Raw genomic sequence first — 60,948 nt, forward strand, 5'->3', positions numbered from 1 at the left:
AGAATCAAGATGCATGTTGACTAAATTCAAGCATTAAAGAGAAGACAGTGTCTTCACTTTTATCTTTTTACACATTAATTTCCCACATATAATTGAATGAGGAAAGGAAAAACAAAAGAAAACAGGAATAGACTAGCATGTTGACTACTTGAACATACATTTAGCTCTCCTTTCTTTCTGGTCAGCAAATTTCTCAAAGTCTCTCTGATTAAAGTCAGTCTTCTCAGTAATGTCAGGACGTTTGCATTGTTCAGTTAGATATTTGAGGTCTCTTACCCCCGTTGTTGTCCACAAAACTTCAGTACCGACACTTAGAAATGAAAGACAGGGAAAGCAATAAAGGGCATTGCTAACAACACATCCAGCCAGCCACTTACGTTTATCATGACAAGCGCGTGAAGCTCCGAGTGCAGCTGCGTCCTGTCACTGGCATGCTGCTGCTGGATTTGTAAATCGCGTTGGTCCAGTTCGGGATCCTTTTTTTTCTTCCAACGAACGCCTTGAGAAAGAATTTGGTTTAACTGCTGCCATCTCTACGAAACGGATCATCCTAATAAGGTTTTGGCGGAGTCGGAGTGACGATGTCGCCCGCGCACTTCCGCTTTAGTGGCCAAGAGCGTAAAGTTGAATGACAGGTGACGAGAACCAATCAGATTGGATAAAATAACACGCATCCAATTCTGATTCGCCAGGGACGCAGCGACCTACATCCGGAGGAGGATCTTTAAGAAACCAATTAGAGACCAGCTTCAGGTCACATGCTGCCTGTATATTTTTAGACTCAAGGCCAATTTATACTTCTGCGTCGAGTGTACGGCGTAGTGTACGCCGTAGGCTACGCGCGTAGCCGACGCTGTCGTGAGCATTATACTTATGCGCTGTTGTCTGCGTCAATGTGCAATTACACATGCAGACACTAGTAGGCAGTGTCCTCGGGCATGTTGGTGTAATCAAGACAACAGCCGAAGAAGAAGCAGCTTGTTGTGTAGAATCTGTACATTCATGTCGGAATATCAGCAGCAGTGAGAGAGCGGCTTTTCTTGCAGCTTGAGTTGTTGTATCTAATACAAATTAAGCATCTGTTGATTAGTAAAGTTAAATAAGGCGATCTGGCGCTGGAATGTGTTTGTGAAATCATGCGGAGCTCGTGGTTTTAATGAGAAAATAAATAAACTATACTCAGCGGATCTATGTATTTATTTACTACCATAAAGAATAGCTGGACTGCAAAATATTGTGTTATAGCAGACGTAATTACTATCATCCAATTTCTGGACACACACACACACACACTCCTATCGCAGATTTTTTATTTATTTATTGACCTGAGGGAAGGGTTCTGGCAGACCAATCACAGCGCTTGCGGTCCGCGTAGAATTGACGCGTTGTTACATTTTTGGAGAGGTGCGCGTCAGGCTACGGCGTAGGGTGCGGCGTATCCAAAGCGTCTATGCGTAGGGTACGCCGTACCCTCTGCGTGCACTCGACGCAGAAGTATAAATTGGCCTTCAGATAGACATCTATTTGTCCGGCGTCCCTCGCGCATGAAACAGCATGAAACATATTGAAGAACATATAGAATAGTTAACCCATCAAAGCCAGTTTTTATTAAATGCTGAGGCTCTTACTAACAGCCAGCACATCGTATGAGTAAACCATTTTATTTTTATTTCACTTTTATATCATTTTTGTATCCATGTATATTTCTGGAATTTTGATGGGGGCGGCGCCCCAGCGCCCTCTATTGACCAGCCGCCACTGGTATTGACCAATCAGTTCCCAAGACAAGAACTATGGATTTTACAATTACATTTAAAATGTACAATAGTTGTGTAAGCCAGGTGCAGATAGACAGATGAAAAAGGCTCGAAGATGTGGATAAAGTTCAAATGCAAAATGAGACCGGACAAACACTGAGTGAAGGTGAGGATCTAACATACTCATGGTGAAGATTAGTGACAATGGAAATGGATGAGTGGCGGGAAAACGCAAACAAAGGAATACGCACATGTGATGAATGTAAACAAACTAAAAGTCCATGAACACGAAACTAACAAACACAACTGATATATCGTGACAGAACGCCCCCCCCCCCCCCCTGGAAGGCGGTGTGGAGAGGGAGGAGGAGGCTTAGGAGGCAGATGAAGTGATGGTGATAGTTGGCAGCAGAGCCAATGGATCCCAGGGCGCAGACTGAGAGCTTTTGGAATTGAGCGACACCGCTAGCACTGGCGAAATCAGAATGCCCGAGGACTGAGGTGGAGCCGGTGTGACGGAGGACAGAGTGTCGCGGAAGGCTCGTAAGTCTGTGGTGTAGGCAGAGTGATGACTGACCAAAGTGCAGCCGGTAGGACGAGGGAACCTGGTGGAGCCACAAGATCGAGGGTCTCTGGTGGAGCAGAGGGTGGGAGGAGCCTAGGTGAAGTTGACTGATCGACAGGCCAAGGTGGAGCCACAGGATCCTCTCACTCAAGCGAGGCTGGTGGTTGCACAAACTGTGGCTTCACATCACAGCATGATGTTCCCGGGGAAGACGAAGGGCTGCAGGCATCCCGCAGAGGTGGGGCTGGAGGACTGGCTGAGCAATGCGATGAAGATGACAGAGGTAAACTTGACAAGATCAATAACGGTAATTACAATTCCCAACAGGTCGATGATACAGTCTTACTGCTGTCTTGAAACAAAAATGATTACGAGCAAACAGATGTTTGGCAGTCCATACAAGATTCAGTGCTGTCCTGAAACAGCAATGACTCAGAACAGACAGATGATACCAGGTGGGAGGCAGTACCTCTGTGTTCAAATCCATCAGCCAGTCCCCTGTGTCCAAATCCACCAGTATTCCCTCTGTTTCTGCTGTCGCTGGCTCACACCCCTTGTCAGACGCACTTTGAGAGACAGGCTCCGGGGTGATGATTGGCGCTGTCACTTCCTAGTCAGGCTCTGGCTCACGCATCGTGGCAAGCAGTCACTCTCCATCTGCCGGGGGTTTACATGAAGTCTCCGCGGTCAAGGGTGGTGGTGGTGGGCTGGGCTCTGGGTCTGGCAGTGTCCTGGATCTGGGCCAGACGCTCTCCAGACACCGGATGATGAGGAGGTCCTCTGGGAGGTCTACAGGGTGGTGGTAGCTGGCCCCGATCCAAAACAGTGACTTGAGGGTCTTGTCGCCATAGGAGCAGGTGACGGCAAAATGACAAAATTGTCTGTGTAAACAAAAAAAAACGCCCTTTTGGGCAATCACCGCCAACTTTGCTGCATAATCCATATTTTAGGTCAGGTCTTTTGTTAGTCAGATGCAGACAGTCAGATGAATGAGGAATGAAGATGTAGATAATGTTCAAATGCAGAGTCAAATACACAGTGAAGGTGAGGAACTAATATACACATAGTGATTAACTAAATGATGAACAGCTGTAATGAGGATAAGTGTCCATGAAAACTCAAACAAAGGAATACACGTGATGAATGAAAACAAACTAAAAGTCAGAAGGCGAACTGCAGGTATATCCATAGATCCATAGCTGTTTTTATAATCCTTTTTTTTTGAGGTTCAGTGTTCTATCAGGTGATGGTGTGGCTTTCCAAACTGCAATTTCTTTATTTAACTAGACAAGGGGTGGCGAACTCCGGTCCTGGAGAGCCTCAGTCCTGCAAAGTTCAGCTCCAACCCTGATAAAACTCACCTGCCTGTATCTTCCTAGTAACCCTTAAGACCTTGACTAACTTGTCCAGGTGTGTTTGATTAGGGTCGAAACTCTGCAGGACAGTGGCTCTCCAGGACCGGAGTTCAACGGAGTTCAATCTGGCAGTACGTTTTGGGAGTTCATTTTAGTCCATCCTGAAGTCCGTTTTGCAGAGATGGACTAAAAATGAACTCCCAAAACGTACTGCCAGATTCTGGAAGATGAATTCTTCAAACAGTGGTACTAGAGGATGTGGTGCTGGTCCTTCAAGAGTCATTCTCAACCTATCTGTCCATAAAGCCTATAAAAAAACCTTCTTCATGTATTTTACAACATTTCAGCTTGTGATTCTTATTTAGTGGGGGTCATTTTTTAGGATTCTTTACCTAACTGAAGTCTCTGAGATCCTGACACCTTGCACTTCTGGAGACTCCAGGTAGGTTGCAGCTCTGGAAAATGGTGGCGCTGGAGACTAAAGGGTTCCTGATGGTTTCACCCTTAATTCTTCACCTTAATTCTTAATTCTTTTGCAGTTAACAGGTGTCTTTTCTTCACCACCTGTTTTTGTCAGATCCTGCTGACCCAACGAGCATTTCACTGTCCAATGGTCACGCCTTAACTGCAATGTCTAGTATTGCATTAGTATTGCATCCTTCTCATGGGCATTTAATACTTTTTGACTTTTCAGTCTGAGTTAAATCTCTTTTTTGGCTCAATTTATCTGTAAAAGAAAACATGCCTAATAATTCTGCACACCTGAATATAAGGTGATTTTCATTTCCAGCCTTCATGAACAATTATATATCACTTATACATTATTAAATACTAAATCAATAGTAGTTATTAGGATTACTGTGGTTTGGAATTGGTCAAATGTGCCTGGAAAAAAAATATGATCAGAAAATCAACGTGCCTAATAATTCTGCACTCCCTGTATAACGCGCGATCAGTTTAACGTTGGGGGGAATTTGTTGTGTCGCGTCGCCTCTCGCCGCATCTAATGTAGACAGGATTGCTTTCATTTTTTAGGGTGCTTGGTCGCTCGCTCAAGGTGTAGACTCAGTGAAAGTTGCCGAATTGTTGTGTCATAAAAGACAGAAACCTCTGATGCAGGGAAGATAAGGGATACACTGCTCTTCTTATTTAGTATTTTTGTCTTGTTTCTAGTCTAAATATTTAAAAATTCTTAAATCAAGATGCATTTACTAGATAAGTAAAATTATATTTTTTTCTTAAGTGAGTTTATGCTTAAAACAAGCTAAATTATCTGCCAATGGGATGAGAAAAATAATCTAGTTTCTGATTGAAATCGTGTTTCTGTCCCAAACAGAAATAAGATAATTTTTAAAGATAATCAAAAACTCACTTAATTTAGATTCCCCCCCCCCCCCCCCCCCCAGAAAACAAGGAAAATATATCATATGTCATTTTACTTAAAATGCATCTTGATTTAATAATTTTTAGATGTTTGGACTGGAAACAAGAAGAAAAATACTAAATAAGAAGAGCATTTTTTGCAGTGTAAAGACAGAGGTAAAGTGATGTATAGGCTAATGAATGAACAGTTTATTTAATATTGCTTTTATATTGCATAGAGGTAAAAAACTAATGTTCGCTAAATAATTCCAGTTTTACCTTAAACTGTATGCAAGCAGTCGTTCTGGGTTCTCCAGAGGCCACATGACAGTGTGATTTTGTCCAAAAAAATCATATCTGTTTTTTAAAACGCATGTAATATCACTTTTTTAATAGCCTAATGTTTTTATTCTACAGTTGTGCAGTTTTAAGGGGACATATGGCAAATTTAAAATGTATAGTTCTCAATGAATAGTTTGTGCATGAATGCCAGATGCACTCTTGCTATTTGTGTTTAGGCTGTAGATGCTATTTTTGTATAGTTTAACTATCATCAGCCTTTAAAAAAATTTATAATAATAATATCATGAACATAATGACGGGGTAGAAAGGACTGGACATCATATAAAACAACAATACATTTTTTTTTAAAAAACATCAATGCATTACAAAAATAAAACAGTAGTAGTGTTTCCACAACTTGATACAAAAGGGGCACCAAGTAAAATCTTGCCTAGGGCAGCAAATTGGTCAGGGCCGGCCCTGGTCTAAAGTGGCTTCCGAGAACTGACATAGGACTTTGCGTGACTATCCAGTTCCCGCTGGATTTCGTCCATAAGCTTAATAAAGCCTGAACCCTGTCGTCGTCCATCTGTCGTATTTTTTAAAACTTTATTGTTGATTTCAATAGAAAACAACTCTTTCTGCATGCACCACACAGACTTTTAAAAATGGTGGTTGAAATGAAATGCTGCCTAAACTCAACCAATCAGCATGTTCAGTGCCCAAGTCCCACCCCCGAAAGTTCCTGAACTTTACTACCTCGCAAGCAGGGACGTTTTAAGGGGGACATTTTTACCCAGAACTTCATTTAGGCCATGTCCACACTAATACGTTTTCATACGAATTGAGCATTTGAAGGCGCGAATCACGCAAGTTGAAAAATTTTAACTTTGGCGGATATTCGCACCGCGTTAACCAATCAGGAGCTTGCTCTAGTAGTGACAACAAAATCATATGTGGATACCCGGAGCTGTACGATACATCTTCGTACTTTATAGAAACAGGAATAAAAAGGATCTTGCTTGGAAGAAAGTGAGTGAGGAGGTCGGACAGTCTGGTAAGTTGTAAAAAACGCTCTTTACTCAATTTGAGCTATACATATGAGACTACAAGCTAGCTTAAGACGACAAATCGAGCTTATTCGCCGTATTTTAAAACAATCCATGTCAGCCATTTCACAACGAGACTGGAGCTGCCTGGCAGAAGCCCCTTCCATGACGCGAATTCGCATCTGTTGTGAAGTTAATGTCACGCACGAATGAAGCGAGTAAACTCAAAAATGTTCAAGCGTCCAGCTACGCGCGAATAGCGCAATTTATTTGCGCAAGTTGCATCTGGTGTGAACTCACAGTGAGACGGTGTTTTAAGTCAATGAAAACGTAGCTTTTTGAAAACACTCTCCAAAGCGGATAAATTTGAAAACGCTGTCTTTGCGTTGTAGTGTGGACTGTGAAAACAATGACGCATGTTTAGTCATGTGACGCATATTGCACCAATAGGTATTCATGTTTATACCGCTATATTGTGCCTGTTATGTGCTATGTATAAAATATGATACTTTGCGCACTCTTCATATCACAATCCTGCAAAGATGACTCAAAATTGACTCGCAATTGCTGTCCTGTGGCAAAACATGACAGCAGTTGCGTTTTAGACCAAACATATAATGGTGAGTGAGTGCGACCTGGATGCATCAGTGAAAGGTGAGATATGTTTCTTAGTAAAATGATTTAGACTGACTTTTATGAGGTTTAACACAAGCACAGTAAGGTGCATTTAGCGTTTTCAGACGTTTCAGTGTGGACAAGAAACTTTTGGAAAACGCTTGATAACGCTAGTGTGGACAGAGAGCGTTTTAAAATGAAAACACCATTTTCAAATGTATCCAGATCAATGTAGACATAGCCTTAGACTCTGGTCCCTGCGGTCGAAACCCACAGAGTACCACCCCAAAGTTTCCTCGTTCCTGGGGAAAGTTCCCGCGGTGGAAACACGGTTTAAGTAACTGACATTAATCTCATTAGTACAGACCAGTCTTTAGAAATCAGAATAAAACAGTATTGTCAAATTCTGTAAATGTATTAATAATAATAACAATAATATAATTTGGTTTTATTAACTATTTGCATTATTAAATGTTTTAGATTTTTTGTTGAACTTTTTCACTGACCCCCTTAGACTATTTAATGTCCTTTCAGGAAAATGTAAACACTAAAAAGGGAAACGCAAAAGTAACAAATAATCAAAACAGTAAAAGACGGAAAAGGAAACATCCAAAAGGCAATGGTTTGGTCAGCAGAAATTGCAAAATAAAATGTTATGTTTACAAAATATATGTGTGTGTACTGTGTATAATTATTATCTATATATAATTACACACACATGCATGTCTATATTTAAGAAATATTTGCATATAGGCCTACTGTATAATTGATCTTAATTGTTTTTCCTTAAATATTATTATTGAATATTATGTAAACACAAACTTTTATTTTGGATGGGATTAATCACGATTCATTTTTCCCCAGCACTAATAAAATGACAATATTTAGCCCATAGACCATGTGACAACATGCCCCGTCCTAACATACTTGAACAACTATGTCCAAAATACGGTTGTAGCTATGGGGGTTCTTATAATTAAATAAAAAAAAAAAGAAACAAATGAAATCAGTCTTTTGACTCAAACTTTATATCTAGTGAGATAACTAACCCCTGTGACAACTAGCCCCGGTGTCACCTATACATGCTGAATGAACTTCGAATGGACACCCGGTGCTGTCGTCTAGCCGGTGTCTGTGATTGGTCAGCACCTGCTCACCTCCTTCATCCAAACTGACATGAGTTGGAGGAAATACAGGCAGCATCCACCCCCCCCCCCCCCACCACCTCACTTCGCGTCGGCGCTGCTCCCTCCACCGCGTGCGCTTCATTCTCTATAGTAATGCTACAGTGATCCGAGGAGATTCGCAGGTTTAGACAGCGTTATCATCGTCCTCACGAGACATGCGTGTGCTACTGACCATAGGAGGGTTTATATTGTTTTTGGCGGTGCGGCAAACACACGCGACTGATTCCAGCGGCGCTCATGACACCTCGCAGGAGAGATCAGTGAACATCCAGAAGAGAAGACTCTCTCTGCAGAACACAGGTAGGCACTAACACTAACGGGGCTTTTGCGCAGTGGCTGCACACAAAACCAGCGACAGCTCGCCCGTGCGTGGGGTTGCGCGAACTCTTGGTGTTAAACTTTTATGTTCTGTCAAACAACTTGTCATACCGGTTACCAGAACTACATTAAAAACAAAGAGTTGTTTTTTTTTCTTCCTTAATACGTTTTTATCAAATGTAGGCTTCTTAATATGACAGATGGCATAAGGTTTTTCAATGTAATAAATATGCAATTTCACACCGTTGCGGAAACGTTGTGGTGACGTTATTAGCACGTCACCTCGCGTCAGTAAAGCATATAGATCAAATATGACACTTTAGTGTTGTGTTTTTGTATTTCTTATGTAATCTGAATAACTATAACCCCGTAGTTCTCCTGTTGTTTCTTAGATATTAAGAAACAACAGGATATTTAATATTTTAGTAGTTCATATTTTTTTCTTAATATAATATTTCTAAATTTGTTTTTTAAAGTGTTGCATCGCTACCTCAGAAAATATGTACTCATTAGCAAGTCCATTCAAAATGCAAAACTGAATTTTATATATATATATATATATATATATATATATATATATATATATATATATATATATATATATATATATATATATATATATATATATATTAGGGGTGTCAAATGATTAATTGCATCCAAAATAAACCTGTTTTTACATAATTATATGTGTGTGTACTGTGTATAATTATTATGTATATTTGAATACACACATACATGTATATATTTAAGAATTATTTGCAGGTATATATATATATATATATATATATATATATATATATATATATATATATATATATATATACATAAATATTAGTGCTGGGTAAAAATTAATCGTGATTAATCACATCCAAAATAAAAGTTTGTGCTTACATAATGTGTGTGTGTATATGAGTATAATTATTATGTATATAATTTAAACAAATTTTTTATAAAAATAAATAAATTATATATATATATATATATATATATATATATATATATATATATATATATATATATATATATATATATATATATATATAATGTATACTTGACACGTTTTACAAATAACATTCAAAATGTGTGTGAGTGTGTGTACATGTGTATAACTATTATGTATATGATTTAAACCAATTTTTTATTAATAAAAAAAAAAATATATATATAAGAAATGATATATACAGTATATACATGCAAATATTTCTTAAATAAATACATGCATGTGTGTGTATTTATATATACATAATAATTATACACAGTACACACACATTATGTAAACAATCTTTTATTGTGGATGGGATTATTTGACATATGACAGCCCAAATATATATATATATATATATATATATATATATATATATATATATATATATATATATATATATATATATATATATATATATATATATATATATATATATATATTATATACTTCACACGTTTTCCAAATAACATTCAAAACGTTTTAATGCACCATGGTTGTATTTTGTTATTTCCCGTTTCTGAAATGTTTAATTCAAATGTACAGATAATAAAACAACCCAGAAACGTTGGATCTGGTTTTATTGTGGTAGTAAATCAGGTAGGTATTTTCAAAAAAATAAAAATATATAGGCTATATTTTGGTTACATCATTAGTTAAATGCAATTGTGGCATTGTTTCCAGAATTTTTTTTAAACGTTCTACTACGTCACCTAAATGTTTTCAATTGTTCTGAAATATTTACTGTCATTAAGCTTCAATGAGAATGTACACATGGTGAACACACATTTACAACACTGCGTCCAATGTAAATCTGTGGGGGGAAATGGAACTGCAGTACGCTCTAATTGAGAGGCATTGGAGCAGATTTCAATCTGCCCTGCTTATTTTCCTTATGTAAACCTCACTCCAGACCAAGATGATATCAGTCAGTGCATCAGGTCAGAAACTAGTTGTCATGTCTGCTCTTCCTATGTGGAGTAGTGTATTAAATGAATGAAAGTATAAATCCTTTAGTTTAAACATGCTCATGTGAGTAGCCTCTGTTGCCTCTGTGATATAGTTCTGTTCTGTTGTGTTTGTTTTATGTTTCTTCTGAGGATATGAATTACTTTCTTTTCCTCACTGGAATTTCTCCACAAGTTGTAATATTTTAAAATAACATTCGGAGGCAATAAGTGCTAATTCTGTCATTAATTACTCAACCTGATGTCGTTCCAAACCTCTAAGACTTTCGTTCATCTTCGGAAAATATTTTTAATGAAATCTGAGATATTATTCATCAACTCAAAGATCAGTTGTGGGAAACGGAAGCACAAGAATGTTCGCTTCACGTGCAAGAACCAATGAGGTTCATTCTCGTGTTACGCAGCACGTTTGAGCTTCAGCAAGAACCAATGAGGTTCATTCTCGTGTTACGCAGCACGTTTGAGCTTCAGCAAGAACCAATGAGGTTCATTCTCGTGTTACGCAGCACGTTTGCGCTTCAGCAAGAACCAATGAGGTTCATTCTCGTGTTACGCAGCACGTTTGCGCTTCAGCAAGAACCAATGAGGTTCATTCTTGTGTTACGCAGCACGTTTGCGCTTCAGCAAGAACCAATGACGTTCATTCTCATGTTACATAGAACCAATGAGGTTCATTCTCGTGTTTCGTAGAACCAATGAGGCTCATTCTCGTGTTACGCAGCACATTTGAGCATTAGCAAGAACCAATGAGGTTAATTCTAGTGTTACGCAGCACGTTTGAGCTTCTCAATAACCAATGAGGTTCCTTCTCGTGTCATGCAGCACGTTTGAGCTTCCTCAAGAACCAATGAGGTTCCTTCTTGTGTCATGCAGCACGTTTAAGGTTCAGCAAGAACCAATGAGGTTAATTCTAGTGTTACGCAGCACGTTTGAGCTTCTCAATAACCAATGAGGTTCATTCTCGTGTTACGCAGCATGTTTGAGGTTCCGCAAGAACCAATGAAGTTCATTCTCATGTTACACAGCACGTTTGAGCTTCCTTAAGAACCAATGAGGTTCATTCTCATGTTACGCAGCACGTTTGAGCTTCCTCAAGATCTGATGAGGTTCATTCTCGTGTTATGCAACACGTTTGAGCTTCCTCAAGAACCAATGAGGTTCATTCTCTTGTTACGCAGCACATTTGAGCATTAGCAAGAACCAATGAGGTTCATTCTCGTGTTACGCAGCAGGTTTGAGCTTCCTCAAGATCCAATGAGGTTCATTCTCGTGTCGCGCAGCACGTTTGAGCTTCCTCAAGATCTGATGAGGTTCATTCTCGTGTTATGCAGCACGTTTGAGCTTCCTCAAGAACCAATGAGGTTCATTCTCGTGTTACGCAGCACGTTTGAGCTTCTCAAGAACCAATGAGGTTCATTGTCATGTTATGCAGCACATTTGAGCATTAGCAATAACCAATGAGGTTCCTTCTCGTGTTACGCAGCACGTTTGAGCTTCAGCAAGAACCAATGAGGTTTATTCTCATGTTACGCAGCATGTTTGAGTTTCCTCAAGAACCAATGAGGTTCATTTTCATGTTACGCAGCACATTTGAGCTTCCTCAAGAACCAATGAGGTTCATTCTTGTGTTAAGCAGCACGTTTGAGCTTCCTCAAGAACCAATGAGGTTACCAATGAGGTACATTCTCGTGTTACGCAGCATGTTTGAGTTTCCTCAAGAACCAATGAGGTTCATTCTCATGTAGCGCAGCACGTTTGAGCTTCCTCAAGAACCAATGAGGTTCATTCTCGTGTTACGCAGCACGTTTGAGCTTCCTCAAGAACTAATGAGGTTCATTCTCATGTTACGCAGCACGTTTGAGCTTCCTTAAGAACCAATGAGGTTCATTCTCATGTTACGCAGCACATTTGAGCTTCCTCAAGAACCAATGAGGTTCATTCTCATGTTACGCAGCACCTTTGAGCTTCCTTAAGAACCAATGAGGTTCATTCTCGTGTTACGCAGCACGTTTGAGCTTCCTCACGAACCAATGAGGTTCATTCTCGTGTTACGCAGCACGTTTGAGCTTCCTCAAGAACCAATGAGGCTCATTCTCATGTTACATAGAACCAATGAGGTTCATTCTCATGTTACGCAGCACGTTTGAGCTTCCTCAAGAACCAATGAGGTTCATTCTCATGTAGCGCAGCACGTTTTAGCTTCCTCAAGAACCAATGAGGTTCATTCTCGTGTTACGCAGCACATTTGTGCATTAGCAAGAACCAATGAGGTTCATTCTCATGTTACGCAGCATGTTTGAGGTTCCGCAAGAACCAATGAGGTTCATTCTCGTGTCACGTAGCACGTTTGAGGTTCAGCAAGAACCAATGAGGTTCATTCTCATGTTACGCAGCACCTTTGAGCTTCCTCAAGAACCATTGAGGTTCATTCTCGTGTTACGCAGCACATTTGAGCTTCCTCAAGAACCAATGAGGTTCATTCTCGTGTTACGCAGCATGTTTGAGCTTCCTCACGAACCAATGAGGTTCATTCTCGTGTTACGCAGCACGTTTGAGCTTCCTCAAGAACCAATGAGGCTCATTCTCATGTCACATAGAACCAATGAGGTTCATTCTCGTGTTACACAGCATGTTTGAGCTTCCTCAATAACCAATGAGGTTCATTCTCGTGTTACGCAGCACGACTGAGCTTCCTCAAGAACCAATGAGGTTAATTCTCATGTTACATAGAACCATTGAGGTTAATTCTCGTGTCACGCAGCACGTTTGAGCTTCCTCAAGATCTGATGAGGTTCATTCTCGTGTCACGCAGCACGTTTGAGCTTCCTCAAGAACTGATGAGGTTCATTCTCATGTTATGCAGCACAGTTGAGCATTAGAAAGAACCAATGAGGTTCATTCTCGTGTTACGCAGCACATTTGAGCTTCCTCAAGAACCAATGAGGTTCATTCTCATGTAGCGCAGCACGTTTGAGCTTCAGCAAGAACCAATGAGGTTCATTCTCATGTTACGCAGCATGTTTGAGGTTCCGCAAGAACCAATGAAGTTCATTCTCATGTTACGCAGCATGTTTGAGCTTCCTCAAGAACCAATGAGGTTCATTCTCATGTTACGCAGCACGTTTGAGCTTCAGCAAGAACCAATGAGGTTCATTCTCATGTTACGCAGCATGTTTGAGCTTCCTCAAGAACCAATGAGGTTCATTCTCATGTTACGCAGCATGTTTGAGCTTCCTCAAGAACCAATGAGGTTCATTCTCATGTTACGCAGCATGTTTGAGGTTCCGCAAGAACCAATGAAGTTCATTCTCATGTTACGCAGCATGTTTGAGCTTCCTCAAGAACCAATGAGGTTCATTCTCATGTTACGCAGCACGTTTGAGCTTCAGCAAGAACCAATGAGGTTCATTCTCATGTTACGCAGCATGTTTGAGCTTCCTCAAGAACCAATGAGGTTCATTCTCATGTTACGCAGCACCTTTGAGCTTCCTCAAGAACCAATAAGGTTCATTGTCATGTTACTTAGAACCAATGAGGTTCATTCTCATGTTACGCAGCACGTTTGAGCTTCAGCAAGAACCAATGAGGTTTATTCTCATGTTACATAGAACCAATGAGGTTAATTCTCGTGTTACGCAGCACGTTTGAGCTTCAGCAAGAACCAAAAAGGTTCATTCTCGTGTTACGCATCATGTTTGAGCTTCCTCAAGAACCAATGAGGTTCATGCTCGTGTTACGCAGCACGTTTGAGCTTCCTCAAGAACCAATGAGGCTCATTCTCATGTTACAAAGAACCAATGAGGTTCATTCTCGTGTTATGCAGCATGTTTGAGCTTCCTCAAGAACCAATGCGGTTCATTTTCATGTTACGCAGCATGTTTGAGCTTCCTCAGGAACCAATGAGGTTCATTCTCATGTTACGCAGCACATTTGAGCTTCCTCACAAAACAATGACGTTCATTCTCGTGTTAAGCAGCACGACTGAGCTTCCTCAAGAACCAATGAGGTTAATTATCATGTTACATAGAACCATTGAGGTTCATTCTCATGTTACGCAGCACGTTTGAGCTTCCTTAAGAACCAATGAGGCTCATTCTCGTGTTAGGCAGCACATTTGAGCTTCCTTAAGAACCAATGAGGCTCATTCTCATGTTATGCAGCAGGTTTGAGCTTCCTTAAGAACCAATGAGGCTCATTCTCATGTTATGCAGCAGGTTTGAGCTTCCTCAAGACCCAATGAGGTTAATTATCATGTTACATAGAACCATTGAGGTTCATTCTCATGTTACGCAGCACGTTTGAGCTTCCTTAAGAACCAATGAGGCTCATTCTCGTGTTAGGCAGCACATTTGAGCTTCTCAAGAACCAATAAGGTTCATTCTCATGTTACTTAGAACCAATGAGGTTCATTCGCGTGTTACGCAGCACGTTTGAGCTTCAGCAAGAACCAATGAGGTTTATTCTCGTGTTACGCAGCACGTTTGAGCTTCAGCAAGAACCAATGAGGTTCATTCTCGTGTTACGCAGCACGTTCGAGCTTCCTCAAAAACCAATGAGGCTCATTCTCGTGTTACGTAGAACCAATGAGGTTCATTGTCGTGTTACGCAGCACGTTTGAGCTTCAGCAAGAACCAATGAGATTCATTCGCGTGTTAGGCAGCACATTTGAGCTTCTCAAGAACCAATAAGGTTCATTCTCATGTTACTTAGAACCAATGAGGTTCATTCGCGTGTTAGGCAGCACATTTGAGCTTCTCAAGAACCAATAAGGTTCATTCTCATGTTACTTAGAACCAATGAGGTTCATTCGCGTGTTACGCAGCACGTTTGAGCTTCAGCAAGAACCAATGAGGTTTATTCTCGTGTTACGCAGCACATTTGAGCTTCAGCAAGAACCATTGAGGTTCATTCTCGTGTTACGCAGCACGTTCGAGCTTCCTCAAAAACCAATGAGGCTCATTCTCGTGTTACGTAGAACCAATGAGGTTCATTCGCGTGTTACGCAGCACGTTTGAGCTTCAGCAAGAACCAATGAGGTTCATTCGCGTGTTACGCAGCACGTTTGAGCTTCAGCAAGAACCATTGAGGTTCATTCTCGTGTTACGCAGCACGTTCGAGCTTCCTCAAAAACCAATGAGGCTCATTCTCGTGTTACGTAGAACCAATGAGGTTCATTGTCGTGTTACGCAGCACGTTCGAGCTTCCTCAAAAACCAATGAGGCTCATTCTCGTGTTACGTAGAACCAATGAGGTTCCTTCTCGTGTCATGCAGCACGTTTGAGCTTCTCAAGAACCAATAAGGTTCATTCTCATGTTACTTAGAACCAATGAGGTTCATTCGCGTGTTACGCAGCACGTTTGAGCTTCAGCAAGAACCAATGAGGTTTATTCTCATGTTACATAGAACCAATGAGGTTAATTCTCGTGTTACGCAGCACGTTTGAGCTTCAGCAAGAACCAATGAGGTTAATTCTCGTGTTACGCAGCACATTTGAGCTTCCTCAAGAACCAATGAGGTTCATTCTCGTGGTACGCAGCACATTTGAGCATTAGCAAGAACCAATGAGGTTCATTCTCATATTACGCAGCACGTTTGAGCTTCCTCATGATCTGATGAGGTTCATTCTCGTGTTACGCAGCATGTTTGAGCTTCCTCAAGAACCAATGAGGTTCATTCTCATGTTACGCAGCATGTTTGAGCTTCCTCAAGAACCAATGAGGTTCATTCTCGTGTTACGCAGCACGTTTGAGCTTCATCAAGAACCAATGAGGTTAATTCTTGTGTTACGCAGCACGTTTGAGCTTCCTCAAGAACCAATGAGGTTCATTCCAATGTTACATAGAACCAATGAGGTTCATTCTCGTGTTATGCAGCATGTTTGAGCTTCCTCAAGAAGCAATGAGGTTCATTCTCATGTTACGCAGCATGTTTGAGCTTCCTTTAAGAACCAATGAGGTTCATTCTCTTGTTACGCAGCACGTTTGAGCTTCCTCAAGAACCAATGAGGTTCATTCTCTTGTTACGCAGCACGTTTGAGCTTCCTCAAGAACCAATGAGGTTCATTCTCGTGTTATGCAGCATGTTTGAGCTTCCTCAAGAAGCAATGAGGTTCATTCTCATGTTACGCAGCATGTTTGAGCTTCCTTTAAGAACCAATGAGGTTCATTCTCTTGTTATGCAGCACGTTTGAGCTTCCTCAAGAACCAATGAGGTTCATTCTCGTGTTACATAGAACCAATGAGGTTCATTCTCGTGTTACGCAGCACGTTTGAGCTTCCTCAAGAACCAATGAGGTTCAGTCTCGTGTTACGCCTGCACGTGTGAGTTTCCTCAAGAACCAATGGGGTTCATTCTCATGTTACGCAGCACGTTTTAGCTTCCTCAAGAACCAATGGGGTTCATTCTCATGTTACGCAGCACGTTTTAGCTTCCTCAAGAACCAATGAGGTTCATTCTCATGTTACGCAGCACGTTTTAGCTTCCTCAAGAACCAATGGGGTTCATTCTCGTGTTACGCAGCACGTTTTAGCTTCCTCAAGAACCAATGGGGTTCATTCTCGTGTTACGCAGCACGTTTTAGCTTCCTCAAGAACCAATGGGGTTCATTCTCATGTTACGCAGCACGTTTTAGCTTCCTCAAGAACCAATGAGGTTCATTCTCATGTTACGCAGCACGTTTTAGCTTCCTCAAGAACCAATGGGGTTCATTCTCATGTTACGCAGCACGTTTGAGCTTCAGCAAGAACCAATGAGGTTCATTCTCATGTTACGCAGCACGTTTGAGCTTCTGTTTGTGTTCGCTGATAAATGTTTATATGTGAATAAAAGCCTAAACTCCATCTGTTCATCATATAGAGTGATTGTGTCTCTTCAGAAAACATGGACTAAACCACTCAATTCAAATGGATTAGTTTAACGATCTCTTTATGAACATTTTGAAGCATCAAAGTGTCAGTTATGTAAACTATCAATAGATGGACAGAAATCACTCAGATTTCAAAATATCTTAATTTGTGTTCTGAAGATGAACAAAAGTCGTACAGGTTTGGAATGACATGAGGGTGAGTAAATGATGACCTGTCAATCAATATTAGATCGCCATCCTCAGGCTGAATAATGCAACCTCAGCGTATGCTCAGCGATTACAATATGAAGCTTACAAAAAATGTTTATCATAAACTAGCACTAAGACCCTGAATCTGCCCCACCTAAATTTACGGACAGGACCCGCCACTGAAATTGCCCCTTAAAATGAATTAAAAATACTACTGTTAAATACTTTCAAATTATTATTATTATTAAAACTATGAATTACCTCATATTTTATGGTGGGGACAAAAAAAGTGAAAGGACATTCCCAGAAGTCTCTGTGTGCACATCACATATGATCTGTAATAATAATATAGTATTTTACATTTAATTATGACATTTCTGTAATATAATACTTAGACCTTACTTTATGTGTAACTTTGTTTTATTGTATTTATCTGTCCTTGTAATTTGTGTATTTGTTCTTATGTTTAACTGACTGTCCACATGTCTTTAATAATGAGTAATAAATGGAAAGCATTTGACGGAATTTTTTGGTGATCCGTAAAATTATCTGATCTGTGATTCAAAAATGTAATATGAGTTTTGTGATGATTTCACTGCTAATTATGGTGGTTATCAGTGAAGGTAAAAAGCATATTTTGGTCGTTTAAGTAGTTATAGTAACATTAATGTGCCATTCCACCGAATGAGAGCCATTTGCTTGTTGAAACTCTTCTGAATCTAATAACACATAATGAACTATTCAAAATATGTTTTGTGTGTGTGTATATGTAATGTAAGATATTAAACAATGGAATAAATGATGGACCAAACAAAATTTCAATTTTCAAAATATAGCTGCAAGCAGCCATTATCAGGGCCAAGTGCAAAGAAGAAGATAAGACATGCCAAAATGGCTGGGAGTGTCAGACCAACTGCAGCAATGAGCAATTAAACACATTTTAAGATGATTTTAGGCAAAAAGGCTGAAAAATCAATTACAATCACTAGTAATTTGATTTAATGGTTTATCACTTTCGACCAATAGGTGGCACTGTTACGAAACTGATGTTGTGTAGTCCGATTGCGGTAACAATGACACATGCAAAGTTTGGTGTCAATATGCCAAAGCATTGCAGAGTTACAGCCTCAATAGTCCTTTTGTCATCATGCCTCAAATTTGTTGCTGCGGTATACGAAAACGGTTTCGTCAATCAAAACGAAATGCATAACTTTTTGTCAGCATGGTCTGAAGATGAGACATCGGATAAACGGTCTAGGTGGAGTTCGAAAAAGTAGGTTTTGAAAACCAATTAAGATGGCTGACAGCAACTTCGACCAAATATGGCAAACGTGGTATCGAAGTTCTCGGCGTGACCCAGGAAATCTATTGAGACCAGTTTCATTACATTAGGCTAATCTAGTCAAACATTATTAGCATATTTGTAAATTTCATTATAAGTATGGACCAAATGGTGCTCAAAACCTTTTGAGTACCATTTGAGTACCTCCTGCAGAAGACACATACCGAGTTTCGCAACGATACGCTAATGCATTCGTAAAGTATAGCTTTAGCATTTTATATCATAATACTACATTGTAGTCAATGGGAATTTCATGTTTTGTTCTATTATAGCGCCACCAAGAGGCAAAATCCCACCATTTTCGGTGTGTCCTCGGAGGGACCCCGTACATGTGTGTGTCAATTTTGGTGAAAATATCTCATTTCGTTTTGGAGTTCTAGACATTTAAATGAAAAAACATGTACACGTATACAAGACACCTGACTTTGATTGGATTTTACTATCAAATATCTATCAATATTTTGACATTTAGGCATTAGCTAATAGCTATCGACCTATGTTTTTGAACTTCTGACACTGGTTTCGTCTCCATCGGACTAATATATTTTTTTTTAAGCGCTAAATTACAACGCTGCACAAACCATAGGCCGAAAGCCGGCAAGTCTGGTATCGTTGGACTCGGCAATGATTCATAAGTCAACCACACCCAAAGTTATAAGCGTTTGAAAAAAAATCACCACTAGATGGCGCTATTTCGAAACTTCTCAGAAACCTTCAGGGAATTGTGGTGATGACCCATACCGAATTTTGTAACACTGCGTTCATGTTTTCATAAAATACAGCCTTTTAGCACATAATTCAAAATGGCTGATATGGTCAAATTGCGAAACTGTGCATGTTGCCTCAGGTCATGCTTGTGATTACATGTACCAAGTTTGGTTTGAATACGATAAAGCATTGCGGAGATAACCGTAAGTGTATTTTCACAACCGCTACATAAAATATGTTTGCACGTTGTTTGTGAACGGATTGACCAATCGACTTGAATTGTCGGAAGGGTCTTAAGATGATCTGGTTCAATTTCCGTGACAATCGGAGCAACGGCCTAGGGGGAGTTTGAAAAAGTTGTTTTTTCGGACAATTCAAAATGGCGGGAAGATTTTCATGATGGAAAATAATGTCATAGGGTGCAATTAAATCGTCTTGACCCAAGGAATCAAAGGAAACTTAATTTTGTTTCTAGCCCTTAGGGCTCAAAAGTTATTAGCATAAACATGAGTGAAACTTTGGACAGGTGGTGGTGCTAGAGGGATTGAGTTAGAGACTCCAAATTTACTATTAGTCTAGTAGCCAGCCCATAGAGCCCCATTGTGAACCCGGAAATGTTGAGTACACCAAAGTTTTATTGTAGAAATGTGAAGTATGGGTCCCCAGCATACAGAAACTGCTGGATGCTAATTTGCATATGTTGAGCAATTTGCATAATTAGCATTATTAGCTTAATCGTCCATTTTGACCGCATATTTCGCACGGTATGGCCAATTTATGGAATATGTGAGTGGTTTTAGATGTTTTAGAGGATGCTGATTTCATTTCTGGCACTTTCAGACAAATGGTAATTCTATAACAAATTTGGATACATTTAGTAATTGTTTCTATTAATTTCGGACACAATTTTAGGTTATTTTCATGGTAAACACAATGATCTCACATTTCAGAATCACAAGAGCTCTTGCTCTTTGATGTGAATGTTGATAACCTACAATTGTTTACATTTCTTGAGTTCAGGTAATGTTTTTATGCAAATAAGCTGTTGCAGCTATCTGTTGTTGTAATAAGTATGTTATAAAGCAAGGGAGCATATAGTCTATAGTTTTAAAGTTGAAATTCACCTTGCAAATATTTTTTTCTTATAATCGCCTTAAAGCTACACTGTGTGATATTTTCCCCCATCTAGTGGTGAAAAGGTATATGACCATCCAGAGAATTTTAGTTTCTGTTCCTCTCAATTCCGATTTCGTTTTAACTCCTACGGTGGCCGATTTAGTCCAAGATTAACATGGCTTCCAGTTCGACCTCGTCCACATTCGACACGGTGCCTGTGGGATATTGTGTGCGCAGTGGGATGGTTGGAACTCAACTGGCCTAATTATTCGGCTAGAAAGAACTGCAGCTAATCCAGAGTGAACTTTGATGATAGTAATGTTTATTCAGTCATCCAATTGCAAGGCATAAACAGGTTTGCGTGGATATGTACATAAATGTGGTTTCTGTGAGAGAACAAATAAGGATGGTAAATATACATACACAGTTAAGAACTGTATAACTATACTTATAAGTTACATTTGTATAATGTAACCGTAAACCAGAGCTTATTGTACCATATATAGGCGCTAAATGCAGCTGCATTAAAAGGAGCGGAGCTGCCGCTGCTAACAAGCGGTGTCCGGTTACAAAAGTGTGTGCGGCGCTTTAACGTTAGCACTGCAGTGCGCTCTGTATAACAATTGTTAATATGCCGATCAGACCTGATACATGTTTCCATCAACATACATTACAAGCAAATATTTTCTAAAAACGAATAAACATTGTTGATAACAAAATAACTGAATGATTATTCAAATAGGTGAGCATTATTGTATGTTGACACAAAAATACTTCTGAGGTGACATCAACTGAATTACGCGATGACACACTCTGAAACACATCTACAATGACAATAACTATTATAACTTACGGAGTTATTAACGCACAGAAATACCACACGAAGAAAAACAGACTTTTGAGGAATAAACAAGCCAGGAAAACTCCGTATAACTCTGTTACTGAACGCTGCTGAGATGAAAACTCTCTGCGCATGCACCAGACAAGTCTGAACAAGTTGACGCGCAGATGCGCGAGGCAGAGAATTTTGTACAGTGCCATCGAGTATTAAAACCGGTTAAAACGCGAAATGCGAAGCTTGAATTTACGGGTATGTCCCTCTTTGGCTAATGTACTTTCAAGATGGAGGGGCAACATGGCGACCACCGTTAGATCCCATTACCTTATGTATTTTCAATGTCATATTATAAACTTACGAGAATACTTTATTACTTGAAAGAAGTAAATATACATTAATGAGCACATATATTTTTGAAAGAACTAAGTGTTTTTAGCTAAGAATAGACAAAAAAAGTTACACAGTGTAGCTTTAATATTCGCACAAAAGTCAGTCATGGGATTTAATGTTGACATTTTAATGTTTTCATATTAAGATAAAAGGTGGACAGAGTTATAATGACAGTATTGTTCAATACATTGTAATTTTCTAGTCAGATCCATTTTGTGCATCCCATTAAAATTAGTTACCATTATTTTAAAACTTCGGATTCTTGTGGTTTGATAAGGAAAGGATTAAAAACAGTCAAAATTCAGTGTTATTGCTGCTTTCTGAAGTTGTTGTGGAGGATTATTTAACCATTCGACTCTAGGGTAAAGTACTTTCAAAACAAAGAGAGATGGTTTGATCAGGTCAAAATGTCGGGAAAGAAGTGTCTGTTTGCACCATGCAGTGGCAAAGATGGCGACTTTAAAATATTCCAAAGGAATCGCTACTATACTAATTAAGAGCTCGGAGACACAACCATACATGACTTTGCCAAACAATATTGCTACGGATGGTGCTTCATCAGATTCTGTGCTATGTCACAAATCTTGCTAGATCTCATACTTCTCGCTCTAGAAATGTGAGCAAACGCAAGTCAGACTCATGTCAGAGTCAGTCTGGAAAGCGAATCATTCGCTCTCAACTCTCTGCCTTTCAAAACAGTGCTTGTTCTGTGGTCTTATTTATGAAGAAAAAGACTGTAAAAATCCTAAAAAGTGGAATCTAGTTAAAAAACATTAGACTTTAGATAGGCCAGGCCTCAGTATCACTCCAAGTGTTACAATGCTTTCAGGAAGGTAACCAATTGACAGCTGCCTAACTTTAGTCATAGACCACATGAGTGCAATCATCGTCGAATTACATGATATTTTTTAAACTAATTCTGGGAGTTTGTATTGGAAGCAAATGCTAGCCAACCTGTGTGATTTTTATGGTGATGCCATTATTGTACTGAGAGTTGAAGGATGCCAGACGATTGTTGGCTTTCGACAGTACATTGGTAAATCACTCAAATTAGTAGGATAAACTGGCCTCTCCAATGACGACGATGATGTCATCAAGGTTGTCAGAAAAGTGCGGGCAGAGGTTCAGAATATTCCATTGCCTCATGAATACGACCTTGGCAGCTTTAGGCATGAAAGTGTAATTCAAGTTGGAAAAATGTAATGGCACTGTACTCAGCATAAATGCAACTGCAGACAATCAGGGTGACCAATGTGGTTCCATTCTGGCCATGCATGCTCTTTCGGGATGTGATACCACCTCATATCCTGTCGGGAAGGGGAAGGTGTCTGCACTCAAGGCCATGAGAGTCATACCTGTTAAGCTTCTCCACTGTATTGGAGAGGCAGAAGCCACAGATTTACAGACCACAACACAACGAGGGCTTTCTTTCTGGCTCTGTAAAATCAGAAGACCACTGTAACCTTGGATGCAGCCCGGTATGAAATTTACCGAAAGCGCAAAAGGCCCCCAACACTGAAGACACTACCTCCTACAGAGCGCAATATGCGCCTTCATGGTAGACGTGCCCACCTACAGGTGCTGCTATGGAAAGCAGCAGACCAGCCTGTGGATATCACCTTGTTTGGATGGAACAAGAAGATGGGCCTAAAGGAAGGAGAGGAACTTATGCCTACCCTGGATTCAAGTCCAGTTGCTCCTCCTGCTTTGTTAGATGTTGTCAGCTGTGGTTGCAAAGCCGGGTTGAAATCTTGCACATCAGCAAAGTACAGCTGTGCAGCTGCAGGTCTGGCCTGTACCAGTTGTTGTTCCTGCAAAGGCAATGATGGTATATGCTGCAACATACTTACACAACACCAAGAACGCAAAGAGAGGGATGAAGGGCCTGAAGAAGATGATGACAGAACAGACGAGGATGGTGAAGATGATGAGGCTGCCTTTTGTTCATTAATTGTGAGGCATAGCAGTTTGCCTGAAGGTGGTAGCCAGTGTGTGTTTTGTGTGGTGCGGAGGTGAGGCCCTCTTGGTTAGCCTTGCATCTGGCGGGCTGACCCGGGTTGCCCAGACGGAGTTTTAACTGGGTCCTCGTTGGATCTTGCGACTTGTGGACTAACCTGGACAGCCCTTCTGCAATTCAGGCATGGCCCTTGCGACTTGCGGGCCTGTCTTGTATGGCATGTATATATTTTACATGTTTGGTGTGGTGCGGAGGTGAGACCCTCTTGGTTAGCCATGCGTCTGGCGGGCTGACCCGGGTTGCCCAGACTCAGTTTTAACTCTTGCGTCTAGCGGAGTTTTAACTGGGTCCTCATTGGATCTTGCGACTTGCGGACCAACCTGGGCAGCCCTTCTGTTGCCCAAGCAACTTGCAGGGCCTGTGTTGTATGGCATGTGTATAGTGTATATTTGTACATAGTTCGTTGATCAAACATGGTGATGGGCTTAGGTGATGTCATCTCATTGGGTGTCATAAAGAGCTACGCCATTAATATGTATCGTACAGTTGCAGGATCCAAGTTATGTCAAATACCCGCATTGCTTTTTCCTCCAGAAATGCATAACATTTAGTCTAACAAAGATTCAAAAAGCAATTTTGAACCCTCAAAAGTGTCAGGAGGGGATTCAGCATCACTACACCCTGAAAACAATGCTTCAACATTCACAAGAGCACTCATGATTCTGAAATGTAAGATTATTTTGTTTACCATAAATATAACCTAAAATTATGCCTGAAAGTAATCAAAATTTGCCTAAATAAATCAAAATATGTAATAAAATTAGCTCTTTGAAATCTGAAAGTGCCAGAAATGAAATCAGCATCCTCTAAAACATCTAAAACCACTCACATATTGTATAAATTGGCCATACAGTGCAAAATATGTGGTCAAAATGGACGATTAAGCTAATAATGCTAATTATGTTAATTATGCAAATTGCTCAACATATGCAAATTAGCATCCGGCAGTTTCTGTATGCTGGGGACCCATACTTCACATTTCTGCAATAAAACTTTGGTGTACTCAACATTTCCGGGTTCACCTAGTTGGCTACTAGACTATATGGTGACAGCTCAGACTGTCCTCTATGAGTGGGCCAAATTTCACAACTTTTTACCATATGGTTCTATGGGCTGTCATTGACAGTTTACATACAACTTCCAATTTAGTAACAGGAATGTGTGTCCATGTGTATACAGGTTTGACTACACTTGTGAGGTATTAATGTCCTCACTAATATAGTGAAACCTGTTGAACACAAGTGAGCCAGTACTTATAAATCGTCCAAATCATGTTTCTATTTAAATCTAGTGTTTACCGCAGGTTTATGTGAGGTGGCTTATGTTTAGGGTTAGGGGTCGGGTTATGAGATAATATCTCAATAACGAGAAATAGTAATAATGAGTAGAATAATAATATTGAGGTGGCCTCACTAATATAGTGAAACGTGTGTGTGTGTGAATCTACTTAACCATATTTTGGGGACAAATTTGTACCCAGAAGTGAGCTAAACCTGTTAACACCTCCATTTGGGGACATGCTAAAATTAAAAATGCCGTTTTCTGTAGGGGAGATAGAGATGGTAGCTGGTGAGTCTCACTCTTCTGCATGAGAAAACCCAGATTGTCATGCATCCCGCTCATTTATGCGTTTCCCAATCATGTGCCTAAAACACACATCCATCACAATAAATGTCGCATTACAATAGTACTGTTACACTGTTACATTACCCTCTGTGACCTGATGTAATTGCACGTGCGGTCGTTGCTGGAAAGCAGTGATTATAGTTTATAAAGTGGTAAATATGGATATTTTTCTTACAAAAACGCATCACCTTGCTTCAGAAGACAGTTATTAACACATTAGAAGCTTGGAAGAGCCAGGATATTTTTTTAATATAACTCCGATTGTGTTTGGCTGAAAGAAGAAATTCATATAAAATGGCTTGAGTGTGAGTAAATCATGGGGTCATTTTCATTTTTGAGTGAACTATTCATTTAAATCACATGCATGCATAAAATGTAATAAAAGATGGTACTATGAGACCAGACATAACATTCTCACGACATTCTTCTAGCATATTATCGATTGTTTTATAAGCAAAATATCCCACAACTCACTGGTACTTCCACACTCAAGTTAAAATAGGGATTGGTCACTGTTATGAAAATGAAGGAATTTTCTGAATTGATTTTTCACAGGCGTTTTACTTGTATTTTTAATCACACATTGCAGGAACAACCATAGATATATATAGGTAGAATATGCGTCACATAGTTTCGAACATGTCTGTTTTCAAAGTCCACACTGAAACACGAAAACAGTATTTTCAAATCTATCCACCTGGGAGAGAGTCTTTAACAAGCTCAGTTTTCCCTTGACAAAAACGTCTCAATGTGGATTGAAGGCTAAAACAGAGAGAAAAAGATGTGTTTTCAAATGTCCCTAGATTAATGTGGATATAGCCTAATAATTACATTAATAAATCAATACACCAGAAGACCTGTTATTTTTATATGGGTAACAGTTTTTAGGATTAGCAAATAAATATAATGTAGCCACACGGCGTACATGTGAATATTATGAGGCTGAGCAAATTCTAGTGATTTACCAAAAATGTGTATTTTTAAAAAATGAACAAATAACATCTAATAAATAATTTAGGTAACGGGATGGTACGTTAAGATCGACCTTCCCAGTCGTAGTTACACGATCATCAAATACACAGAAAAGATTTTTAAGATTCCCCCCTTCTATATGTAAAGCACTTTGAGTACCCAAAAAAGCCCTATATAAATGTATCAAATTATTATTATTAATAGAAAACGAGACCAATACTTTAGGTCTTCAAATGGCCTTCAGAAGATCCAGATGATGAAATGTCCTGTTGAAAATGTGGCTTGTGGAATTTTCCCAGTTTTTCAGAAGGGGGTGTTAGAGTAAACAGTACTGAAAAACTGAGGACATGACTAAATGTGTAGTTTACCTAAAATATTATAGATTTCTTTTTAGATGGGATATGGAGGTGCACAACAATACAAAAGAAAAAATAATTTCTGAAGGATTATAATGATTAACAAAGTTCGGGAGGAGCACGTTCAGATAATGAACCTAATTAACACACACATTTCCCAGCATCCCTCCTCCTCACTTAAAACTATTCCTATCCCAATCTGGGATGGGGGGGAGGGAGTACTCTGGGTTCGGGCCAAATTCCGAGCTCGGAGCCCTCCTCTCGGACAGCACACCAAATACGCATAACCTTTACTCTATTTAATTACATGCAAGTGTGAATTTCATTTTAAAGTGTAGTGTTAGAGAGTGGGGACAGGTAACAAATGCTATTTTTGTGTGTTTTGGGTATTTTTTTATTAATGTTTTAAAATATATATTTTACATTTGCAGTTAGAATAATGTGCTGGACACTTTGATAGTAAGCGGGTAAGTACATTTTATTTATATAGCACATTTAAACAGCAAAGCTGACCAAAGTGCTGAACGGACTAAGGAAATTTAAATAGAAAAAAAGAATAACACAAAATAGTAGACCGACAATAAAACAATACTAATTCAATTAAAACACCTGGGAGAAGAGATACACTATATTGGCAAAAGTTTTGGGACACCTGCATGAACTTTAATGACATCCCATTCTTAATCCATAGGGTTTAATATGGAGTCGCCCACCCTTTGCAGCTCTAACAGCTTCAGCTCTTCTGGGAAGGCTTTCCACAAGGTCTAGGAGTGTGTTTATGGGAATATTTGTCCATTCTTCTAGAAGCGCATTTGTGAGGTCAGCCACTGATGTTGGAGGAGAAGGCCTGGCTCTCAGTCTCTGCTCTAATTCATCCCAAAGGTGTTCTGTCGGGTTGAGCTCAGGACTCTGTGCAGGCCAGTCAAGTTCCCAAACTGTTCCCACAAAGTTGGGAGCATGAAATTGTCCAAAATGTCTTGGTATGCTGAAGAATTAAGAGTTAATTTCACAGGAACTAAGGGGCCAAGCACAGCCCCTGAAAAACAACCCCACAATGCAGTCATAAGTCCCGTTCTCCTGGCAACCGCCAAACCCAGACTCGTCCATCAGATTGCCAGACAGAGAAGCGTGATTGGTCACTCCAGAGAACACGTCTCCACTGCTCTAGAGTCCAGTGGTGGCGCGCTTTACCCCACTGCACCCCACACTCTGCATTGCACTTGGTTATGTAAGGCTTGGATGAGCTGCTCCGCCATGGAAACCCATTCCATGAAGCTCTACACACTGTTCTTGAGCTCATCTGAAGGCCACAGAAGTTTGGAGGTCTGTAGGTCTTGACTCTGCAGAAAGTTGGCGACTTCTGCTCACTGTGACCCTCAGCATGCACTGACCCCGCTCTGTGATTTTACGTGGTCTACCACTTTGTGGCTGAGTTGCTGTTGTTCCCAATTGCTTCCACTTTGTTATAATACCACTAACAGTTGACCGTGGAATATTTCGTTTTGAGGAAATTTCACGAATGGACTTATTGCACAGGTGGCAGCCGATCACAGTACCACGCTTGAGTTCTCTGAGCTCCTGAGAGCGACCCATTCTTTCACAAATGTTTGTAGAAGCGTCTGCATGCCTAGTGCTTGATTTTGACACCTGTGGCCATGGAAGTGATTGGAACACCTGAAGTCAATGATTTGGCGGGGTGTCCCAATACTTTTGGCAATATAGTGTACGTTTTCAGCCTCTTATTAAAAATGATAATAGAAGGTGCAAGGCGGATGTCCAGTGGCAATTAATTCCATGAACGAGGGGCAGCGACTGAAGTCTAGTTTTTAAACAGGATCGAGGGACATACAAGAGGAGTCTATCAGAAGATCTTAAAAATCTGCTAGATGAATGTGGGATAAGAAGGAGCTTGATCATTAAGAGTTTTAAAAACCAACTATATCATTTTTAACTGGATCCTAAAATGGACCAGGAGCCAATGGAGCGATGCTAAAATTGGGGTGACATGGTCATCTTTCTTTGCCCGGGTCAAGAGTAAAAAGTATTCTTGTCGCTTCATAACATTAAGGTTCAACCACTGGAATCACATGGACTATTTTAACAATGACTTTACTACCTTTCTGGACCTTGAAAGTGTTTATTAAATAACGTCGGGTAGTCTATGGAGGGGTCAGAGAGCTCTCGGCTTTCGCAGATGAACGAAGGTCTTGCGGGTTTGGAACGACATAAGGGTGAGGAATTAATGACAGAGTTAAAATTTTTGAGTGAACTAACCCTTTAAAGCAACCTTCATCCAAACCCTTGATTAATAATACAAATATTTTATTTCCATGCATATTTTTACTTATAATTGTAACAGAGTTTGTAGTTATGGGAAGAAGGAGGCGGGAACCGGCCAACGTTTAAAGACTTCAATCCAAAATAAACACAAAATGAAAGTAAAAACGGTAGCTTCCTCGCGGACGACTGCCGCACACATAATAAAACGTAAACAAAACAGCATAAAGTCCAGGCCTGGTCCTCTCTCGTCCTTCACTGTCGTCGCTCCTCCTTTTATGCTTCCGAGCTCCTCCTTGAGAGGATTCAAGAACCACCACTCGCACCACTTTCTCACGGCTCTCGCTCATCCTGCTCGTCACATACCCCCATCGCCCCTCGCAGTCTGGGGGGTACCCACGAGACTGTGCTCTACTCCCCCCCAGTCTCGGCGGCCGCAGCACCTGGGGGTAAAGACGGACGAGATGAGAGAAAAGGAGACAGAAGCACAAGGAGCGACAGAGACGAGAGAGTGGAGAGAGGAAACAAATAAAGAAATCTTGGTCCAGTTCCCGGACACACCGCCACTCGGTCCTCAGCCAGCCGAGATGCTCTTCCTCGCGGTGCCATGTGATGGTACTGGACACTCCTCAGTGGACGGCTCTATCCTCCTCCGCCCCCTGGCGGCTGGCGATGGCTCCTTCCCACGTTCCCTGTTCCTCCCGTTCGACAACCTTTAATCAAAAAAATAATCAAAATGAAAGTAAAAACGCACACACACATAGTAAAACATAAACAAAACACAACATAAAGTCCAGGCCTGGTCCTCTCTAGTCCTTCACTGTCGTCGCTCCTCCTTTTATGCTTCCAAGCTCCTCCGTGAGAGGATTTGAGACCAGTGTGGCACGCAGCTGGCGCTCATCTTCAATCACACACCGGCCTCGCACCACTCTCTCACGGCTCTCGCTCTCCCTGCTTGTCACAATAATGTCCTGGGGACAGAAATGGCACCCATTCTGTGGAATGGCCTACATACACCCCTTAAAACTGAAACATTGTCAGGCAATTTTTTTCACTGTAAATTTTATGTGCTACTTTCTTTCTCTCAACCGTTCTCCAGCGGAGATTCAGCAGTGTCTGGTGAACGCAGGTGATGTGGGCTGCGGGATGTTCGAGTGCTTCAACAACAACTCCTGCGAGATCCGCGGACTACATGACATCTGCATGACATTCCTCCACAACGCAGGCAAATTTGACTCCCAGGTATGATCCTGACTTATTCACTCAAACCACAATATGCGGCTTATGCACACTGTAATGCTATTAAACATTTAGTTGGAGTGGTATCTAGCCTGCTTTCCACTGAGACCTACAGCACCTCATCACTATGTCCATATCATTAGAAATACTTGAGCTGAAATCATCTTGCTCAGCGTTTTGCCATTAACTGCGTGTGCACCGGGTTTGATGAACGACTTGTGCATCGCCGCAGGGAAAATCGTTCATCAAAGAATCGCTGAAGTGTATGGCCCACGGACTGCGCCACAAGTTCAGCTGCGTCAGCCGCAAGTGTCTGGCCGTGAAAGAGATGGTGTTCCAGCTGCAGCGCGAGTGCTACGTCAAACATAACCTCTGCTCCGCCGTGAGGGAGAACGTCAATGTCATGGTGGAGATGATCCATTTCAAGGACCTGTTTCCTAAAGGGTGAGTTCTTCAATATAGGGTTGACAAAAAATGATATGCCAAGTTTTTCTGGTACTTTATCGATAGCAATATTTAGACAATATTTTGTTTCTGTTCTGGTGTCTTTTCTGGTTTAGGACTTTCATATTCTATGCGGTGGTTGGTTCACAGCATTAAGGGGTGTTATTTGGCACCTTAAATTGATTTCCTGGGGCATTTTTGCCTCATTAAAAATAAAGGTTCTTTATTGGCATCTATGTTTCCATGAAGAACCTTTAACATTAATGGAATCTTTCCATTCCACAAAAGGTTCTTTAAGGTAGGGACACACCAAACCAACGGCAAAGAATTAGCGCTGATGAAAGCCTTGGCCCTGTCCCAAATGGCACCCTAAACCCTTGCAGTCTTCCGATGAGTCTGCACTTTCGTGACGTAATGCTACTTTGACTATCAGGAAGAAGTCCGCTGCAGAGCTCGCTTCAGTGCAGGCTTTGCAAAAGTGCGCATCGAGGGGACATATCGACTGCAAAGGGGGCGCTCATGAGCAACCTTCTGAGACCTAAAATGACAAATGGGACACCCTACGCTTTAGTGGACTTAACGGAAACGAGCCCGCGACAGCCACTGTAAGTCCACAAGACCGAGAGTGCACATGAAATGGGCCTGTCTTGCCGCCTCGTGTCGCCTGAACACACTAAAAGGACTACATGCGGCTGTCAACTAGCACACGCGCTATGCACCTGCGTGTAAAGGAGGTAAATATCTATTTAAGCAGATATATTCGTCATTCAGAAAGGGAAAGCAAAACTAAGACTGCAGGTATACAAACCATAAACAAAGCAGCACTTACTTACCGTTTGAATATCAGTCACACTCACGGTCTTACTCTGGGTCCGCACTTTCGTGGCGTAATGCCGCTTTGACTGTTGGGTAACGTCCTCTACGTAGCTCACAAACTTGCGGGCTCAGCTGAAGTGCACATCGAGGGCGCATGATGGCCACAAAGGCGCTCACGAGCACCCTTCTGAAACCTAAAATGATGAATGGGACACCCTACGGTCTCGTAACGGGCACGTGCACGCGGCAGCCATTGTAAGTCCACAAGATCGAAAGTGCATAGAAGTGTGCCATTTGGGATCCAGTCATTCTCGTGCACTGACTCGTTCGCTAAGCTAAACAGCCAATCAAAGTTATTTCATCAGCAAAAAAAAAAAAAACACGATGGCGTCTGACTAGAGCCAACAGTGTGGAACACACCGAAAAACTAAGTTGGCCGACGCTCAAAAACGGCCTGACGTTGCCCGATTGTCGGCTTAGTGTGTCCCGAGCTTTAGAGTTTTAAAATGTTCTTCACACTTAGAAAAAAAATGGTTCTTTTAAGAACTGATCGCTGAAAGTTTCTTTGGGGAAATAAAAATGGTTCTTCTATAGCATCACTGCGAAAACCCCATTTGGAACCTCTATTTTTAGAGCATAATGACAATTTTTTCTAACTTTATTAGATCAAATTCTTACCAATCAAATAAAATCTGTATCAACTAAAATACATTTTTGCAGTGCAGAAGTGGAACAGAATCTGCATTTAGATATATTTACGCTGAAATCACAATTGCATAAATGAGATTGTTTTAAAAAATATATATTTTTAATATTAAAAAATGAAATTATACTTTTAAGTCACCATGAAATCACAATTTTTTATGGAATATTGCAGTGTTTATTATAAATGATTTATCAAAATAACTTCCCCTCCCTCTTGAAGCGACATCTCTTCTTTTTTTATTGGTCGAGTAGCAGTTTCACCGGGATAAGTCACAATTAGAAAAAAAAAAGACTTTTGCAACGTCCGTTTCATGCCGACTTGAGTCATTCATTCAACCGATTCATTCAGGAACGAAGCAAATAAAGAATTTATCTGTTCAAAAACGCTGATTCAATCCGGAACGAAACTCTGTGTTGCTCAGAGACGCACAATAGTTCTGCTGTGGCTTTGGTTGCAACTATTTTCATTGACAACATAGAGCAAAACAGACAATATTGCGTCTAAAATGTAACTTGCAATATTAACTTAAAGAGGTGGTTGATTGTAGCCTGACAAGCCAGACCCACATCAAGATGTTAGGTCTGGGAACACACCTTTGGCAGGGCTCAATCCGAGGGGCGGGATAAACGGTTGTCTTTCAAATTCCCTCTGTACGCAATAGTACAGCGCTACAACCAACCAGAGCAACGGAGAAGGTGAAGCGGAGCTAGTTGATAGATTAAACTTTTGTCGTATCCAGTCGACAAAACTTCGAACACATCTTCCTTTCTTAAAGGGTTAGTTCACCCAAAAATGAAAATTATGTAATTAATTACTTACCCTCATGTCGTTCGACACCCGTAAGACACATTCATCTTCAGACACAAATGAAGATATTTTAGTTGAAATTCAATCGCTCAGAAAGGCCTCCATTGGCACAATGCACTTTACACTCTCAAGACCCTTAAAAGGTACTAAAGACGTCGTTACAAAGTCCATCTCACTACAGTAGTTCTACAATAACTTTATAAAGTGATGAGAATAGTTTTTGTGCGCAAAAAAACCCTAAATAACGACTTACATCATGATGACCGATTTCAAAACAAGGCATCATGAAGCTTCGAAGCGTTATGAATTAGTGAGTCGATTCAGCGGTTTGAATCGCCAAAGTCACGTGATTTCAGCAGTTTGACACGCAATCTGAATCATGAATCGACTCACTGATTCAGAACGCTTCGAAGCTTCATGATGCATTATTTTGAAATCGGTCATCAGTATATAAGTCGTTATTTAGGTTTTTTTTGCACACAAAAACTATTCTCGTCGCTTTATAAAGTTATTGTAGAACCACTGTAGTGAGATGGACTTTGTAACGACGTCTTTAGTACCTTTTATGGGTCTTGAGAGTGAACCGTGCATTGTGCCAATGGAGGCCTTTCTGAGCCATAAGATTTCAAAAAATATCTTCATTTGTGTTCTGAAGATGAACGGAGGTCTGACGGGTGTCGAACGACATGAGGGTAAGTAATTAATGACAGAATTTTCATTTTTGGGTGAACTAACCCTTTAAGAATGACTTCAGTGCCGTTCTTTGTTCTTTTCTCAAAGAAAAGCTTAACTCCAAGTCTTCCAGAGTCGCGGCCAAAGCCTCGAAAGACCGCTGTTCGCCAGCTTCTTTGTTTACAAGTAACAGGCGGAACCGTCATTATGTTAAGCCCGCCCACCGACTCTATACACGATATGATTGGCCTGACCAGAGTTTGGTTTTTCCAGCTCACAAGCCAACGGAGAGTTGCTAGACACCTTGGCTGCAAATGACATTTGCTGCCGCTAGGGTGAATCTAGATTTCTAGGCTAGTTTGACTGCCCAATACGTAAAATAAGTGATGTCACGAACCCAGGAGGAAGCTTGTGTAGTTCCTTCCAGCCGTTTGTTGTAGTCCTGAAAAAGCTATTTCTGTAAAAGAAAATATCTCCCTTTGCTTTGAACTTTGCAGATGTTGTTTATTCTCAAACAGCAACATTACACACCAACTAAAGTTTAAACAGTGAAATCATAATCAACCACCCCTTTAAAAGTCCATACTGTATGTCAAATTTACAATCGTGCCGATATTTGGGGGAAAAAAATGCATGCTTAAACGCTTTTGCAGACATACTCGATAATACCAGCTAATTGTTTAAACAACAATTACAATATCATAGACACTACATTTCACACACCTCTACTTCAATATCAGACGCGAGTAACAGTGTTTTCTCCTTTCCCAATGGTCTCCTCTCCGTCAACGAAAGGCCCCACGTGGAGTTGGTGAACATCCTGTTGGGATGCGGCGAGGAGGTGCGCGTCGCCATCGGCAGGCGAATACGAACTCAGTGCGAGCAGAACTGGGGAGCTCTGTGCGGGAGTCTGAGTCTCTGCGCCCTCGGAAAGGTGGAGAACCAGGCCAGCTCCACCCTCGCCCCCGTCCCAGATATCACCACCACCCCACCGGGAGCCAACGGCAACTCCCTCCCTCCTGCGAGCCTGCTTCTCCCTGAGGCGGACGGGGAAACAGTTTGGACGCTCACAGAAGGAGACGAACATCAGTCCTCGGGTCCTCAAGACAACGCTTCTGATGCGGAAAAAGAGCTAAAGAGGTCTCTGAATGCCACCAAGAGGAGGTGAAGGGAAGGGGCGCCTACACTACAGGTCAAACGTTTGGAATAATTAAGGTTTTTTTTTTTTAAAGAAGTCTCATCAAGACAGCAAAAAATACAGTAAAAACAGTAATATTGTTCAATATGTCAATATATTTACTTTTATTGTCACGTGATCCTTCAGAAATCATTATAATATGCTGATTTGCTGCTCAAGTATTACCCTTCATTGTTGGAGCTAAATTATAAATAATGGTTCTTATTATTTAACATTTGAAACCACGCTACATTTTTTCAGGATTCTTCGAGCTCAAAAGAGCAGTTATTTAAAATGGAAATATTTTGGAAAATTATAAATGTCTCTAGTGTCACTTTTTATTAATGTAATGCATCCTTGCTGAATTACAGGATTAGTTGACTTCAAAATTAACTTTTCCTGATATTTTACTCACCCACATCTCATCTAAGATGTTCATGTCTTTCTTTCTTCAGTCGAAAGGAAATTTAAGTTTTCTGAGGAAAACATTCCAGGATTTTTTTCCAGATAATGGACTTCAATGGCAACCAACGGTTGAAGGTCCAAATCAATGCAGTTTCAAAGGAAGGGCTTCAGAGGCTCTGCACCATCCCAGACGAGGAATAGGGTCTTATCTAGACAAACCATTGGCCATTTTCAAATTAAAAAAAAAATGTATATACTTTTTAATCCAAATAGCTCATCTTGCTCTGCTCTGCGACACACCACGGATTGTGTAATCACGCCGGAAAGGTCACGCTAGATGTAGACAAAAGTACCACCCCCCCATGTTTACCAAGCACTCGTGCGAAGACTAACACAAACATCCTTTAGCAAAAAAAGGTAAAACAACGATGTCGGACGTTTTTGAGGTTTCTTGGTCTTCCTAAAAGACTACAGTATGTTTAAAACTCAGCAGCCAGAGTTCTCACCTCCACCAGGCGCTCTTCACTGGCTACCTGTGGCATTCACTTTAAGGTCTTACTTCTGACATTTAAGGCATTAAATGGTCTTACACCTCCATTTTTGTCTGACCTACTCCACCACTAAACTGCCCGGTCCCTCAGATCATCTGAGCTTGGTCTTTTGCCCACTCCTCGTTTCCGGTTGTCCACTGTAGGTCATGTAGTGTCAATGCTCCAAAATTATGGAATTCACTTCCCCTACCATTACGTGATATCTCATCTCTGTCTACCTTCAAGACCCAGTTAAAGACCTTTCTATTTCTAGAGCTGCCACTAACGACTATTTATATATTGATCAATCTATCGACTAATTCATCGATTAATCTACCGACTAGTCACAATCATTTGCGACAATTTTGCTTAAGGGCTTGTTTACATTTATACTTTTTTATAGTACACTACTGAAGGCCAACGTTGCAAGTTAGATAAAATGTTTTTGACAAAATGTAAAACTAAAAGATTTGTTTTAAAAGGTACAAATTTGCAAACCAACATGACAAAAAAAAAGAGAATATCAGCAAATACTTTTTATATAGAATGGTGTTTCCAAAATTATGACTTCGATACGAGACCAGACTAAAATACCTCAATACCGATACTGAGTCCATACCATGGCAAAAAAAACTGAAAAAGTAATTGAAAAATATGACAGAAGTTACTATTCATTGTTTTAGGGTTTAAAAACCCTAAAAACTCACTTGGCCGGCATGTTCCTGCCCTGCTTCACACTGAATATTAGGTCCGTCCCCGATTTCTCATTCAACTCTGCATACGGCTGCGCGCACTTCAGGTCAGAGTCCGGCAGTTTTCTGTTGCTTTCTTTTTCCAGAGCTGCGCATATATATTGGACTGTTCAGCTTTCATTGTTTAATGAACGGTGGAAGCAGAGCTCACACACACGGTACTTTCGCCTACGTCTAGCGTGAGCTTTCCAACGTGATTACGCAATCCGTGACATGTCGCAGAGCAGCGCAAGATGAGCAACTTAGGTTAAAAAGTATATAAGCGTTAATTTTTTTTAAGAAAATGGCCGATGGTTTGTCTTGATAAGACCCTATTCCTCGTCTGGGATGGTGCAGAGCCTCTGAAGCCCTTCCTTTGAAACTGCATTGATTTGGACCTTCAACAGTTTTGTTGCCATTGAAGTCCATTATATGAAGAAAAATCCTGGAATGTTTTCCTCAAAAACATAATTTCTTTTCCACTGAAGAGTGAAACACATGAACATCTTGGATGAGATGAGGGTGAGTAAAATATCAGGACGTTTTCATTTTGAAGTTAACCAATCCTTTAGGGTTTCTACAAACATATTAGGCAACAAACATTGATAATAATAGTCAGAAATGTTTCATCATATCTGAATGATTTCTGAAGGATCATGTGACACTGAAGACTGGAGTAATGATACTGAACACAGAAATACATTTTAAGATATATTCAAATAGTAATAATATTTCGCAATATTTCTGTTTTTTACTGTGTTTTTTAAGAGAAACTATGATTCCAAGCGTTTGGGCTGTAGTGCACAGGAAGGCTCGCCCAAGGACAAATAAGCTGCAGTCTCCAGTGATTCTATAAGAGCACCAGCGACGACAGGGTATTTCAATGTGATGTTAGATTTCCAGCTGCCATCGGTCATTCTGTGAGAACATGGACTGCTACCGTATTTGATAGGAGTCTCAAATATTTCAGAGGCGTTTCACCCTTTGTAGATGTATTTGTCGATTGTGGACTAAGTGCATTCCCCAGACTCTTCAGAAAGCTTAGAGGGAGTCTGTCAGCCTGCAATCCTGAATAGCATTATTACAAAAACCGGGCCTTGTGTTTTTGTGATCACATCATTCCATAAACTCGGTGTTTGTCTGCTTTGGAGCCTGGCCATTTGGGTGAAGCTCACAGAAACATGGGTCACATGTCACCTCAAAATAAGAAAGGAGTTCTAGGCTATATGTATTACGGAGCCCCGCACTTTTTTGCATATCCTGTGGTACGAATTAAGAATGAATTCTCTTGTTTTGGTCAATTGTGGCCGCATTAATTAGTTTTGATTTGGTCAACTAAACCAAGTGAACAAATTATTACAGTGATTTAGTAAAACGATGGAACAAATGATTATATTGTGTGCATGATTTACTTACAAGGGAAGAAATGAGTCAAATGTGTTGATGTATTAGTAAGCCGTGGGTATAAACTGATAATTTGTGGGATAATTTTTTTACTCTGCATGTCATGTGAGGGGCTCCGTAGTTCATTATATATTGATATATACATATAAAAAACATATTTAAATAATCAAAAGTTATTTATTACACTACCGTTCAAAAGTTTAAGGTCAGTAAGATTTGTAAAAATATATTTTGATTCAGGAAGGACACATTTACAGTAGCTGTCAAAAGTTTGGAAACATTACAATGTTTTACTGCTTTTGAAAGAAGTCTCTTCTGCAAGACAACATTTATTTAATCAAAAACACAGTAATATCGTGAAATATTAAAAGAACAATTTTCTATTTGAATTGATTTAAAAATGTAATTTATTCCAGTGATCAAAGCTGAATTTTCAGCATTTCTTCAGTGTCACATGATCCTTCAGAAATCATTCTAATATGATGATTTGATGCTCAAGAAATATGTATTATTATTATCAGTAGCTGTGTTTCCATCCACCTGTTTTTATGCGCATTTTGGGATATCGCATCAAAAAATGCTGAAATGAAACGCCAAGATGCGCATAAATTCAAAAAATGTGCTTAAAAAACACGTATGCGCTCGTTTGAGTCGGATAAATGTTCTATCGGATACGAAAACATGCGCATAAACAACGATGGAAATGCATTTACTGAATAAATTCCTCGATGCATAAAAAAATTCATATGACTTTTGCGATGTAACAGCATAACTGTACTAACCGGCGGAAAAATCTTGTTTGCAAAGCATCTGAAATGCTGTTTTGGTCATTCAGAAGTCTGTTGTCAAAGATGCTCGGTAAATTTCCCTCCTGGAACTGTCTTATGCTGCGTTCACACCAAACGCAAATAGAGCGTCAAAATCGCGTCTGCCATTTTGAATCCATTCGCGCGTCCACAGCGAATTGGACGCGCGTTTAAATCGAGCGTTTGAAGCTAAATAGACGCGCGTTCAAGTCGCTCCAGGAGAAATATGTCATAAAACACCACTCTGCCTCTTTTCATTTTCATTACAAATATATATTAAACATTAATAGTCACACAAATGTGGTCCAGGCAACTCCTACATTATCTTCACTGCATGTATATTTAAATATCCTTAAAAAAATAAAGTTATGAAACTTCTCTTTGCAACCAGTCAAAACGATTTGGCAGACAACAAATGATAGATTCATGATTCAATAAATAAACCACAGATTTAAGCTTTGAACTACTACATTCTCAACTGAAAAAGTCTTAAAACTACATTTTGTGACACAATAGTAGTTTTTTTAAATTATGCAGGGTCTCTCATCACGTCACTTTACCACGTGACCGCAGCAAGCAGGCTCCTGATTGGTTAAGGCGGTGCGAATTGACGCCTAAGTTCAAATTGTTCAACTCGGGCGTCAGATGCGAATTCGCTTCAAACGCGTGAATGCACAAAAGAACCACTCGCGCCATACGCTCAATTCGCGTCCGACGTGCGAATGAGGCGGAATCGCATCCATCGCGCCGCGCGAAACGTGTCTATCGCACCGCAGGACCTCCAGACGCACGTCACCGCGCCTTTCCGTTGACTTAACATTGAAATCACTCGCTCCTGACGCTCTATTCACATTTGGTGTGAACGCAACATTACACGACTGCGTTCCCAAACAGCAGCATCTGCCTCTGAAAGCAAGACAACAACTTTATTGAGACGCAAATAATTTATTATATACGAAAATGATTATATATGGTGGCTTCTCCTATGTTTCTTTTAGCGGATGATTAGGTTCTTTTTTTTCCGACTCTTGCGATATTGCAATTTTGCGCATAAGTTACATTCGCAACTTTGGATGGAAACATAGCTAATGTTGAAAATGTTTTTAGCTGCTTAACATTTTTGCGGAAAAGGTGATTCTTTGATGAATTCAAAGTTCAACGAACAGCATTTATTTGAATTTATTAAAGAATTTGCTAAATAGAACCTGAAAATTCACATTCGAGAGAATGGCCTGTGGTTAGCATGCAGTTTGATTGGCATGCTAAGCTATTTAGCATAGGACAACAAACGCAGTGACAGTGGTTTCTCGGGGGCAAATATCAAAAATCGTTCGGTCCACAGATCATCGGAGTCAATTTTGGACAAAATTTGTAGAAGTAACAGAATTTTTTTTTTTTACATTTACTTCAACATGGCGGACAAACAACATTATGGAAAATGACAATTGAGATAATAATTTGTTACATTTATAAAGCGCTTCTCTGGGTACTCAAAGCGCTTTACATGGAGGGAGGGGGGTGGGTGGGAATCTCCTCAAGCACACCAATGTGCAGCACCACCTGGATGATGTGACGGCAGCCATATTGCACCAGAACGCCAAACACACACCAGCTGATTGGTGGAGAGGAGACCGAGAGTTGAAGCCAATCAGTATATGGGGATGATTAGGAGGCCATGATGGACAGAGGCCAATGGGCAAATTTGATACCCGAATCGGCATAAACCAACGAACGCAATGACACAGAAAACGTTTTTACGAAAAAAAAGTATCTCTCTGGAACACTAGGTGGCGCTGTGTTCAAACTTCTCAGGTACCTTCAGGATATGCTGTCGATATGTCAAATTGTTTAAAAGATATTGCAATTTATGACAAATTTCAAAATGGCTGCCCGATGGTTCGTCTTAACATGAACAGAATCGATACACAAGTAATCCACAGACATCAAGCTCACAATTCTGGCAAACTGTTCAAAAGTTAAGCCATTTTTCAGATCCCATGACCTGTTTGTTCCCAAATTTGGCATTCACCCGCAGATCACGGTGTTGATGAAGCCCACCGAGTTTCCTTTTGATTGATCAAAGTTTGGCCGAGAGACAGCCTCTGAACCAATTTTGGGTCAACATCTTTAAACATAACTTTTGAACAAAGATCAAATAAAGTATTTTTCCATCTTTAAGTTCATGACATCATAACTTTTGAACGAAGTCTTTGGCTCGGTCCAAAGATCATCTGAGCCAATTTTCGTAAGAATTGGACAAAATTTGAAGGAGGAGAAGCAGAGAGACTGAATACTGTACTTTCCAAAATGGCCACTACTGTAATGTGCGGAGCTGAGTGTGAATAGTGTGAACTAAATTGAATTTTTCTAGATCAAAAAGTTCAAAAGTTATAACTGTTTCAAATGGGAATTTTTGAGCTGGTGGTGGCGCTATAGAGTTGGTCCAAGAGACTCCAAAGTTGATGATATTACTATTCATCACTACAAGTGGGCCAAATTTGATCATTTTCCTACTTGCGGTTCATAGACTCCCATTGGGCAGCAATATAAACACATTCTTTAGCATCAAATCACAATGATTCAACAATATTTTTGATTAGCATTCTTGTGCATAATTAAACATTTAAAAAAAAAATCTTACTGACCCCAAACTTTTGAACGCTAATGTATATATCTGGAAATTTAGGACCATTAATATGTCATTATTTTCAAGTTAATTTGTAGGGGGAAATTTGCTAAATTGTCAATATTAATGCATTTTACTTTAGAGTTGTTGTTGTTTGTTTTTTTTCAATGGAAATCATTCTTTTTACTTCATTTCAGTAAATAATTGCTGAAAATCTTCAACATTAGTCAGCATTAAGGCAGTTCATCAGAAATGCTTTAAATACTTGAAATAATAAACTCTTTTCAGATTTGAGCTCAGATATAAACTCTTACATGCCGAGTGTTTGATGCCGACATATCTAATATGCAAGATCAGATATTTCATAGTTTTCTTGCTCAGAAGTCAGAGTAGACATTTTTCATACGAGATAAAATCCATGCCTTCTTGGATATATTACAGGCACATGCGCAAACGTTTTGAAATATGATGGAATATGCAGACGGTTGATTTTGGACCTACCTCATGCTCCTGTACTGATATACTGTATAATGTGTTGCATAAAACTATGTGTAGAAATACTAAAAATGTGTCCCCATATTTTCACAAGGCAACTTGGTCAATGCAAACACTCACTCCCTCAGTTTCAATGTGTATCTTGTAGATATTTGTATTTTTAATTTAAATTAATTTCTCCAAAGTTATGCATGAAGTGAATCTTGTGGATTTTGATTTTGAAGTCTGTTTGATTGCAGCCACTATAGAGTGCTGTCCTTTATATACATGCTTGAGCTATTTATTTAGATTTGTTATTTTACTGTTATGTTGTTTAGCATCTATTTACTTTTTCTTTTTAATTTGGGATCTGTATCAAAGTAATCAAATGTATTCACAGAAAAAAATGTTTTTCCACAATAAATTAACCTCATATTCATCTTTTTGGCCTTCAGTGCATTCAAAACATCAACAGCTTATGAAGATTTTAAAACAAAATGACCACCTGGCGCTTGGGTAACTTTTTACCTTCAGAAACCAAAAGCAGCAAGACAACATTTGTTTTGTGCAACACACACACACACACACACACACACACACACACACACACACACACACACACACACACACACACACACACACACACACACACACACACACACACACACACACACACACACACACACACACACACAGAGAGTCATTTTGACATACTGCAGCATCAGACCCAAGCTTAAAGTCCCCATGAAATCAAAATGGCAGTATTTTGGCTTTTAGTATGCATATGGTTATCAGTCTGTTAGCTAGTGTGCTCCAAAACAATGACAAAATTCATATTTAGAGGATATAAGCATTCAAAAATGATTTTGATGACATCACTCTGCACTTCAGCTTCTCATCAGATTTTCTGTCCAATCAAACGCTCTCTAGAATCTGAAGCCCCGCCCCCTACATTATAAACAGACGCTGAAGCTGCAGAAATCGGCCACTTGTTCACAGTTACTGTCTTCTATATGGTGAATGGCACATAGTGCACTATATAGGGAACGATCAGACTGTGCACTATATAGGGGATAAGGAACGATCAGACTGTGCACTATATAGGGGATAGGGAACGATCAGACAGTGCACTATATAGGGGATAGGGAACGATCAGACTGTGCACTATATAGGGGATAAGGAACGATCAGACAGTGCACTATATAGGGGATAGGGAACGATCAGACTGTGCACTATATAGGGGATAGGTAACGATCAGACAGTGCACTATATAGGGGATAAGGAACGATCAGACTGTGCACTATATAGGGGATAGGGAACGATCAGACTGTGCACTATATAGGGGATAGGGAACGATCAGACTGTGCACTATATAGGGGATAGGGAACGATCATACTGTGCACTATATAGGGGATAGGGAACGATCACACTGTGCACTATATAGGGGATAAGGAACGATCAGACTGTGCACTATATAGGGGATAGGGAACAATCAGACTGTGCACTATATAGGGGATAGGGAACAATCAGACTGTGCACTATATAGGGGATAGGGAACGATCAGACAGTGCACCATATAGGGGATAGGGAACGATCAGACTGTGCACTATATAGGGGATAGGGAACGATCAGACTGTGCACTATATAGGGGATAGGGAACAATCAGACTGTGCACTATATAGGGGATAGGGAACGATCAGACTGTGCACCATATAGGGGATAGGGAACGATCAGACTGTGCACTATATAGGGGATAGGGAACGATCAGACTGTGCACTATTTAGGGGATAGGGAACGATCAGACAGTGCACTATATAGGGGATAAGGAACGATCAGACTGTGCACTATATAGGGGATAGAGAACGATCAGACTGTGCACTATATAGGGGATAGGGAACGATCAGACTGTGCACTATATAGGGGATAGAGAACGATCAGACTGTGCACTATATAGGGGATAGGGAACGATCAGACTGTGCACTATATAGGGGATAAGGAACGATCAGACAGTGCACTATATAGGGGATAGGGAACGATCAGACTGTGCACTATATAGGGGATAGGGAACGATCAGACAGTGCACTATTTAGGGGATAGGGAACGATCAGACTGTGCACTATATAGGGGATAGGGAACCATCAGACTGTGCACTATATAGGGGATAGGGAAACATCAGACTGTGCACTATATAGGGGATAGGGAACGATCAGACTGTGCACTATTTAGGGGATAGGGAACGATCAGACTGTAAACTATATAGGGGATAGGGCATGATCAGACAGTGCACTATTTAGGGGATAGGGAACGATCAGACTGTGCACTATATAGGGGATAGGGAACGATCAGACTGTAAACTATATAGGGGATAGGGAACGATCAGACTGTGCACTATATAGGGGATAGGGAACGATCAGACTGTGCACTATTTAGGGGATAGGGAACGATCAGACTGTAAACTATATAGGGGATAGGGAACGATCAGACTGTAAACTATTTAGGGGATAGGGCATGATCAGACAGTGCACTATTTAGGGGATAGGGAACGATCAGACTGTGCACTATATAGGCGATAAGGAACGATCAGACTGTGCACTATATAGGGGATAGGGAACGATCAGACTGTGCACTATATAGGGGATAGGGAACGATCAGACTGTGCACTATTTAGGGGATAGGGAACGATCAGACTGTAAACTATATAGGGGATAGGGAACGATCAGACTGTAAACTATATAGGGGATAGGGAATGATCAGACAGTGCACTATTTAGGGGATAGGGAACGATCAGACTGTGCACTATATAGGGGATAAGGAACGATCAGACTGTGCACTATATAGGAGATAGGGAACGATCAGACTGTGCTCTATATAGGGGATAGGGAACGATCAGACTGTGCACTATATAGGGGATAGGGAACGATCAGACTGTGCATTATATAGGGGATAGGGAACGATCAGACTGTGCACTATTTAGGGGATAGGGAACGATCAGACTGTGCACTATATAGGGGATAGGGAACGATCAGACTGTAAACTATATAGGGGATAGGGAACGATCAGACTGTGTACTATATAGGGGATAGGGAACGATCAGACAGTGCACTATATAGGGGATAGTGAACGATCAGACTGTGCACTATATAGGGGATAGGGAACGATCAGACTGTGCACTATATAGGGGATAGGGAACGATTAGACAGTGCACTATATAGGGGATAGGGAACGATCAGACTGTGCACTATATTGGGGATAGGGAACGATCAGACCGTGCACTATATAGGGGATAGTGAACGATCAGACAGTGCACTATAGGGGATAGGGAACGATCAGACTGTGCACTATATAGGGGATAGGCAACGATTCAGACTGCACTTTTAAAGGGGATAGGGAACGATCAGACTGTGCACTACATAGGGGATAGGGAACGATCAGACTGTGCACTATATAGGGGATAGGCAATGATTCAGACTGTGCACTATATAGGGGATAGGGAACGATCAGACTGTGCACTATATAGGGGATAGGGAACCATCAGACTGTGCACTATATAGGGGATAGGGAAACATCAGACTGTGCACTATATAGGGGATAGGGAACGATCAGACTGTGCACTATATAGGGGATAGGGAACGATCAGACTGTGCACTATATAGGGGATAGGGAACGATCAGACAGTGCACTATTTAGGGGATAGGGAACGATCAGACTGTGCACTATATAGGGGATAGGGAACCATCAGACTGTGCACTATATAGGGGATAGGGAAACATCAGACTGTGCACTATATAGGGGATAGGGAACGATCAGACTGTGCACTATTTAGGGGATAGGGAACGATCAGACTGTAAACTATATAGGGGATAGGGCATGATCAGACAGTGCACTATTTAGGGGATAGGGAACGATCAGACTGTGCACTATATAGGGGATAGGGAACGATCAGACTGTAAACTATATAGGGGATAGGGAACGATCAGACTGTGCACTATATAGGGGATAGGGAACGATCAGACTGTGCACTATTTAGGGGATAGGGAACGATCAGACTGTAAACTATATAGGGGATAGGGAACGATCAGACTGTAAACTATTTAGGGGATAGGGCATGATCAGACAGTGCACTATTTAGGGGATAGGGAACGATCAGACTGTGCACTATATAGGCGATAAGGAACGATCAGACTGTGCACTATATAGGGGATAGGGAACGATCAGACTGTGCACTATATAGGGGATAGGGAACGATCAGACTGTGCACTATTTAGGGGATAGGGAACGATCAGACTGTAAACTATATAGGAGATAGGGAACGATCAGACTGTAAACTATATAGGGGATAGGGAATGATCAGACAGTGCACTATTTAGGGGATAGGGAACGATCAGACTGTGCACTATATAGGGGATAAGGAACGATCAGACTGTGCACTATATAGGAGATAGGGAACGATCAGACTGTGCTCTATATAGGGGATAGGGAACGATCAGACTGTGCACTATATAGGGGATAGGGAACGATCAGACTGTGCATTATATAGGGGATAGGGAACGATCAGACTGTGCACTATTTAGGGGATAGGGAACGATCAGACTGTGCACTATATAGGGGATAGGGAACGATCAGACTGTGTACTATATAGGGGATAGGGAACGATCAGACAGTGCACTATATAGGGGATAGTGAACGATCAGACTGTGCACTATATAGGGGATAGGGAACGATCAGACTGTGCACTATATAGGGGATAGGGAACGATTAGACAGTGCACTATATAGGGGATAGGGAACGATCAGACTGTGCACTATATAGGGGATAGGGAACGATCAGACCGTGCACTATATAGGGGATAGTGAACGATCAGACCGTGCACTATATAGGGGATAGGGAACGATCAGACACAGCACTATATAGGGGATAGGGAACGATCAGACTGTGCACTATATAGGGGATAGGGAACGATCAGACAGTGCACTATATAGGGGATAGGGAACCATCAGACTGTGCACTATATAGGGGATAAGGAATGATTCAGACTGTGCACTATATAGGGGATAGGGAATGATTCAGACTGTGCACTATATAGGGGATAGGGAACCATCAGACTGTGCACTATATAGGGGATAGGGAACCATCAGACTGTGTAAATATATTTTCCAGTGGGGAGAATGATGTCTGGTTTTACGGTAGTGTCAAACGCTGCATTTCTAAATCTAATTTTTACAAATGTGCTGATTTAAATGAGCATGAAATGGATGGAGCCAGTTCAGAGACGAGTAAATGTGGCAATATTATAGCAGTCAAAAGTTTGGAATAATTAAGATTTGTAATGCTTTTGAAGAAGTCTGCATTTATTTGATCAAAAATATTGCAAAAAAAACTGTAGGGATATATTAATTAAATTTAAAATAACTTTCCATTTTAATATATTTTAAAATGTAATATATATATTCATCGCTGCTAGTTCTTTGACGTCGGAATGGTGTGTCCCTGCCTTTTCCATTTATTGCCTGACTCTTCGGTCTCAATGGTTTTTTATTAAAAAGCAAACATGCAAGACCAGCCCAGGAGGGGGAAAAAATCATGCAAAAGTAATTCAATATCACTTTCCATAAGTAATCAAGTAATGCAATTAGTACATTTTTAACAGTAACACATTACTTTAAAAAGTTACTTTCCTCAACACTGCTGACAGTTCTTTTACATTGAAATATTTCACAATAGCACTGGTTTTACTGTATTTTTTTTAATCAAAATGTATGCACCAATAATAAGTTGCATAAAATACTTACCAAAAAAATCTGAATTATTCCAACTTTCGACCTGAATAAGGGACAAAACTAATCAGTTATAAATTAAGTCAACCACTTGCCAAGACAAATCCAGACACAGATCACAGTAAAAAAAGATACAACACCATCTAGTGGTTCATCACTGAAGAACATGCAAGAATCTCACACCCCCAAACATGTTGGATGAGTGAAATCATGTTCCAAGATCTTTAATGGAGAATAACTATTCATATAGACATTTTTCCACAGGGTTCACTGGAATAGCAATCATTTAGAGAGTTATCACTGATGCTGTAAACAATATAAATATACATCAGATACTATAATGTACATTTGCATTATAATTAGGGCTGTCAAAAGATTAATCGCAGCCAAAATAAAAGTTTGTGTGTACATAATATATGTGTGTGTGTACTCTGTTAATTATTATTTATATATAAATACACACACAAGCATGTATATATTTAAAAAAATATATATTTTTATATATAAAACATTTATATTTATATATATTATAGATTATATAAATGTATATACATGCAAATATTTCTTAAATATATACATGAATGTGTGTGTATTTATATATAAATAATAATTAACAGAGTACACACACACATATATTATGTACACACAAACTTTTATTTTGGATGCGATTAATCGCGATTAATCTTTTGACAGCCCTAATTATATTCTAACGATTTCTACACAGCAGGGCCGGAACCACCATAGGCTTTGAGGGGGCCAAATCGCCCCCTCCCCTCTGTTTGTTGTTAGCATGGCAGACATTTTAAAAAGTTGCAATTTTATCTTTGTTAGACCTCAGCGGTCTAACAGCACTCGTCAATGTCAAAATGACGGCCAATCAGATCAAAGAAGGCGGGGCTTAATGGTCACTGAAGATTAGTGTGAATTAAAACGCGGCACTTTTAGTTTTTACATTGAAAGAGTGCGTGCGTGGCTAGATATACGTAGCTAAACATTTCATATTTGTCAAACTACTCAACTTTTTAAAATCACCATTTTTAATTGAAAATATGCAATCGTATAAATTATGTCATTTATAACCGAATGTGATGAAACGCGAAACATTTGTTTTTGGATTTTTGACATATTAGACATACAAACAAGAGTGACTGTGTGCATATTTTTAAAAATATTATTTGCAAAGAGTTTAAATGGATTACTTTACAACTATATAGGGCTATCATTAGACCTAGAACCACTTTTAACATTCTTATCTCTTCTTTAGTCCCTTGAATCGTTTAATTATTCAATTTATTTGAATAAAAAGCAAAATGTCATGGTTACGGCCTTGCTATACAGACAATCTATTATTCAGTACAGTGGTTCATTTGGCATGAACATCTAAGGTTGTTATGAACTTTATCCACACATTGTGTGTCAGGGTTATGAAAGTTACAGAACTAACCTGAAAGCGAAACATTTCATTACTGTACAAACAACTACAATGATTACTGTAAGATAGCAAAGTGCATTTATTTGCTCCTGGAAACCTCATCTGTTTGGTGACCCTGATAAACGCACATCCGTAATTGTGTCCCTAGAGAAAGCTGAAGCTTCCGTCATCATTTACTGACTGAATCGTCGCATTGGTTTAAGAATTGTCGGGCCACTTTGGGTTGTAACATTCACAGAATGCTTTCTGGAAAGCAGCGAGTCGACACGGTTCACTTTTCCACTAAATGAAGGGGAAGAGTCTCTTTTTCAGGATGTAGAGCACTGTAGCCAGAAACAGAGCAAGAGCTAAAAAGATCAGCAGTTTGTCGGTCAGTTCACGCCGATTATATTTCAGGATAAGCTTTCGTCCCAAGTGAATGGTTCCCGTCATGGCCTTAAACTCTTCATTTGTCTCTAGCACAGTCCTTGAGGATGTTGCTGGAAAGAGAGCAAATGGAAAAAAAGAAATACATAAATGTAAACTTAATGATGGTGCAAAAAGTCATTTCCCTCCATGAGGTTAAAAGGACACATGACCGTTGCAGTTTAGAAACTACTTTTAAACTTCAATTACCTTTACGTCCTCAGTTAGGATCACGTGATACCATCGGTCATCTGCTTTTTGGAAATTTGGTGACTTTATTTGGTCACAAAATGACAGAATAGCAGATGTAGATAGATGGTTGTTAAGAAGCAAATCTTTGTAACAGTGTTGCATTAAAGGAACACGCCACTATTTTTGAAATTAGGCTCATTTTCCAGCTCCCCCAGAGTTAAACAGTTGAGTTTGACCGTTATCGAATACATTCAGCCGATCTCCGCTAAAAGGTAGCACTTTTAGCATAGCTTAGCATAGATCATTGAATCTGATTAGACCGTTAGCATCTCGCTCAAAAAAAATTAAAACTTGACTCTTCTGTAGTTACATCGTGTACTAAGACCGATGGAAAATGAAAAGTTGTGATTTTCTAGACCGATATGTCTAGGATCTATTCTCTCATTCCTGCGTAATAATCAAGGAACTTGAGCCGCACCATGAGTGCAACAGCGCAATGATATTACACAGCGCCTGAAAATAGGCTAAACTCCGTCAACATAACCAACGTGACAGAAGAATCAATGTAACTACAGAAGAGTCAAGTTTTAAATAGGAAAAATATCGAAACTCTTTGGTCATTTTTGAGCGAGATGCTAACGGTATGGGTGTTACGGTACACGTATTCGTACCGAACTGTTTCGGTACAGGGCTTTCGGTTCGGTGCACACGTGTACCGAGCGGTTTCCGAATGCAATCTTTAACAGTTAACAGTCGGCTTGTTTAACACACTTCAATCCGAGTTCAAACACGAAGATATTAAAGGGTTAGTTCACCCAAAAATAAAAATTCTGTCATTAATTACTTCCCCTCATGTCGTTCGACACCCGTCAGACCTCCGTTCATCTTCAGAACACAAATTAAGATATTTTAGTTGAAATCCGATGGCTCTGAAAGGCCTCCATTGGCACAATGGCACGGTTCACTCTCAAGACCCTTAAAAGCTACTAAAGACGTTGTTACAAAGTCCATCTCACTACAGTGGTTCTACAATAACTTTATGAAGCGACGAGAATAGTTTTTGTGCACAAAAAAAACCTAAATAACGACTTATATAGTGATGACGATTTCAAAATAATGCATCATGAAGCTTCGAAGCGTTATGAATCAGCGAGTCGAATCATGATTCGGATTGCGTGTCAAACTGCTGAAATACGTGACTTTGGCGATTCAAACCGCTGAATCGACTCACTGATTCATAACGCTTCGAAGCTTCATGAGGCCATGTTTTGAAATCGATCATCATGATGTAAGTCGTTATTTAGGGTTTTTTTGTGCACAAAAACTATTCTCATCACTTTATAAAGTTATTTTAGAACCACTGTAGTGAGATGGACTTTGTAACGACGTCTTTAGTGCCTTTTAAGGGGTCTTGAGAGTGAACGGTGCCATTGAGCCAATGGAGGCCTTTCAGAGCCATCGGATTTCAACTAAAATATCTTCATTTGTGTTCTGAAGATGAACGGAGGTCTTATGGGTGTCGAACGACATGAGGGGAAGTAATTAATTACATAATTTTCATTTTTGGGTGAACTAACCCTTTAAGTATTCAGTTCATTTTATCACAAAATTCAGACGATAAATGCCGTTTTGACGCTCTTTAATGTGGCGTGACTGATCACAGTTCAAACGTGAACGCGATCGATCATCTCTTCCTAAAGAATAAACATGAATGAACATCTGAAGGTATGTTGAGGATACATTACAACTTACTGTCAGTTATCATATATGGTGTAATCGCTAAATCAGTGTTTCAACGGCGGAAAGACGTCAATATAACTGCTTTAAACTAAACAATGAAGCATCACATTTACCTCAGGCAGTCATTCAGTGTCCACAGAATTTTATTCACAAGAGAAATCAACTCTTTCACTAAATATATGCTCTATATTAGCCGTTATATTCATTATATTCTACTTAACCTGTTAGTGATGTCTTGATTATTTAATATGTTTAAATAAACCCGTCATGAAAATGTGTATAAATTATTATATTTCAACAACGAACTGGAGAAAAAACTATTTTCTAATTAGATTTAGAAGTCAGTGCAAAAACTGCCTTATGTTAAGTTTACATGTTTGCGTAATGTTATTAGAGTGTTGATTATTATACCTAAAAATAAATAGCAACTGAATTTAGGCTAATAGTTTGGGCTCTGTTGTTAACCTTTAATATTAATGTGCAAGTAAGGGCTCCCTATATAGTTTACAGCAACTTTTAGTTATAATTTTATTCAATTAAGGACAGACACTTTTTTTTCAGTAAACCACAGTTTAATAAAAATAAATAAAAAGCCATTTTGTGAAACTGCTGTACCGAACCGTGACTTCAAAACCGAGGAATGTACCGAACCGTAGCTAACGGTCTAATCAGATTCAACGATCTATGCTAAGCTATGCTAAAAGTGCTACCGGCAGACCCGGAGATCGGCTGAATGGATTTGAAAACGGTCAAACTCATCTGTTTAACTCTAGGGGAGCTGGAAAATGAGCCTAATTAAAAAAAAAGTGGCGTGTTCATTTAAGAGCCGGGGGTGAAAACTTTTGAACAGGAGTCCAAGTTTTTCTTGTTTTGTTTTTTTTTATATATAAAAAAAATATTTAGTAGTACCCTTCAGAAGAAACAGAAGATACTTACATGTTTCCTGGAAGACAAATGAAGTACAACCTTGATCTTCAAATTCTCACCCCAGCTCTTAAAGGGATAGTTCACCCAAAAATGAAAATTCTGTCATCATTTACTCTATGGTAGACAATGGTTGCTCCATCTGCTTTGTTACAAACATTCTTCAAAATATCGTCTTTTGTGTTCAGCAGAACAAAGAAACTCCTACAGGTTTGGAACAACTTGAGGGTGAGTAAATAAAGACAGAATTTACATTTTTGGGTGAACTATCCCTTTAATGCATAGTTTTTCCTTCTGGAGCATCAGTGAATGTTTCAACCTTATTTAACAGTTGCGTTTGAGTCCCTCAATCGTCCTCAGATCAAAATCATACAGTCCCTGTTGGAGAGGGTTCAAATATGCAAAAGATGCTGGAAAACTGAAGAATTTGCAGGACCTGGAGGATTTTTCTGAAGAATGTTGGGCAGTTGAACTGCTCAGGACAAACAAGAGACTCAAGAACAACCATCACAAAACACACAGCCGTGGATCATCCAGGGGACGACACACAGTATAGAGAATCAAGGGTATATAAACTTCTGAATAGGGTCCTTTTTATAAATTCAGTATTTTTTTTGTCTTGTGGACTATATGTAAACATCTTTTACATAAAATATATTTTTCAGGACAGTACCAATTAAAAAAATAACATGCATTTTGTTAAAATTATGTGGAGGGGTTCATATACTTTTTCTTGTCACTGTATATACATTTTACGTGTATAATATATACACACACCGATGAGCCAAAACATTATGAACATTGAACAAGAACCCTGAAGGTGTCCTGTAGTATGTGGCACCAAGACGTCATCACCACATCCTTCAAGTCTTGAAGGTGCATGAGATGATGCCGCCGTGGATCGAACTTGTTTTTCCAGCACATCCCACAGATGTTCAATTGGATTGAGATCTGGAGAATTTGCAGGCCAGAGCAACACCTTGAATCATCCTTAAACTTTTGTGTGACTTGTGCCACAGTAGAGCTTGTGTTGGCTTGGACCAGACGGGATAGCCTTCACTGCCCTCGTGAAGCGATGAGCCTCAGCCGCCCTGTGGCCGGTTTGTGGTTTGTTGGTAAAGCCTCTGCGTTTCAGAGACACTCTGATCCAGTCGCCTTGCCATAACAATTAGGCCCTTTCAGATCTTCATTCCTGTCCGTTTCTCCAGCATCCAACACATTGTTACCATCTGATCTATCTTAATATATAGCCTGTTAGGAGATGATCATAACTGGTCATAATGTTTTGGCTCATCAGTGTGTGTGAGTATATGTGTGTGTAAGATGTACTTTTAATTTATGCTTTGCAAAGCATTTTAGGCACTGACTGAAAGATTGACAATAATAATTATGTTTTATTATTATCAGTAATTTGCGTGACATCGCTGGTCATGTGATTTCAACATCAGCTTTTTCTAACCTAATGATATTTCCCAGACATGTCCATTTCTTTAGGTGTAAATAGTGTTAATCAGCAACAGCAATAAAATCACCCACATATGACAATTCTGCTAAAATTCTACTCATGTGGGTGAACTATTCCTTTAACCTCTTAACTGTCACCGTCCCGCCTGATCACCTTTTTTTCGTATCATTTATTTTAGTAATGATCATAAATTAGGTATCATTCGAAAGCTTACGAACTCAAAATTCATCCTGTGAAAACCGTTTTGAAATTGGACGTTGCGTTACCATGGAAATGGTACTTTAAATTCTTCTGGTGGGCTCCTCCCCCTAGTGGGCGGAGTCATGTTTCATATTTCAACATTTATTTTAACTACTTTATAATCAAAATCTTTTCTAATCTTGACAAAACCCATATCGTCGGAAAGGTCTGAGTCTCAAGGTTCCATATTTGGTGACCGTTTTGTGATGGAAGTGACATTTGGACAGACATTTACAGGAAAATGCATAAAAAAAAACAATCAATGGAATGTGGATGACACCCGGTGGCTATTTTTGGTACAGCGCCTAAACAAAATCTCATGGGAACTTCAATTTTTGTTTTTTTAGAACATGGTTAGACATATGGCTTTGATTTTATAGTCATTTTAGATTAAAACATTTTTGTAAAATATATATTTTAAATAAAATAAAACATATTTAGTACAGTATTTTTTATTTACAGTAAATTTAGACCTCCATAACTTTTTCATACTTTCATATTTTGAATTGCTGCCGAGTGACTGCTTTAAAACAAGACCAAACTTAGGTCTATATTCCAATGCATTCTTGAATTACAGCCCTTTAAGTTCGGATAGTGCATTTTCATGTGTATTCTCAAAAAGGGGACAGTTAAGGGGTAATAGATTGACATTATTATAAGACACAATGACCTATAGCCCGAAGGACTTTTTTTACCCAGAGTTCCGATGGTCTCCTCGCTCTGCTGCACCTGCTGTGACATCATGCGGCTGATGCTCATCAGACTCTCTGTGATGTCACTGGACGTCTGCACCAAACTCTCTTTAGTAGCCTTCCTGAAGCCAAAACAACATGGTGAAAGTAGTAAATATGGCTAAAAGAGTGCTGGCTAACAGTAGCCGTTTCCATTACAGATTAGCGCAAAACATTAGCGATATTTTCTAAATGTCGATAAAAAACGATTGCGAAATGACGGCGTTTCCATTAACCGATGTTATGCGACTAAAACTTATTTTTTCAAAGATTCCAAAGATTATGCCACCGATGTTGGTAGGTTTGTATATCCCATCCACCGCAATAGCCATTATCTTTAATGGAAGGAGACGTGTGTGTTATCCAAGCATTAATGGCAAGGAAAGCCCCTTACACGTGAGAGTATGAGGTGTGTGTGTTTCTCCCTCATATCTGCTTCAAGGTCTTCATGATCATGTGGCATTTCTGTGTTTAGAATCCAGTATTCCTGTAATTCTATTGTGTTTTATGAGTTTAATAAAGAATTCGGTCTCGTCTTCTGTCCAAACACACAGCGTCATGTAAAGAATGATCCAGCAGCGATTCTAGGATTTTCATTTTAGGGGGGCTCAGCCCCCAGTGAGTGTATGAAAAAAAATTGGTAAGACTTTAGTTTAGGGTCCAATTCTCACTATTAACTAGTAGCTTATTAATATGCATATTAGGATACTGGCTGTTTATTATTTCATTTCGGGGGCATGGCCCCTTGAGAACATTTTGATTTCTATGATCTACATATGTGCATTTTAAGATGTTCTGAATGGCAAAAAATGTGATAACAATAGCCTGAAAACCATGTCAGTGGGCAGATATGACTGATACAATTTTTGTCAGTGAAGAAAGTAAACATATGTTTAACTGATATTTATTTGTTTTATGAATCATTTCCGAAGGCTAATAGGAAAGCTAGGTAACTAAATGTATTAAATTAATTCACAATATGCACACATTTATTACTAATCTTATGCCTAATATGAAGAAAACGGCTTTGTTAATATTTCTTGTTTGTTAATTATATTATAAATGACATTACACAGGCCTATTTCAATACAAAATGGCGAAATTAGACAAAAGTTTATTCATTTGAATATTTTCATTGTCATTTGTTTAACATTTGTCAAATATGAAACGTTTAGTTTAGCTACATATCTCTCACTTGACGTCGAGTCGCGCTGCTAAAATTTGCGCTCAGCCTCAGCAGCATCTGAGCCCCCCTAAAAGTGACGCCCATGGAATGATCCACTTTTACGCAAGTCCTGTAAATGCGGAAAAACGGTTTCCATTGCAGGTTTGTGAAAATGTCCTTTTTCGAATTGCCTGAAAAACCACCTCATGTGAGTTTAAAAACATTTTTGCGACATATGGGTGTTTTTGCGATATTGAAGCGTTTCCATTGGGCGTATTTTCAATTTGCGCAATTTGAAGGGTAATGGAAACGCGGCTAGTAGGGCTGCGCGATTAATCGAAATCGAACCGCAATTGCAATTTGGGTTATGTGCGATTATAAAATCGTAAAGATTTTAATGAAATAAATTAGGCCTGAAACGATTCATCGAGTTACTCGATTACAAAAATTCCAGATTTTAATCACATACTATATTTGTAGCGATGTCGTCATGCGGTTTGACTAGATATGATGTTTAGCTTTGATGTTTTTAAGTACTAAACGTATTCACGTTCAATCGAAAGAGAGTATAGCCTAAAAAAAGAACCCCTTCACACACACACACACACACACACGCACACACACACACACACACACACACGCACACGCACACGCACACGCACACGCACACGCGCATGCACCCTCGTCTCTCTCGCGCGCCAGTCAGACCAATCGCGGCAATGCATCACATATGCTTAAACTTTTATGTAGCTACGCAACAATAATTTCAGCGTTCACTGTATACACCGGGACGTGATGTTGTGACGCGATTTTTCGAACGGATGCTTCACCTAAAATGCACCGCGATGCAAGTGATGCAAGCCAAATGCAGCGTTCTATAGAAAACGTATGTATGTATTTCTGCCGTACCAAACTGTAATGAAGCAACTGGTCTGACTGGGGTGTCACTCTTCCTCACCCACGGCACGCGTACACACGTACACACACACACACACACACAGGTTGCTAGGTTACCATAGCAAATAGGCTCACCCCAGAAATGATATATTATTGTTAGTAGCCTAATGGTAAATGCTGCAGGTGTGGAAATCTACATAAAACAGATATTTACTTTGATGTCAGGGCTAGATTACAGCATGAAACCTGTTGTGCATATTAATAAATTGAGTTGCTTTTCCTCTTAATTTTCGTTATGCAGTATTTTTTTTGGTTGTTTAAAAACTCACAAAAAATGTTTATCCGATAAATCGATCGATTAAGCGCCAGATTAATCGATTACAAAAAGAATCGATAGCTGCAGCCCTAAAATAAAGATATGCACAGCGTGTCAGTGAAGAGCGGCTCTGCGATCAGTAAACGCTGCTCCGTCTGAAAGCACTGCGAGTTTGAGCCGCTTATTATAACATGCGTTTGAAAAAAAAACACACGCGTTAAACATCTTTACAAACTAGAAATGTGAAGCGTTCATAAACCTGTTCAACAAAATACAACGTTTAATAACATGTTTTAACTCGCTTCATATCGTCAGTCGAGTGTTTGTGAGCTGACGTGGCTTATCATCACAGAATGAGGCAGACAATGCATATTAAATGGGGAACCTGGCTCTCTTTGTCCTTCCACCATGAACTTGAGCGATCGCCCAAGTCACGTGACATGCACTTGGAAGACAAAAGTTAGTGTATACTTAGTAAATAATATTATTATTATAATATTTAGTAAAAATACAGCTCTTTTCAGTTTAGTAAAAGTGTACTAATTACTATTTAATCAAATGTCAAGGAAGAAAATGATTTTGTGGCTTAAAGCTGCACTATGTAATATTTCCGTCCACTAGAGGTCGCCTGTTCAAAACAAAGGCGTAGTTTGATGACGCCAGGTGGTCTTCACCTCACAGCCGGTGGAAAAGAATCTCGGGACTCGGGCAGAAATCATGTTCATGGATGCGATTATTAACGTTACTGTAGTCTGAAGCAGAGCAGGACCGAGTGTTGTGGAGCTGAGGAACCGCTGGAGCGATTGTTAAAGCTACACTGTGTGATATTTTCCCCCATCTAGTGGTGAAAAGGTTTATGACCATCCAGAGAATTTTTGTTTCTGTTCCTCTCAATTCCGATTTCGTTTTAACTCCTACGGTGGCCGATTTAGTCCAAGATTAATACCGCCAAACTGCTGAAATTTGCCGATCCAAACTGCTGATTCGACTCACTGATTCATAACGCTTCAAAGCTTCATGAGGCCGTGTTTTAAAATCGTCATCACTATATAAGTCGTTATTTAGGGTTTTTTTGCGCACAAAAACTATTCTCGCCGATTCATAAAGTTATTTTAGAACCACTGTAGTGAGATGGACTTTGTAACGACGTCTTTAGTAGCTTTTAAGGGTCTTGAGAGTGAACCGTGCATTGTGCCAATAGAGGACTTTCAGAGCCATCAGATTTCAACTAAAATATCTTCATTTCTGTTCTGAAGATGAACGGAGGTCTGACGGGGGTCGAACGACATGAGGGTGAGTAATTAATGACAGAATTTTCATTTTTGGGTGAACTAACCCTTTAAAATAGTAATTTACAAAACGATTTACAAATAGTTGGAAACATTAGGGATATTGTAAGTATTCAACTGAACAAAATATATAACACTGGCCTAGTGGTTTTTGGATATTTTACTGAAAAGATTTTACACAGTGCACCTTTAAGGTGAAGTGAGAGCTGGGGCGGGGCGCGTTCTGTTCGACATGAGAGTATTGCGGTTGTTTTTCGGTTCGGTTTGAATATCGTTACACCCCTAATGTTTAGTAGTCAAAAACTAAACGCTACATGCATTTTTTGTCACTGACTGATTGGCCGTAACAGCAGCACGATTTACCTTTGTCTCACAGAGTCCCCTCCTTGAAGCAGCTCATCCTTCTCCAGATTATCAATGGCCAGCTTACAGGCTAGATTTGCCTTCCTCCACGCCGTCTGGTTACTGAGACATGGGAGTAGCGATAATACTGAGATTCAAGCATTACATCTGACATTCAACACAGAATCAGAAAAGATCGGAGAGTAAAAAATGTTTTTCTAACCTTAACATCTGCTTCCGATGGGCTTCCGTCTCACTCAAGATAGCTTGCTTATCAGTCTCTCTGTCTTGTTCTTTTGCCATCTGTTCCATGTCCTATATTTAAAAAAAAAAGTTAGGTTTTTACTAATATCAGCAATCAGCAAATTCAATACAAGTCAGTTTTTCTTTTAAATGGAACAGTTTATTGAACCTGAATAAAAAATAAAAACAAAGATATATGCGTTATATCATATTTGATACATCAGGATTGTATTGCCCATATAGCATGATATACATAGCATGATAAAGCATAACATTATGACCTAATATTGTGTCTGTCCCCCTTTTGCTGCCAAAATAGCCCTGACCTGACATTTTGAACGGGTCACTTTTATAAATTCAGCGATTTTTTTGTCTCGTGGACTATATGTAAAAAAAAAATGTAATGTTAAATATCTTATTCAGGAGTGTACTAAATAAAAAATAACATGCATTTTGTATGATCTCTCTTATTTATATTTTTTTATATGCACTTTGTCTTATTGTACAGCACTTTGACGTAATTCTGTTGCTTTTAAATGTGCTATATAAATAAAATTTGACTTGACTTGATATTCTGCACGCGGTTCACACTCTTTTTCTTGCAACTGTATATAATATATGACATATTTCGAATTATTATAGTTTTAAAATATGATGTTTGTTGTTAAATGTGAATTAACATAACATACAACAGTGTTTGACAATGAAACGTGTCATTCACATAATCCCTGCAATATGTAAATGATTTAATTATAATCATTATAGCATAATGAGATATTATCCCGCCGTCCATCACACGGTATTACCATGATAACATTCGTTTCAGCCATAACAGTGTATTATATGCAGAATGCGTTCCTTTATCATTGTTATTATTAGTACAGTGGCGACAGTAGTTTGTTGCCCTGACATTTCTCTCTATTAACGTTATATGAAAAGTCACATATACCTGAATCCTCAGTCTTAACTGATTGAACTTCTCCTTGACTGTGGAGTTGAAATCCACCAGCACCGCCTGTGGCCCACAGCACTCTCTGATGTCCTGACACCACAAAACAAATCAACAATTACTGTTTCCATCCATACCGACTGACAAACGCACGGCAGTTATGGCCACGTCTCTGTATTCACAGTTAGTTTGTCGGCCAAGAAGGACAGCAAGACCCTGGGCTATATTTTAATATGTCTACCTGAATAAGAGCTTTAATTTCCAGATCATATTTGACAATCTCTTGGCCACATATTCGGACGTGTACATCTGCAGTGGACGCCATCTTTGTTGTTCTACGATACGCCAGAAGGTCCAAACGTTAACGCATTTGCATAACGCCCTTTTTGCGCCCTGCAAAACTGGCCTGGGAACAGAGAGCAATGCAGTGCATTCATAATACATTATATGTTCTTTTCTACTTTAAATTCATCAATGAAATATATATAAATATATATGTGTGTGTGTGTGTGTGTGGATTGGTCAAAAGTTTGGAAATATTAAGGTTTTGTAATGTTTTTGAATTTATTTTGGCACACTTGTAGTGATAGTAATGAATAGTAATATCACAAACTATGGAGTCTCTAGGACCACCACCAGTTCAAACTTTCACATTTGAAACAGTTATTACTGTCAATAATCTCATCATGCTGATCACATTCAACATCTTACATTTAAGACTCTGCCCATTACAGTAGTGGCCAAGTGCAGTATTCAGTTTTCTGCTTCTCCTCCGTCAAATGTTGAGATCTGATCAGGTCATGAGATCTGAAAAATAGGAATTGTTGAACAGTCTGTCAGAATCGTGAGCTCGATGTCTGCTCTGTGGAT

At 39.7% G+C, this 60,948-nt stretch overlaps 2 protein-coding genes across 2 annotated transcripts; one reads left to right on the forward strand and one right to left on the reverse strand.

Annotated features, from left to right (window-relative positions):
* Positions 1-8,213: 8,213 nt before the first annotated feature.
* Positions 8,214-36,440, forward strand: stc2b (stanniocalcin 2b). The gene is made up of 4 exons (XM_079835135.1): positions 8,214-8,472; positions 30,237-30,379; positions 30,609-30,820; positions 34,617-36,440. Exons 1-4 carry the CDS (start codon positions 8,328-8,330, stop codon positions 34,987-34,989), a joined length of 873 nt encoding a protein of 290 aa, XP_079691261.1. The 5' UTR covers positions 8,214-8,327; the 3' UTR covers positions 34,990-36,440.
* An 11,944-nt stretch (positions 36,441-48,384) lies between these two features.
* Positions 48,385-60,457, reverse strand: bnip1b (BCL2 interacting protein 1b). The gene is made up of 6 exons (XM_079834033.1): positions 60,320-60,457; positions 60,079-60,171; positions 59,110-59,201; positions 58,908-59,009; positions 54,842-54,960; positions 48,385-49,659 (listed from the first exon to the last, which is right to left on the reverse strand). Exons 1-6 carry the CDS (start codon positions 60,401-60,403, stop codon positions 49,463-49,465), a joined length of 687 nt encoding a protein of 228 aa, XP_079690159.1. The 5' UTR covers positions 60,404-60,457; the 3' UTR covers positions 48,385-49,462.
* Between the last annotated feature and the right edge of the window lie 491 nt (positions 60,458-60,948).

The sequence above is a fragment of the Gobio gobio genome, assembly GCF_949357685.1.
Source record: "Gobio gobio genome assembly, chromosome: 14".
Classification (NCBI taxonomy): domain Eukaryota; kingdom Metazoa; phylum Chordata; class Actinopteri; order Cypriniformes; family Gobionidae; genus Gobio; species Gobio gobio.

Coding starts and splice junctions, on each gene's coding strand:
- stc2b (XM_079835135.1), top strand. CDS start 8,328: ATGCGTGTGCTACTGACCATAGGAGGGTTTATATTGTTTTTGGCGGTG. Junction 8,473..30,236: donor ACTCTCTCTGCAGAACACAG/GTAGGCACTAAC, acceptor ACCGTTCTCCAG/CGGAGATTCAGCAGTGTCTG. Junction 30,821..34,616: donor AAGGACCTGTTTCCTAAAGG/GTGAGTTCTTCA, acceptor CGTCAACGAAAG/GCCCCACGTGGAGTTGGTGA.
- bnip1b (XM_079834033.1), bottom strand. CDS start 60,403: ATGGCGTCCACTGCAGATGTACACGTCCGAATATGTGGCCAAGAGATT. Junction 59,202..60,078: donor AGTTAAGACTGAGGATTCAG/GTATATGTGACT, acceptor TTTTAAATATAG/GACATGGAACAGATGGCAAA. Junction 49,660..54,841: donor GGAGACCATCGGAACTCTGG/GTAAAAAAAGTC, acceptor CTCTCTTTCCAG/CAACATCCTCAAGGACTGTG.